The 72,089-nt window shown below is 35.6% G+C and overlaps 1 protein-coding gene across 4 annotated transcripts; it reads left to right on the top strand.

Annotated features, from left to right (window-relative positions):
• The first annotated feature begins 46,421 nt into the window (after window positions 1–46,421).
• On the top strand, window positions 46,422–53,221 carry LOC107948439 (uncharacterized). Of its 4 annotated transcripts, XM_041110971.1 has the most exons (9): window positions 46,422–46,695; window positions 47,246–47,356; window positions 47,441–47,521; window positions 47,828–47,878; window positions 48,782–48,838; window positions 49,642–49,774; window positions 50,182–50,277; window positions 50,360–50,497; window positions 52,526–53,221. In XM_041110971.1, the coding sequence occupies exons 2-7, from the start codon at window positions 47,336–47,338 to the stop codon at window positions 50,217–50,219; spliced, it is 381 nt and encodes a 126-aa protein (XP_040966905.1). In that variant the 5' UTR covers window positions 46,422–46,695; window positions 47,246–47,335; the 3' UTR covers window positions 50,220–50,277; window positions 50,360–50,497; window positions 52,526–53,221. The 4 variants fall into 4 exon arrangements, with proteins under 4 accessions (XP_040966905.1, XP_016738471.1, XP_016738472.1 ...); XM_016882982.2 differs by lacking the exon at window positions 52,526–53,221 and having other exon boundaries at window positions 50,360–50,675; XM_041110972.1 differs by lacking the exon at window positions 47,828–47,878 and having other exon boundaries at window positions 46,478–46,695; window positions 52,526–53,154.
• The last annotated feature ends 18,868 nt before the right edge of the window (window positions 53,222–72,089 follow it).

Raw genomic sequence — 72,089 nt, 5'->3', positions numbered from 1 at the left:
GTACCCTTAGAAACTCAAGGTAGGATTTTCCCTGGAGATCTGATGGAGTTACCGTTCGGAGAGTTTGATCTCATTTTGGGAATGGACTGGCTTGTTAAGCATAAGGCGACCCTGGATTGTGCTGCTAAACGAATGGTGTTAAGGACCACAAAGGATGAGGAGGTTATGGTGATAGGTGAGCGAAGGGATTATTTGTCCAATGTGGTGTCGGCATTAAGAGCCGAGAAGTGGATTCGGAAAGGTTGTGAGGCCTATTTGGCATTTGTAAGTCAGTCGGAAGAGGAGGGACTGACAGTGGATAAGGTTAAGACCGTAAAGGAGTTCCAAGATGTTTTTCTGGAGGAGCTTCCAAGATTGCCTCCGAACCGAAAAGTTGAGTTTGGAATAGATTTGTTGCCTGGAATGGCACCTGTGTCCATCGCACCGTATAGGATGGCACCGAAGGAGTTAGTGGAGTTAAAGGCTCAAATTCAAGAGTTGTTGGATAGGGGCTTCATTAGGCCAAGCGTGTCTCCATGGGGAGCACCAGTGCTATTCGTGAAAAGAAGGATGGTACGATGCGGATGTGCATTGATTATCTCCAGTTGAACAAACTGACGATTAAGAATAAGTATCCACTGCCAAGGATTGACGATCTGTTTAACCAGCTTAGAGGAGCTTTTATATTTTCCAAGATCGATCTTCGATCTGGATATCATCAGTTAAGGGTCAAGGAGGCAGATATCCCTAAGACAGCATTCAGGACTCGGTATGGTCATTACGAGTTTCTGGTTATGCTATTTGGACTGACGAACGCTCCTGCAGTGTTTATGGATCTGATGAATCATGTGTTCCAACCATTTTTAGATCAGTTCATAGTCATCTTTATTGACGATATCCTGGTATATTCTGAAATTGAAGCGAAACATGATGAGCATATCCGTATAGTGCTGCAAATGTTAAGGGAGAATGAACTCTTTGCGAAGTTCAGCAAGTGTGAATTTTGGTTGAGGGAGGTAACCTTCTTAGGACATGTAGTCTCTGCTGAGGGGATTAAGGTGGACCCTCGAAAAATTGAAGCGATTTTGGAGTGGAAGCCGCCTAGGTCAGTGTCGAAAATACGAAGTTTCCTAGGACTGGCAGGATACTACAAAAGGTTTGTGAAAGGTTTTTCTGTGATGGCAGCACCTTTGACAAAACTCATAAGGAAAGGAGTACCGTTTGTATGGACTAAAAAGCAGCAAGAAGCTTTTGAGAAGTTAAAGAAAGTTCTGACTGAAGCACCTGTGTTAATTCAGCCGGAGTCTGGGAAGGATTTTACTGTGTACAGTGATGCATCACACGTGGCTTTGGGCTGCGTGTTAATGCAAGAGGGTAAGGTGGTTGCATATGCATCACGATAGCTTAACCCTCAGGAGGGGAACTATCCGACTCTTGATTTGGAGTTGGCCGCAGTGATATTCGTACTTAAGATTTGGAGACATTACTTGTACGAAGAAAGGTGTATTATATACACTGACCATAAGAGTCTTAAGTATTTGTTGACTCAGAAGGAGCTGAACCTTAGGCAAAGGAGATGGATTGAGTTGCTTAAGGATTATGACTGTTCGATCGAGTATCACCTAGGCAAGGCTAATGTGGTAGCCGATGCTTTAAGTCGTAGAACCGTATCTGATCTGAGAGCAATGTTTGCTCGTTTGAGTCTGTATGATGATGGTAGTTTGTTGGCTGAATTGCAAGTAAAGCCAACCTGGGTGGACCAGATTAAGGAAAAGCAGTTGGAAGATGAGTCTTTAGTTGCTCGTTTTCAACAAGTTAAGGAAGGGGAAACTTCTGAGTTCGGTTTAAATGGTGAAGGAGTTCTGTGTTTCCGAGGAAGAATTTGTGTTCTGAAGGACTCTGATTTGAGGCAGACAATATTGAAAGAAGCTCATGGAGGACTTTGTGCCATGCACCCTGGAGGGAACAAGTTGTATCACGACTTACGAGAATTGTACTGGTGGCCTGGACTTAAACGAGAAGTAACGGAGTTTGTAGGGAAATGTCTGGCATGCCAGCAAGTGAAAGCTAAGCATCAATTACCCTCTGGACTGTTACAGTCAGCGAAGAAACTTTGGAAGTGGGAGAGGGTAACCATGGACTTTGTGAGTGGGCTGCCCTTGACACCATCAAAGAAAGACTCGGTGTGGGTGATTGTGGATAGGTCGACCAAATCGACCCATTTCATACCTGTTCGTACTGACTTTTCACTTCAAAAGTTAGCCAAGTTGTATGTGGCGGAGATTGTGCGACTTCATGGAGTCCCAGTTTCGATTGTCTTTGACCGGGATCCGAGATTTACATATCGGTTTTGGCAAAAGTTGCATGAGGCATTGGGGACGCGATTGAATTTTAGTACGGCTTTCCATCCCCAGACTGATGGTCAATCGGAAAGGGTTATTCAGATTCTAGAGGACATGTTGAGGGGATGCGTGATTGACTTTCGAGGTAGTTGGGAGGATTACTTTCCGTTGGCAGAATTTGCGTACAATAACAATTACCAGGTGAGTATTCAAATGGCACCGTATGAAGCACTGTATGGACGAAGGTGTTGTACACCTAGTTGTTGGACCGAACTAGGAGAGCGACAAGTTCTTGGACCAGAGTTGGTAGCTAATACTGAGGATAAGGTCAGAATAATTAGGGGCCGGTTAAAAGAAGCATCTGATAGGCAAAAGTCGTATGCAAATTTGAAGCGTAAGGAGATTGAATACTCAGTTGGTGATATGGTCTTCTTACAGGTTTCTCCTTGGAAGAAGATATTAAGGTTCGGTAAGAAGGGCAAGTTGAGTCCGCGGTTCATTGGGCCTTATCAGGTTTTGAAGCGAGTAGGCCCAGTGGCTTATCAGTTGGAATTGCCTCCAGAGTTAAATAGGATTCACGATGTTTTTCACGTCTCCATGTTAAGGCGTTATCGTGCTAACCCTGCTCATGTCCTGCCAGTTGCAGAAATTGAAGTTCAGAATGATTTGACCTTTGAGGAGGAGCCTGTGCAAATATTGGCTCGAGATGTTAAGGTTCTCAGAAGGAAATCTATCCCGTTAGTGAAAGTACTTTGGCGTAATCATGGAAGGGAAGAAGCTACTTGGGAATCAGAAGAGACTATGCGTCAACAATACCCTCAACTAGTTGGATCAGGTAAATTTCGAGGACGAAATTTCTTTAAGGAGGGTAGAGTTGTAATGCCCCAATTTTTGGGAATTCTGTGAATGTTGGCATAGGTTTAATTATGTTAGTGGGCCTCTAGAAGGCCCAAGCTTAAGATAGAACCCGATAATTTTAGTTAATTTTTGTTCCATAAGAAAAAAGGGAGTAAAATTATGAAATATGACCTATGTGAAAATGTTTGAAAATGCTATAGGCTAATTTGTAGTGGCCAAATAAATAGGAGTGCAAAATAGGAGGATTTGCATGTCAAACCTCCCATTTTACATGTAGTGGCTGGTCATCATGTTGTTGTAACAATATGTGCACTTGATATCCATAATTTATGGTACAAATTGATAAAAATTGATAATAGGTTAGGTAAATATTCCATGATAATGGGTTAGGTAAATGTTCCATGATAATGGGTTAGTTAAATGTTCCATGATGGGCATTTCATGTCTTTTGTATTAAAGAATTAAATGGATGAAATATGAAATTTTATTAAAAGAAAAAGGGGTGAAAAGAACAAAGTTTTGTCCATCTTTGTTCATCATAGCCGAAAGTTAGAGAAGAGAAAGGAGAGGAGAAAGCTCTTGAATGTTTGGTCACTTGGGGAAGAAAATTGAAGGTAAGTTCATGGTAGTTTGCTTCTATCTTGATGTTCATGAGTTATTCTTGATTCTACCTTAACTCTTGAAGCATATTTTGGTTTTTAGTTGTTGTGAGCATTTAGTCATGAATTAAAATGAAGGAAATGGTTGTTGTTTCATGTTCTTTTGATGAAAAATGGAAGATAGGTGAAGTTGAGCCAAACAAATGAGCATGCATGTGCCTTAGATGCTAAAGGGAAAAATCGGCTAACATGTTGTGCTTTAAAATGATGAAATGGAGATTATACTTAAGTAAAATCATAGATATGTGATGATTGATTGGTGATATACATGTTTAAATAACATGCATGCAAGGTATGTGTGAAAGAGTGATTTGGTAATAAATCTGCTTGGGACAGCAGCAGTAACGTGACTTTGGAAAATCACCATAAATTGTGGGAGATTAATTAGAAGCTGAATAAATTATGTAATTAAAGCTTAATGAGACTAGTTTCAAATGAAATAAACGAGAACATATTTTGAATTCTGTACAATGAGAAATTTGATTTGTAATGAAGAGTGGTCAGATTAGTCAAACAGTGAAACATGGGAAACTTTAAGAAAAGCTGGTATTGATTGGCCAAACCAAAAATTCTAAAAATTTTATGGATAGAAGATATATTCGTCTATTTTCAGGGAAAATTAACGACACTTGATTTGGAGTTTCGTAGCTCCAGTTATAAATGATTTAGTGACTATTGCTCAGGAAGACAGCTTGCAGTGAAATTATGATTATGTGGTAAACACTGACAAAAATTTGTTAATGAGTTGCTTATTAATTTCATATAAGCTTACTCTGATCTGTAGGTGTGGTTGGCCGAATATTGTAAGGGGTTAATACGTAGTTCGTATTTGAATAGTTAGATTAACGTGTTAGTAATCCAATTGTAGGCGGTTCGTGTGTGGATCTCGTCAGCATATCGTCGCAAACAGGTGTGTAACTAACACCCTCTTATAGACTAAATCGGCACAAGCCGAAATGCTGAAATGCCAAAAAGCCGGTATTTTGAGATCTTGCGAGTGTGTGAATGCTCATGAGATTAATAGTTTGATGTATATGGTAAATTAAAGTGATACGACTGTAGAGTGCGCGATTCTGTGCATTTTGATATTTTTGGGCTTAATGGGCCAAAAATGGGATAATGGGCCAATGGGCCCAAATTGGTAAGAAAACACGGTAAGTGTTTCTAATTGTACATAAATGGCTATGTTATGTATGAAATCTTTAAGAATAGTTAAATTACTTGAATACCCCTATGTATGCAAAATTACCATTATACCCTTAGGGTTACTTTTGACTAAAAAGCATGACGATCTAATTCTGTATGATGTATGCCATGATTATATATCTGTTGCATGGGGACATGGGTTATATTATGGAGGAAGCGTCCTGGTGGCTATGCCACAATTATCTGATCTGGTGGCTCTGCCACATATATCTGTTCTGGTGGCTCTGTCACAATATCTGTATCTGGTGACTTCGTCACAATATCTGGCAGCCTCGCTGCAATTTCAGTGGTGTGTAGCGGTTGGGTGGGTCGAGTAGTCTCCCCACATGGTGTAAGGCTGGTACGGGGGTGTTATGGATGAATCTGGGTTGGGATTTCTGCATTCATGTAATATCTGTTCTGATTTGTTATGGGCCTATGGGCTTTATTCTAAATTTCTATTCTGGGCTAAGGCCAACTTATTCTGTTTCTGTGGTTTGAACTGGTATAGGCTATGGTTGGGTTAATTTACACACTGAGTTTCCCCAAACTCATCCCTTTTATTTTCATCCACGCAGGAAATCCCCAACCATAGTGGGCTTGGAGCTGTGAGGAAATTCGGAGTGACCACCCGTTCTGAAAGTTTGATTTTCTTCTGGTGAACTGGACATCCTTTTATTTACGTTTGAGGTTTTGGGTTTTTAAATGTAATAAGACCACTTAATTATTTTTGATGGTTTTAATATGTATTACTAAGATAGGTATTACTGATTTTAACTGTTGAAATTGGATAGCTTTAGGGAGCGTTTTCAAAAACAACAATTGATTTCAAATTAACAAGACAACAAACAAAGCTTCCGCAATGAAAGTATTTTCCAAAATTAATCACTTTTCCTAAAAATGACTTAATCAAATCGGTTTCCTAGAAATATCCATGACGTTAAGGTGTGGCAATGGCGGTATGCATGTCTAGGATTGGATCCAAAGGGAGCTTGTTACTTAAGCAGTCCGATGGACTCACCACCTCTTTTCTGGTTTCCTACCTAGTGCACAGCTTCCATTCACTTTAACCTATAATGAAATTATCTTTTAAAACACTAAGTAAGTTTTTCTGGATCAATAATATAAAATATTTTGAACGCTTTGATGTGGCATGTCGGATCCGGTCATAACGTCTGGGCCGGGTTTGGGGTGTTACAAGAAGATGATAAAAGGGGAGGTGTAGGCAACGGCAACAATGGAGGAAAAAGGGAAAAGAAAAAAAATTGAGATGAAGAGAGGGAGAGGGGTTAGGGACGGCTAAGGTAGAAGAAAACAGGTTAAAGGGCTGATTATTTTGATAAAAAATTGTGTTTATACCTAGGTTTACTAAAATTGAATGTCAACACATAAAAAAGAAAAAACAAGGGAATTTGCAAAAAAAATTAATTTATTCTGTAAAAGTTGAGATTGAACTTGGGACCTCTAACTAACCTTCAAGCTTTCACATTTAATGACAAACCATTGGGTCAATTCCCTATTTTTTTATATATTTCTAAATTTTATGGAGCTAAATTTGGGATGCTACACGTTTTTTGTCCTAGTTCTTTTGTGCGTTCTAATGTCTCTCTGAAAAATATATATTTTTAAAAAAATATTAATTGCATCCAATGATTATATTTTATTTCTAAATGCAACTATAAAAAAAACTTATTTTAATATAAAATAAAAAACTTACTTTTCAAGACAAAATAGCGTAAATTTTTTATTGAAAGTGTGAAAATCATATGCCAATCGGTATGGGCTAGGATAAGCCGAAATAAACTGAAACACAACCAAAACATGCCAAAAATTGGTCCAAACAAAAAGAACTGATCCAAGATAAATTAAAATTAAAATAACAAGAATTTTGAAATTAAAAATTAAAAATGAAACCATTAAAAGAAATATTGCAAAAAAAAAATTGTGATATCAATACGATCAGAATCTAGTGAGAGGTGAAATCTCAATTTTGATTCACTAGTTCAGTCAACAATGCACAGATAAATTCAATATTCTTTAATAAATTTGTTATAGTTACTAACAAAACTCCTAGCAACAAGTCTCCCCCAAAAGAAGCTCATTGAAATTATTTCACTTTTTAACAAATAACCTTAAAGTTATGTACCTAAGATTTAATTTGTTAGTGTCAACAAAATCTAAAGAATCCCAATTCTAGCCAAATAGCACACATAAGCCGGGTTTACATATCCACGAAACAAGAATTACCTGCATAGCTTATACCCAATCATGTTGTTCGTCACAAGTTTGACATATTTAAGAATTGTAATTTATATGAAAAAAATTCTAAGCTATTAAATATGATACCTACATTCAACAAACCCACGTATTAGTGATTAATGCAGAAGGTGCATAAATATCAAAGAACGAAGAAGTAGGAAAATCAATTAGATTTCACAAATTGGAAGAATAAAAAAATTGAAATTCATAAACTAGAATGAACAGTGATATTAGGGTAGCGTTCACGAGGACCAAAAGTCCCAAGATGATTAGAAGTTGTTTCTAGATTTACAAGACTCATTTTTTATTCAGGAGGCTCAAAATCGATTCCTACGATTTGCAGGGAAGCAAGCAAGGGAGTTTTATGCTTGAAATAACAAATGAAAAAAGGTGAAATAATACCAACAATCGAAGCAAAGAAAAGACTAAGAATTTAACACCCTATACTCAGCTTGGTCACCGAGCTCGAATATTAGGATGCCACACCACTGTCACACATCACACTCATTAAAATTGATCTCATTATTAAGAAAACACCTTCCATTTTAGCATTTTTAAGAATTTTTAAGTCAAACATATTCTTAATATCATTAGAACATGCTAAAAATTCATCAAGCGAACTTAAAATGAGAGTTAGATATGCTTTTAGAGCACCCAAAAAAAAATTCTGAATTATTCATGTAGGTATCGATATTTCTCTCAAATGGTATTGATGCTACTTGGAAAATTGATACCAAAACAACAGTCTGTTTCTCATTCAAAATTAAAATATTAGAAATTATCAGCACCATTCATAAAGTATCGATTATTTTACCTTAAGTATCGATACTCGTGCTATGGGATCGATATCAAATTATGTTACTGACTTCCTGCACTTTCAAAAATCATAGAGGTATCGTTTTTAAAACCTGAATATCAATATCGCTGCGCTAGATAACGAAAATATAGCATAATAAGGCATATAATTCATTCTAACCATTAACTAATCTACATATAACTAATACCTCATCAAACCATCGTCAAAACGTCTATAATAGCAATTCATAACATCATAAATATAATCGAGCTAGAAATCAAAATATCAAGACCAGTGTCCATAAAAGCTAAAGCAATAAAGTCGTGAAGACATTCTAAATATCATGGAAAAAACTAGCAAAAAGTTTACCACATTGCCTTTATTTCCCCAAAACATAAATGAATAAATAAGCTCTTACGAAATAATGCTAAAGTCTTGCTTGGATCACTCCCTCGGAACCATACCGCTCACTCTGGAACACAACTAATCTGCAATGGTTTTAAAAAGGAGTGGTGAACTTAACAAGATCAGTGAATGATCAGAATAACTATCATGCAAACATGTCATCATGCATTAACGAAGGAACCATTAGCACATTTACTACATTTTCAACTTTAATGTCATATTATACTTCTTCATGCATTATTCATTTGTTTGTTTACGTAATAATTGCATAACCATTTAAGCATATATCACATTCTACATAATCACATTTATTCATAATTTGACACTTGAGTTATGAAACATAAAAGTGGGCTTTATCACCACATATTGGATACACAGATCTCTAACACACCAATTGACTCGTAGAGTCGAACATATCCTGAAAGTGTAGCATGTAGCTTTCACTCTCCAACACACCAAGTAGGTCTCGGTGAATGGAGCTTAGCTTGCATTCCCTTTTCTCTCCAAATCTATCTCAAGCCTCAATCCCCCCCAAAAAAACACAAAGGTGAGTACTCACAATCCTATGGCATGCCAACTATATCCAATGGTTTCATAAAGTCACAAGGCCAAAATATCTACATTATAACACACATTTACCTATCGGTTTTTCGCTCATAATCACTACATATTAGCATCATTAGCAAAACATTATCTCTATCCTGCAACATGTATATCATGCCCATATTTACACTTTCACAATAGTCATCACAAGCATATAGCATATGTCATAGCATCACATTTTAGTTCTCGTTTTCACAATCACATAACCACATATTTCATATATTAAACATGGGTACGAGAAAACTTACACTAAGAATTTAGAGTAGGCGTTTAGTCTACTTCTATATTCCCAATTAACAAAATAAATTGTGTCTACAAGCAGCGATTCCAAACACTCACCAATCATGCTTTCGCCTAATCGTCGAAAGCTCAAACTACCTTTTTCTTAACTCGAAGAAGATTCTAATGATTCCAAAGTGTCAACAAGTAAATCACAATCAACACACAACCATAGAATCTCTTAAATAACAAAAAACTCAAGCCTAAGTCAGATTATCTTGGAACTGAAACCTTCGACATCACAAACTTGAAACTCAATTATCTCGGTCTATACTTAATCTTTTTGCCTAAAACCAATTCCATTCATATAATTATTCACCTACGACTAATTCCCAACCTTTAAACTATGCAAAACTACCCAATTGATGGTATAAAAATTTTCAACATGTTATGGTAATTTTCATGAAAATTCATTAAAACTTAAGAAATCTTTAACGAAACATTAAACTCAATTTAGAAACCTTCTATTCATATCAAAACTAATTGGAAAACACTTTGAAATCATGTTTTTATCCAAAATCTTGAAATCCACCATTAACAAACTAATTTTTGACTTTTATTCAAAACATGTGATTTAATGGCTAAAAACTCAATTTAAAAGACTAGATAACATCTAAAACTAAGAGAAAGATGAATTTTTACTTTCGACGAAAGAAAAATAGAGCTTTAGTTGAAAATCCAGAAATCCCACAAGATTAAGGGATTACAAAATCAATAGTGTCTTAGGTGTTTTTCTTAAGATTCTATGAAGGTTTAATGTTTGAGAATGAAAGAAATCAAGGGAATGGAGTTTGGGAATCAAAATTTGAATGGGAAGAGCTTGGGAGAGGAAGGGACTATAATCAAAATAAAAGGGAGAAAACTATGGTGAAATCGGTATGTGGAGGTAAGATATTAGGTTGATTTTAAAGTGCTGGTTTAATTACCTTATAAATAATCAAAATTTAGCCCCTTTTACAAATTAGTACTTATTTCAAAATTGAAAGTCTTTTCAGTATCATTTTCAAAAGTTGATTTTATTTTCAAAAAGCCATAAATGAAAACATTTTCGATTTACCATGTTACGAAATTTTCAAGCACATTAGAGCTAAAATCCCTAAAATACCCCTAAAACCCCAAAGCCCAATTTTGGGGTGTGACAAAGAAAAGTGAAGAAGAAGAAAGATTAGAGACTAGTTTGAGGAGAAAATAAATCGAATGCTTAAAAGCCTTCAAGGATGAAAACCTACTTTGGAAAATGTTTTCTTGAAACCAAAAAACATGAAAATAGCAAGTATAATGATTAAAGCAAAATAATAAGATAAATAAAGAAAATGAAAGTAATAGTGGAAAAAGGAATAGGTAAACTAATGGTGATGAATAGAAGGATAAGTGTTTGATTGAACCCTTCGGGAAAGATTTCCCGAAAAAATCAATCGGTGGCTTTAACTAACCCTCCAAGAGCGAAATCTTGGCAACACAGAGCTTGAAGAAATTCCCCCAAAATTTTGAATAAGATTAAGTAAAACGAATCTTCTAAATAAAAAAAAATTTTAATCTTGCAAATAGAATACTCCAAAGAGTGCTTCTATGATTCAAATAATCAAAACTGTCCTCCATAATGAATAGTGAAAGTGACTATATGTAGATACATATTGAATGAAAAACAAACTCCTAATTCAATTAAAACTCTAAGTTGGCTAAGTAAGAAAAATTCTAGTTGAACTACACCTTCTTGTCGACATAAGAAATGTAAAACTTATAAACTAGCTTAAAAGACTTAAAAATATCTTAAAATTCAAATTAAACAAATACCAAAAACATAAAAAAAACAATAAATACAATATTGATATTATATATAATCAAAATCAAGCTTTAAAATTAACCCCAAATTCATTTAAACATAAAGCAAGGCCCAAAACTCGTAATTTTTGAAATAATCTCTTTTAGAATATCTTTCTGGTGCAATCTTCACTTAAACGACATAACTTGACCTCTTGAACTCGAGATCATGTGATTCAAAGTGTGTTTCAAAGCTAAGAGTCTACTCTTTCATTATTTAAATCACATCTTAACCCAAAAATGCCTGAAAGCCATCCGTAAATCCATCACGAATAATCTATTTTTCGTGACTAGAAAATTGCCAGATTTCTAGCACCCCAAACCTAGCCTAGACGTTATGGTTGTATGACACTTAGAACATTTGCAGCTATGCTGCAAGAACAGATATTGTGGATATACCGCCAGATTTACATAAAACTGCCAGAACACACTTTCTCCATCACATAATATATCCCACCCTAATGCACATGGAAAAACATACCAAAATCTTATGCTACATATGATCATGGTGAAACAGATTTATGACATGCTTACATAAGTTTCATTAAAAAAATATGTCACAGAGCCTATATAGAGTTTTACTAATTAGAGTCATGCTTTATTAACACGCGATTGTTTAGATTATGGATTTCATGGTCTTACTAGATTATTAAATATCTACCTATTTGATTTAAAAAATCTCACTTCTGGCCTAAACAGGGCCCACAAACTACCTAAAATAGACCCACACGCCCATGTGGCCCACACACCCGCCTTGACTAGGCCGTGTGGCCCACATAATCTACCACACGACCTACCACTTGGTCGTGTGACCCACACAGTTTACGACACAGCTTACCACATGGTTGTGTGACCTACACGGTCTACCACACGGTCGTGTAACTTACACGATCTACCACATGGCCTAGCACATGATCGTGTGACCAACACGGTCTGCCACATGGCCTACCACACGATTGTGTGACCAACATGGTTTGCCACATGGCCAGCTACATGGTCGTGTGATGCAGTTTACTAGCTTCAAAACTTTCAAATAAATTCTAGATTTTTTGTTATTATTTTTTGTTTTTTCTTGTTAGAAAGACACGCCTGAACGCTTTCCATACGTCATTTCAATAGCAATAATTTTGGAATCTACACACAAAATCCAAATCGAACAAATTCTCTAATACACATACTAATATGACCAAAAGAATTGGTCCCTATAAGCTAAATAAAACCAACCTTTAATTTGAACATCCAAACACTTACCCTTGAAGAAGAACATCAACCTTTAACAACGTTTAACTCGCTAGAGGATCGTTAAGTGTCTCACGATATTCCCCTATCAGTACAAGAACGTTCAAACTCAACATTAAAACCAATTAAAATTTCACTTAACTCCATGCGAATCGAAGAAGAAAACTACATTACTGTAGTATAATAATGACAAATAGTTACCTAGAGATGACCAAAAGGCTGACAATGAAGAAATATGGAAAACCACAAAACGAAAGGAAAAAAATAGAGGAAGTGGTGGCAAGAGAGGAATGAAGAGAAGGAACAGTAGAAGCAATTTTTTTATTAGCCTAAAGTTCATAGAAAACAAAAGAAAGAAGAAAGATTGTGAAGGTTTATAGGAAACAAAGAAAGAAAGAAGAATGTGGAGAGAGGGGGAAACATTAGACAACAAAAATGAGGAGTATTTTTAGGGATATTTCCCTTATTTTAAAAAATAAAATAATATTCTAACCAAGTCCGTTAATATTCAATTTGTTATTCACTTATCTCAGAATTTGAATTTTACCAACGTACTACTGTTTTGGGCAGCACATCTTAAGGGAAACGAAAATTAATTTTGTTTTACACACACAAGATTCAAACATGAAACCTAAGGATAAGCTGAAGTCTTACCATTGAACTAGCACACTCATTCTTGACAACAAACTAACAAGAATAAAATATAACCTACATGCGAACAGGCAATTGAAGGAGCAAAAATTAACAAAACTCAAGGGAAGAGAATCAAACACAGGACCTCTAGCACACAACCAACGTACTTAACCAAATCAAATTTCTTAACATAATTAAACCCAAAAATTATAAGATTTGGGGCGTTACAACTCTCGATTCACTAACCCAATTTCTACCAACTCGATTTTTCGGTGTAACAATATTTATTTTCCTAAAAGAAAATATAAGCACAACAAAAAAAGGGGATATAAAATGAAAAGAGTCCTAATAAAATAAAAACACCTCAATATATCTTATCTTTTCCAAAGGGAAAGCACAATAGGTCCAACATGAAACTCTCTAGCATATAGTTTTTTCTCTCTATATATTGTACTTTATTATTTACATGTCAAGCTTGCAATATTATTATTTTTTAGATTCAAACTCAAATAATTAATCAAATTTCTTATTAAATTAATACTTTTTTAAAAATAATTCAAGAAATATAAATATTTTCATAAATTATTTTTTGTAACATACTTCTTGAATTGAATATGCCAAACTAATTATTGAATAGAAATATAACAATCAAATGATCTTGTCTTAATACGAGTTATGGATAAGTCTCTACGCAACAATACAAACAATATAACATGTTCATTACTATATTTAAATTTGTGGATTTTATTTCAAGACACTTCGTACCAAATCTTGCTAATGCTTTACTTGACGACAACAAGCAATCCAAGAAATCTAAATTTAACCTGAAAGGATTGATTGTAAGTAAATTTTATCTAATTAATCAAATTTAATAGCCACTTTAATATATATTTGCAGTAGAAGGATTAGTTAGAAATGTTCATGCTTGAGTAACTTGCCTAATTCGAAAAGGTTTAGCTTTATTAGATTGCATTAGGATACCGGCTTTTACGTTTTGGATCAAATCATTATGATTTGATTATTGTTCATTACATTACATCATAGACAATAAATTTTGATTTAAATCAAGCATTGACACTAACATAAAATATTAAAATTATACTAAAATATTTTTAAGAATTTTATCGAGTCTAGATAAAACTAAAATAACATGTGTTGCAGCTCAAATCTCCCATAAACATGGTTAGGTTCAATTTAATGTTAATTTAAATATTTTATTGTTAACTTTATTTTATTTTTTTAATTGTAACTATTTTGAACAGTTGGGAAACCCAATGCTTCGTAAAAAGCTAGACGATATTGCAAAAATTGATTTCTTTTTCTCTCGAGAGATGATAAACAGCTCGTTGTATAACGAAATCAAGAAAGAATGCAATGCCATTGATGAAAATAATTACTTTTCTAGCATCAAAACCACTTGGAGCCCAAAATGTAAAAACCTTGTGTTTGAGGCCGATTTGGCTACTTTCAAGACCGATGCTCATAATTACTCCCTGCAGAAGTTATTTGATTTCTTTCGCCCTCCTTGTGCTGAAACTGAGCAAGATTTGAACTTAGGAAAATAGGTTTTCAGTTATTTCTTTACATTCCTCTTACTTCAATTTGAGACTACAAATAACGTACATTCGTATAGAATCGAATTAACTGATCAACAAAGTAGAACTAATTTGTGTTATTTTTCTTTTATTGATCATATCAAAAGCATAAAACTTTTTTTTTGGTCCAGGCTCCTATAGTTAGCGCAGAAGTAGACATGTGCCATCCATTAAGGGTGCAATTTTACTTTAATCTCCCAGAAGTTCAAAAAGCTTTCCATGGGAATCAAACAAACTTGTCATATAGATGGAAGGGTTGTTTCACGTAAGTTCTCCCTTAAAATTTGAAAATAATTGATGTTTTTTTTTCTTGATATGTTCATATAATTACTTTTTAGAAATTATTTTAAACTCAAGTTCTAAGACTCGCAGTCAATTTTCTATCTCCATATTATCATCTCTTGTTTAGGTAAAATAAATAAATTACTTATTTATTGAGGTGAATGTTGTGTAAAAATTGTTAACCTTAAAATTTTCATTATATGTCACTCTCATTTATTTAGAGCTAATTTTAAATACAATGAAGTTGATAAGGACCTTGACATGCTTCCCGTGTTTAGAAACCTTCTTTAACAATCCATTCACATTACAATAATCAGGTTGGTATTATATTTGTATGCCATACTTTTTTTTTCCAATATTTTCTTGAAATAAGTTAAATAAGTATGATGAATCAAAGTGAAGGATTTTAAAAAGAAATTCTCATGCCATTTGACTGATTTTGTTTTATTAATATGATTACAATGTTATAATGGAGATCAAGATGGAATAATACTGATAGAGGGAACCTTACAACATTTGAAAAAGTTGGCTGAGGAGTTAAACATCAAGTTAACAAAAGAGGAAACATGGAGTTTTAGAACCAAGGTTTTATGTTTACACATTTAATTATATACATTAGCATTTTTTTTATGATTAGATATATTTAGGCATCAAGTTATTCGTCTGATATGATTACCAATTTGGATCTAAACTTGAACAAGAAATTTTAAGTGTTGACTCGATTGCCTTGATTAGCACATTCAAGACAAGCTCACACTACTTATCTAGTTCAATGGGCTTGACCAATATGTGCTAGGCCATGAACAAGATTTTTCACAAATTTTACGCAACTCGTCCTAAATTTTTATTTAAATATGAAATTATTAATGTAAACATATTTTATATTTACTAAATTGTTAGTCGAGCTAATAGGTTGGCTCGAGCTAAGATGTAGTAATTGAATTTTTTAAAAAAAACTTAATCATAAAAAAATAAATGTATTAGAAAAAAATAATTTTGCACCATTTCATATGTATTGAACGAAGAAATGGGTTTTTTTTTGTTTTTTTGGATATAACACTATTTATATTTATAAATTTAACAGGAAGGAGGGTTGAAGTATGAATTTAGAGACTTACTAAAATTTTTGACGGTGAAGGGAGGTAATCATCATGTTACATCTTTTCGATCATTACAAGCTTTTTCTATTTTCTCAAATTTCACAATTAATTGGATGCACTGAGGATTCATGATGAAACTTATGGAGCAAATGATCATGATTCATGTTGAATCCATCATTCACCATAATAAGACTTATCGTTGTAATAATTTATTGTGTTGATATGTATTATTTTATGATGCATGGACATCATAAATTTTTATATTATGCAATAATATAATTAGTTAAATCATCTAATATCTAACAGATAATTATTATTTTAATAAAATCATGCATCAATTTTTTTTTCAATTTTCATACATGAAATCAACAAATAAAGAGAACTCAACCCAATATGTGTAAAATTTTTTTATTGATCCATTTGAAACAAGATTTTGTTTTCTAATGTTAGGGTTTGCTTGAACCCTTTCAAACACCTTTTATAAATTCTTATATGCATTTTGTATATTTGAATATATTAGATACATACTCTAAAACAATGTCAATAGTAATTTCTTATATTTTCTTGATCAAAAGTGTATTATATGAATAATTAAAAAAAATGGAGTAATACATTTGCATAGTGCTTATTATAAAAGACGATCACAATATGTACACAAAACCCTTTTTCTTTTAAATCTCCTACAAAAGAAAACTTAACCTTAGATTTGCATTACTGTGTGATTGGCCACCGCTTTCTCCCTTCCATGACTTCCCTCTTTATTTTACTTTTTTCCATTTCCTTCGTTACCCCTTGTCTTTAAAAAACATAAAGGTCTCCCTCAGGGTGGTTTTGGAGCAACATTTTCGGGAAGCAACACGATTGAGCTTGTTTCATAGCCGTTGTCTCATCTCCTACATTAGGGTGCTTATTTTCATTACAAATTTGGCTATCTCGTGGAAACATCACAGAACAAGATGAGTGTTCTTTTATGGCACATTGGGGTGGACAAAAAATGGCTTTCAAGTTTGTTGTGTCTTGGCCATTATTTGTCCTAATTCTTTTGTTCGACTCTAGTGTCTTTGTGATTCCCCTGTCTTTTAAATTTTAGTTTTGCTTTAGCCCTTCGGTTGTAGCCAAGAAATACGATCACATTGCATGCAAGAGAAAGGCTTGTGAACCAACTCTTCTTTCAATAAATTAGTAATGGAAAACCTATGTTTCCTTGTCTTTGGTGGCCTTATTCCAAGAGTTATTTTGTTCAATTTTCGATGCATTCTAGCACCTTTTTGTATCACTCTAAATTGCCAAGTGCTTATGCAACAAATTTTACTTTAATGAAAGTTTCTTTTCGTTTGTTAAAATTACACAAATTCCCAATCCATGTACTTAAACAAATATCAAAGTATGTCAATAGCTCAACTTCCCATCTCCTGCTCAAAGCATAAATACTTTTTCTTTTAACAGCTTCTCTAGATCAAGTAGTCAGTATCATACCAGTGGATGTAAAATTTTTGTTTTGGTATTGGTAAGTAACCGTACAAGTGTATTTTATGTTTTGTTTCAAGCTTATTGTTATTTCTTAAATATATTTTCCTGTTTATGTATATAGTCTATTTCTTAGTTTCTTGATAAAATATATTATAAATGCAAATATACCATAACAATATACATTTGAAAAATTTATTGAAAAATATATATTTTTAAAAAATATTAATTACATCCAATGATTATATTTTATTTCTAAATGCAACTATAAAATAAAAATATTACTTTTTAAGACAAAATAGTGTAAATTTTTTATTGAAAGTGTGAAAATCTTATGCCAATTAGGCTAGGATAAGCCGAAATAAACTGAAACACAACCAAAACAAACCAAAATTTGGTCCAAACAAAAACAACTAATCCAAGATAAATTAAAATTAAAATAAAAAGGGTTTTAAAATTAAAAATTAAATTTTAAACTACTAAAAGAAATATCGCAAAAAAAAAATTGTGATATCAAAACTATTAAAATCTAGTGAAAGGCGAAATCTCAATTTTGATTCACTAGTTCGGTCAACGAAGCAAAGATAAATTCAATATTCTTTAATAAATTTGTTATAGTTTCCAACAAAACTCCTACCAACAAGTTTCCCCTGAAAGAAGCTCATTGAAATTATTCCACTTATTAACAAATAACCTTAAAGTTATGTACCTAAGATTTAATTTGTTAGTGTCAACAAAACCTAAAGAATCCCAACTCTAGCCAAATAGCACACATAAGTGAGGTTTACATATCCACGAAACATGAATTACCTACATAACCTATACCCAATCATGTTGTTCGTCACAATTTTGACATATTTAAGAATTGTAATTTATATGAAAAAAATTCTAAGCTATTGAATATGATACCTACAGTCAACAAACCCACAGATTAATGATGAATGCAGAAGGTGCATAAATATCAAAGAACAAAGAAGTTGGAAAATCAATTAGATTTCATAAATTCGAAGAATAAAAAAATTGAAATTCATAAACTAGAATGAACAGTGATATTAGGGTAGCGTTCAGAAAGGCCCAAAAGTCCCAAGATGATTAGAAGTTGTTTCTAGATTTACAAGACTAATTTTTTATTCAGGAGGCTCAAAATAGATTCCTACGATTTGCAGGGAACTAAGCAAGGGAGTTTTATCCTTGAAATAACAAATGAAAAAAGGTGAATTTATACCAACAATCGAAGCAAAGAAAAGACTAAGAATTTAACACCCTATACTCAGCTTGGTCACCGAGCTCGAATATTAGGATGCCACGCCACTGTCACACATCACACTCATTAAAATTGATCTCATTATTAAGCAAACACCTTACATTTTAGCATTTGTAAGAATTTTTAAGTCATACATATTTTGAATATCATTAAAACGTGCTAAAAATTCATCAAGTGAACTTAAAATAAGAGTTAGATTTGCGTTTAGAGCACTAAACAAAAATTCTGAATTATTCATGTACGTATCGATATTTCCCTCAAATTGTATCGATACTACTTGGAAGATTGATACCAAAACAACATTCTGTTTCTCATTCAAAATAAAAATCTTTGAAATTATGGGTACCTTTCATAAAGTATCGATTATTTTACCTCGAGTATCGATACTCGTTGTAACGCCCCAAAATTTTAATTTTTGATTTCGTGTATGTGTGACACACAAGTGTGTATCTGCTTCAGGGGTTAAGTGTTCTGGGCTTATGAGAGAGGTCCCAAGTTTAAGCCTTACTTGGGAAAATTTTGGTATTTTTATAAATAAAGCCTTAACCTTGTGCAAAGAGCTTAAGTTTAATTGTTGGTAAGTTTATATCAAAATGGGCTTGTTGGTCTGGCGGTTAAGTGGAGTGTTGGAGTGTTAGGGGTCTTATGAGTAATTCTCTGTGATGGCGTGGAGACAGTATATTTGCTCCAATTTCGGCTAAGAGTTATGCTGGAGCAAAATTCTGAGAAGTCAGGTTTTAGTGGGTTAATAGGGAGTGATTTTAGGAGATAATTAGGGAGAGGTTATCAGAAATTAATCTGATTGTCTTTTTGTTGCAAAAAAATAATAATATAGTTTCAGTTTTCTCTTCAATTCCCAAAACTTTTCTGACATTTTCTTTTTCTTCTTTTTTTCTCTCCTCTGCCTATTCTTTCCCTTAGTTGCTGTCGAAATTTCCATTACATTTTCTCCTTTCGTTTCTCTTTTTTTTTGTCCAATTGATTTGGTTGTTCATCGTTGGTTGCGCATGTTCGAAAAGTAACGGTTTTGTCTATTGTTCATCGTTCTTGGTTAATCTCTAAAAGGGCGATTCCTTTTTAGTGTTTAAGAGTTAATCAAGGGGCTGGTGGTTTTCAATCGACACTGTGATTGTGCAAAGTCATGGTTACTCAAGCGAGGTAAGGGTTTTGTTAGGTTTTTAGTCGAGTTCCTTCCGAAATTAGTTGATTAAAAATGAATTAAGTGATTAATCTGGAGATATGTTGGTCAATTTTTAGGTTTTGAGGGCTTAGAAGTGCTTGCGCATCAAAAACGGTACCAGGTGTGTACCCGAAACGTATAAAATAGGATTCGGTGAAAAGATGAAATTGCTTACTATCGAGAAATAAGAGAAATAAGAGAAAATGATGCAAAAAAATTGTAGAGAAATGAAATAAGGGTGTTATAACATTGGAAATCAACATTTTACACTAGAGTAGTTTTGGATAGCAACAGTAGTCTAACTTTGAAAAATCATCAAAAATAGTGGAAATTGAGTTAGAGGTTGAATAAAATATAAAATTAAAGTTTATCAAGTCTGGTTTTTCATGGAAGAAACAATGTAAGCAATTAAATTGTAAATTATGAGATATAATAAAGTTTGTGAGGCAAGGTTAGAATGATTTTCGGGTTCCCCTATTTCGACTTTGGAAAATCATCAAAAATTTTAAAAAAATAAAATTAATTAGGAGTTTAAATTTATATGTTTAAATTAATTAGGAGTCTATTTTCAAGAGAAATAAATGGAAGCATTATCCAAATTTCGTACTAAGAGATAAATATTTTTTTAGTAAGGAAAGGTTGAAGTTGTCAAGTAGTAGAATAAGGATAAATTTGAAGATTTTACTGTACTTATTTGATAAAATATAAATTCTGGAAATTTTATTGTAGAAAGGTATTTGAGTCTAGTTTCAAAAACATCAAGTGGATCTTAATTTTGAATTCTATAGCTTAAGATATAAATAATTTAGTGACAATGAATCAAGTAGACAGCTTTGAATGAACATATAAGTAAATAGTGAAAACAAATATGAATATTTGCCTAGCATGGGTTATAGTAAAAATGGATCACATGGCCAAGGAAAATTTGGGCCGAGTGGGCTACATGGGCGTGTAGGCCCACACGGGCAGATCACATGGGCGTGTGAGCCCATTTTTACTCAAATGTTTCTAAGGTTGCACGGGTTGCCCAAGTCAACTATGTACCTACTGTAAGGTCGGTAAGCGCTACTTAGACCCCTAAATGTGTGAAATTGACTGAATGATATCTGTGCTGAGTATGTTAATATCTAAACTGAATATATGTACTAAAATTGCATAATAGCATATCATCCATTGAATGTTGCATTGCATTGGGGGTTGTTATTCGGAGGAAGTGTACTGATAGGCTTTAAGCCTAATTTACTGGCAGCTCAGCTGCAAACTACTATTTTGTGCCGTATTCAGTACTACTTAGAGTGTAGGGATGGGTGGGTTGATTATATCCCCACATGGAGTGTAGAGTTGGACGGAGATGGTGTGTAGAGGCTGGTTGGGTAGGATTTTTCTACTGCATAACTATTCTGCTACTGATACTGTAATGGGCTAAGGCCCTACTACACTTGTGACACTGTACTGAGATGGGCTAAGGCCAAAACTATCATTGATACTGAAAATGGCTTAGGCCCAAGACTGTTCAACTGTGCACTATGAATACTGGTTGTTTGTTTGTTTCTTTAGGATTACACACTGAGTTTATGTAAACTCGCCCTTTTTTTTTATGTGCACAGGTAATCCCCGGACTTAGATGGATCGGTGCGACGGAGGTCTCAGCGGTGACCACAGTAATTTTTGGACTTTATGGTTTTCAATTTACGATTTATAATTTGATTATTTGGGTTGTAATTTAAGGACACTCTGGGACTTTGGTTTTAAATTTAGGTCTTTATTTATTTATTTTACTTTATGGATTTATACCTGCTGGTCGTAGGAAATTTGGTTTTCAAAAAGTTAAAGTATTTTCTAAACACATGATCACTTAGACTGTTTTATTAAAGCTTCCGCAATGAGGGATGTTTCAAAACAAATGTTTTAAATAAATAAAGACAACTTCCTAAGCTCTAACAAAGGTTTGCTAAAAATAATAACATGAAATGTTTTCATCGTAACAACGAGGTTTCAAAAACACTATCGTGTGACATTGCCAGATACAACCATAACGTCTAGGTTGGGTTTGGGGTGTTACATTTAGTGGTATTAGAGCCAGGTTGTAAAACTCGACTGTGGATTATGGGTTTTATAAAAAAAATGGGCTTTTGAAAAAATTGATTGATTTCCAAATGATTTGAAATGTTTTTACTGAGTAAGTGATACACCAAGTCTCCAACGCTGATCCTGTAAGTATTCTGAACTGTGATTTGTTTTAAACTAAAACTGTTATGGATAGTATATTCTAAAACTACTATAGATAGTAAATTGTACTGAAAACACTCTAGTTAGTGTATACTAAAAATTGTAGAGAAACTGAAAACTGTAGTGAGACTACAATTTACAAAAACGAACTCTGAATAACTGATACTATTTTACATAAAATATTTGTTAATAAATACTGGAACTATAACTGATTCATAAAACTATTAATATGGATAAACGTGATTAGACAATGAGCACAAGAGGTATCCGCGAACGAGGTACTAGATGTCGAGGTAGAGGCCGCATAGGAGCTCGAGCTGAGTCCTCTTCACTGGGTAGCATACTGAATTTGGATACGAGTGAGACGCCAACATCGCCTGCTACTGAGACTGGGTCTCAAGATCGCAAGGCTGGGGACGACTCATTTTCCCAGGCTATGCTAAGGATTTTGGAGAGGGTCGCTTGGCCCAATATTGGATCTGGGGGCTGAGGGTCAGTTATAGAATGACTCTGGTCCAATAGAGCTGAGCCTTTTGGGGGGTGTCATTGGAGTTGCCCTTAATGTGACCGAGTACTGGATTGAGGCCATAGAGAGGATTTTGGATAACTTAGACTGCACCCCAGAGCAGAAATTAAGGGGTGCAGTCTCACTGTTGAGGGATGAGGCTTATCAGTGGTGGCTCACTGTTAAGGAAGGCACTCAGCTCGAACGTCTGACCTGGAAGTTCTTTAAGATCGCCTTCCAGAGGAAATATGTAGGGGCGAGCTACGTGGATGCCCGTAGGAGGGAATTCTTGAATTTGACTCAGGGAGATCAATCAGTGGCCGAGTATGAGGCTGAGTTCCTGTGACTGAGCCACTATTCGCGAAGTATGGTGGCCTCTGAGTATGAGCAATGTATTCATTTTAAGGGTGGGCTCAGAGACAATTTGAGAGTCCTGATAGCTTTGTAGAGATAGCATGATTTTTCTGCACTGGTGGAGAAGGCGAAGATCATCGAGGAGGTTAAGCTCGCTGAGCGCTAAAATTGTGACCGCTAGAGGGGTAAGAAAAGAGGGATTTGGAGCTTGCAAGTTTTGCACAGAGGCTTAAGAAAAAGGCCAGAGCTGATGGGTCGGTTAGAGCTTGGCCCTCTGTTACTGTTACTGGACTATAGCTATGTACTGATTATGATAGAAGGCATCAGGACGAGTGTTAGGGAAGGATTGAGGCATGCTTGCGGAGTGTGTCATTGGAGCACTGAATTAGAGAGTGTCCTTTGAGGGCCGATTAGATGCAAGCTCTTGATAATGGTATGGCACAACCACAGAGGGTATTGCAGCAGCCACCGAGGGGCCGTGGACAAGCTAGAGGTGGTAATGGTATAGGTCATAGGCAGAGAGCACTGGGCAGAGGTGCTGGATAGGCTGAGGCAAGACAGCCTGCCCTAGTTTATGCTACTCGTCGCCGAGAGGATGTAGATGCTCCGGATGTCATCACGGGTGCGTTCTTTATTCGTGATGTATCGTATATTTCCTTGATAGACATAGGGTCTACTCACTCATATATAACTAGCAACATGTCTAGAAAGTTAGGGATTTCAGTTGAGAGCACTACAAGTGAGGTTACGGTACTGAGCCCATTAGAGCAATCTATTAGAGTTAGCAAACTATATAAGGATGTTCCTTTAGAGGTACAAGAGGCAATCTTCCTAGCTGATTTGATAGAGCTTCCATTTGGGGAGTTTGACCTAATTCTAGGGATTGACTGGTTGGTCAAGCATCGTGTTAGCTTAGACTATGCGACTAAGAGGGTTGTACTAAGGACTGAGGAGGATAAGTAGGTAGTCATGATTGGAGAACGCTGAAATTACTTATCTAATGTGATCTTTGCACTTATGGCAGAGAAGATGGTTCGTAAGGGATGTGAGGCATTCTTGCCCTACGTAAGTGTTTCGAATTCTGGGGATTCTATAGTTAAGGATATTAGAATGGTAAAAGATTTTTTGAACGTCTTTCTGAAGGAGCTACCGGGGTTACCTCCGAATCGCGACTTGGAATTTGGGATTGAGCTACTTCCAGGTATAGCTCCAGTGTCCATTGCTCCCTATCAAATGGCACCAAAGAATCTTGTAGAGCTTAAGGCTCAAATTTAGGAGCTGTGCTATTGATTTCCGAGGCAGTTGAGAGGATTATTTGCCACTAGCGGAGTTCGTCTATAATAATGTTTCTAGTCTAGCATCCAAATGGCACCTTATGAGGCTCTGTATGTTCGTAAGTGTCGCACTCCTTTATGTTGGATTGAGTTGGGCGAGTGACGTGTCTTGGGTCCTAAGTTAGTATCGGAGATTGAGGATAAGGTTAGATTGATTTAAGATCGTCTGAATGCAGCATCTAACAGATAGAAATCCTATGCGGATCTAAAGTATCGAGAGATTGAGTATTTCGTTAGGGACTTTATATTTCTCAAGGTCTCGCCATGGAAGAAGGTACTAAGGTTTGGTTGTATGCGTAAGTTGAGCCCTAGGTTTATTGGACCTTATCGTATTCTAAAGCGAGTGGGACCAGTTGTTTATCAATTGGAGCTACCTTCGGAGTTGGATCGGATTCATGACGTGTTCCACGTCTCTATGTGGAGGCGCTATCGCTTTGATCCTACTCATATTGTTCCTATTGAGGAGATTGAGGTGAGGCCAGTCTTGACTTTTGAGGAGGAGTCGATTTAGATTCTTGATCATGACATTAAGGTTCTGTGAAGGAATTTTATCCCTCTGGTGAAGGTTTTGTGGCATAACCATAGTACTGAGGAGGCGACGTGGGAGCCTGAGGCTTCAACAGTATCCTCATCTGTTTTGATTAGGTAAATTTTGAGGACGAAATTTTCTTTTAAAGGGGTAGAGTTGTAATGCCCCAAAATTTTAATTTTTGATTTCGTGTATGTGTGACACACAATTGTGTATCTGGTTCAGTGGTTAAGTATTCTGGGTATGTGTGAAAGGTCCCAAGTTCAAGCCTTACTTGGGAAAATTTTGGTATTTTTATAAATAAAGCCTTAACCTTGTGCAAAGGGCTTAAGGTTAATTGTTGGTAAGTTTATATCAGAATCGGCCTGCTGGTCTAGTGGTTAAGTTGAGTGCTGGAGATCCTGTGTTCAATTCTTTGTGATGGCGTGGAGACAGTATTTTTTCTCCAATTTCGGCTAAGAGTTGTGTTGGGGAAAAATTCTAAATAGTTGTGTTTTAGTCGGGTAATAACGAGCGATTTTAGGAGATAACTGGGGAGAGGTTATCAGAAATTAATCTGATTGTCTTTTTGTTGCAAAAGAAAAATAAAATAAAATAATAACAGAGTTTCAGTTTTCTCTCCAATTCCCCAAACTTTTTCTGACGTTTTCTTCTTCTTCTTCTTTTCTCTCCTCTGCCGATTCTTTCCCCTAGTTGCTGCCGAAATTTCCTTTATTTTTTTCCTCTTCCATTTCTTTCTTTTTCTTTGCAATTGATTCAGTTGTTCATTGTTGGTTATGCATGTTCTGTAAGTAACGGTTTTGTCTATTGTTAATTGTTCTTGGTTCATCTCTAAAAGGGGGATTCCTTTTTGGTGTTTAGGAGTTAATCAAAGGGCTGGTGGTTTTGAGTCGACGATGTGGTTGTGCAACGTCATGGTCACTCAAGCGAGGTAAGGGTTTTGTTAGGTTTTTAGTCGAGTTCCTTTCAAAATTGATTGATTAAAAACGAATTAAGTGATTAATCTGGAGATATGTTGGTCAATTTTTAGGTTCTGGTGGCTTAGGAGTGCTTACGCATCAAAAACTATACCAGGTGTGTACTCGAAACGTAGAAAATGGGATTCGACAAAAAGCTGAAATTGCTTGCTATCGAGAAATAAGAGAAATAAGAGAAAATAATGCGAAAAAAATTGTAGAGAAAGGAAATAAGGGTGTTATAACCTTGGAAATCAACATTTTGCACTAAAGTAGTTTTGGACAGCAGCAATAGTCTAACTTTGAAAAATCTTCAAAAATAGTGGAAATTGAGTTAGAGGTTTAATAAAATATGAAATTAAAGTTTTTTTTAGTCTAGTTTTTCATAGAAGAAATAGTGTAAGCAATGAAATTTTAAATTATGAGATATAATAAAGTTTGTGAGACACGGTCAGAATGATTTTGGGCTCCCCTGTTCTGAATTTGGAAAATCATAAAAAATTGTAAAAAAATTAATTAGGGGCTTAAATTTATTTTTTAAATACTTAATAGTCTATTTTTAAGAGAAAAAAATGGAAACAACATCCAAATTCCATACTAATATATAAATAATTTTTAGTAAGGAAAGGTTGAAGCTATCAAGCAGTAGAATAGGGATAAATTTGAAGATTTTACTGTACTTATTTGATAAACTATAAATCCTAAAAATTTTATGGTACAAAGGCATTTGCTTCTAGTTTCAAAAACATCAAGCGGATTTTAATTTGGAATTTTGTAGCTCAAGATATAAATAATATAGTGACAATGACTCAAGTAGACAACTTTGAATGAACATATAAGTAAATAGTGAAAACATATATGAATATTTAGCTAGCATGGGTTACATTAAAAATGGATCACATGGCCAAGGCCAATTTGGGCCGAGTGGGCCACACGGGCTTGTAGGCCCACACGGGCAGATCACATAGGTGTGTGAGCCCATTTCTATCGAAATGTTTCTAAGGTTGCATGTAACAGCCCGATTTAGGGCCTAGTAGGAACAGTGGTCTCGGGACCACAAACCCGAAGTTATAAAATTTTTATTATTATTATTTTTTGAGGCTATAGTACAATTATATAAGTGCATGTAAATTTTGGTAAGTTAATTTTAGCGATTTCTAGTCCAATTTCGAAAAAGGACTAAATCGCATAAAAGGAAAAAGTTGCTTTTTAGTATCCAAATGTGTTAAATAGGTAGAGAATATGATTTGGGGGTCTCAAAAGGGAAATTAGATGCCTAGAAATAGGGTGGCCGGCCATGGGAGTCATGTGTGGTCAAAATTTCAACTTTTGGTGGGATTAGGTGACCAAATTTTGACTAAAATAGAAAATAGAATAAGAAAAGATGATATCACCTTCTCATCTTCTTCTGTACCATCGAAAATATCAGCTAAAATGGGGGTTTGAAAGCTCAAAAATTTGAAGCAACTTGAAGCTCTCACAAGTAAGTGATTTTAATGAGTTTTCTTCAAGATTTTTTACATTTTTGAGACCCTTGAAGCATGAGCTTTCAAATGAGGGTGATATCTTACAAAATGGTCAAGAGTTTAGGATTTTTCCATGGATGTATTTGTGACATATGCTGATTTTTATGGAAGAATATGAGTTCTAGTTGTGTTATAAACAACTTTTGTGAAAGGTGTTAGCATGAAAACACCTAAAGGGACTATTTTGCATAAGTTGCAAAATAGGTGGTAATTGTGTGCAATAATGAGAATTTTGGATTTATCTAGTAGTAAAAAGAGTTTAGATAGGCTTGAAATATGAAGAAATTTGATAAAAATCAATTTTCGGGCATAAGGGTAAAATGGTCATTTGCCAAGGCCTAAGGGCAAAATGGTCATTTTACCAAATTTGAGAATTTATGAATGCCTAATTGTGTTTAGTGACTAAATGGATGCATATTTTTATTATACATCAAGATTTTCCAAAACCGAGCCTAGACCGGGGCAAAGCCAAGTAATCCGATTAAGCCGTTTAATCAAGCACTTTTTCTAAAACGAGGTAAGTTGTATGTAAATAATACAACTACACTGTTAATACTTGTATTCATATTGTCATTGAATTGATATTGTACGAGTTGTTAAGTTATAAATTGAAAATGCCTTGTAATATTTGAGATAGTAGAAATATCCCGTTGAAACCTTAGGATATGAACTGGATATTCGTGCCAAGACATTGGGTGATTTGTGCGCCAGTGTAAACATGTTTGGGACATGCTTTGGCCACATTATGAGAGCCAGTGTAAGACCATGTTTGGGACATGGCATCAGCATCCAGACGAGGGCTAGTGTAAGACATGTCAAGGACATGCATTAGCCATATTATGAGAGCCAGTGTAAGACATGTCAGGGACATGCGTCAGCCATATTATGAGAGCCAGTGTAAGACCATGTCTGGGACAGGGCATCGGCACAGAGATGAGTGCCAGAGTAAGACATGTCTGGGACATGCATCGGCCTCGACAGAGAAAGCCAGTGTAAGACGTGTCAGGGACACGCATCGGCTAAGAGTTGTGTTAGTGTAAGACATGTCCGGGACATGCATCAGCACGCATATTATGAGAGCCAGTGTAAGACCATCTCTGGGACATGGCAACAGCAATATATCCCATGTTGAAGGTCTATAGAATATCCAGTAGTATTCCAAACGGTTCAATGGTGAAAGTCAATTTTGATAAAGAAAGGATGATCATGTTGTGAGTGATACAGGTACCTATATGATAAGCATGAGTAACGAGCTTGATTTAGAAAATGAGATTCGAGTAGATTATAATGAGTAAGTTACGTTATGTTTACCTTTGAGCTATAAGCATGATGGCAAACGGTGAGATTGTTGTTGTATATTTATTTATATGCAACTTACTAAGTTTTATTCTTACCTCCTTTCCATTCCCTTTTCTTTCAGTACTGCCAATTTACTCAAGGATCCCTTGAAGTCAGAGATATCGATCACACTATCAGCCGTTGTACCCGGTATAGTTGGATTCATATTTTGATTGTGGCATGTATAAGGCTAGGTTAGGAAGCTGTAGTATTAAGAAATTGTTCATGTATTTTGGCTTAAGATAAAAGCCCTTCATTTTGTATTAGGCCTGGAATAATAGCTATTATTCATTTTGATGAATGCATATAATGTTCTTTCTTTGAATGGATTAGTGTCTTTTGGGGTGAAAATTGTATATTGACATGATCTTGTGTGGATTGTACAAAATGGGTGACAAAATGGCTTAGGAAATAGCCTAATTTGTCCACACGGGTAAGACACACGGGCGTGTGTCTGGACAGTGCGTGACATAGGCTTACACCCATGGGTGTGTGTCACGGCCGTGCGTCCCTTGCACTTAAAACCTTAAAGTCATTTTAGTACACGAGCGTGTGCCTAGGCCGTGTCATAAAGTCAGTATGCATGCTTGTAGCACACGGACAAGAGACACGGCCATGTGTCTTGACTGTGGGAAGGACACAGTTATAGGACACGTGAGTGCTCTTGGGCTGTGTGGTTTTGGCAGAATCCTAGGTTTTCAGACACGGGTTTGGGACATGAGCGTGTCCCTAGCACATGGGTGTGTGTTCTATATCCACACAGGCGTGTGGAGTCTTGATGCAAGAAAATTTTCTAAGTTTTCACGAGGTCTCGGTTGGGTTGCAAACAACCCCGGATCTATGTTTTGGGCCTCGTAAGCCCATATATGAGATAGTTTCTTGTCAAAAGAGAAGTTTTTAAATTGTTTGAAATTTCACGGCCTAGTTTTATACAGTTGGTTGAGTTTAAGTCAGGTAGCACCACGAACCCTATCCTAGCATCGGATACGGGTGAGGGGTGTTATATTGCACGGGTGCCCCAGTTGACTGTGAACCTACTGTAAAGTCGGTAAGCGCTACTTAGACCCCTAAATATGTGAAATTGACTGAATGATATCTGTACTGAGCATGTTAATACCTGAACTGAATATATATGTACTAAAATTGCATAATAGCATATCATCCATTGTATGTTGCATTACATTGGGTTGGCGGTTGTTATTTGGAGGAAGTGTACTGAAAGGCCTTAAGCCTAATTTACTGGTAGCTCAACTGCAAACTGCTGTTTTGTGCCGTATTTGCTACTACTTGAGTGTAGGGATGGGTGGGTTGATTATATCCCCACATGGAGTGTAGGGTTGGACGGAGATGGTGTGTAGAGGCTGGTTGGGTAGGATTTTGCTACTGCATAACTATTACTGCTACTGATACTGTAATGGGCTAAGGCCCTACTTCATTTGTGACATTGTACTGAGATGGGCTAAGGCCCAAACTATCACTGATACTGAAAAGGGCTTAGGCATAAGACTGTTCATTTGTGCACTGTGAATATTGATTGTTTGTTTGTTTTTGCAAGATTACACACTGAGTTTACGTAAACTCACCCTTTTTGTTTAATGTGCATAGGTAATCCCCGGACTTAGATGGATCGTGTAACACCCCAAACCCAGCCTAGACGTTATGACCGAATCTGGCTTGTCACATTGAAGCGTTACTAGAGAAGTCATGTTTTATCAAAAATCTTTCTTAGTGTTTAAAGAATATTTTCGTTTTAAATTAAAGTGAATGGAAGCTGCGCACCAGGTAGGATTCAAGAAAAGAGGAGGTGAGTCAATTAGACTGCTTAAGTACCTAGCTCTTCCATGATCCAATCCTAGACATGCACACATCCATTGCCACACTTTAAGCTTATTACTTGTCCACGAACAACAAGTTAAGTCTATTTAAAATATTTATTTCCTTTCAAAATATTTACGTTGCGGAAGCTTTGCTTGGTTATCGTGTTGTTTTGAAGTAAGTAATTTTTGATAAAAACGCGCCCTAGAGCTAACCTATTTCAAGGAATCAATTTAAGTGATGTGAATCTCAAGTTGAAAACGATTTAAGTAATTTAAAATCCCAAAATAAAAATAATAGAGCGGCCTTATTGCAACTTTAACCAAAATAGAAATAATCAAAAATAGATGCGAAATTTAAAAGGAAGCTAATTGAAACTTCTAAAAAAAAACCAGAAATTTAATCTTCGTGGCCACTCTGAACCCCGCCCAGCTCTAAGTCCACCAACTAGGGCTCACCTACAAGGATGGAAGAGAAAGGGGGCGAGTCTGGAAAAATCAGTGTATATGGAAAACCCATCCAAATCCCAAGTCAGCTCAAGCCCATTGGGCCTAAGCCCTCTTCAGATAACCGCGGGTACTGGGCCGAAGCCCTTTTCAGAATACGATAAACTGGACCTTAGCCCCTTTTCAGATAACAATATGGCCCATAGGCCCATTCCAGAACAAAACAAACATATTTGTGTATGCAAGCCCAACCCAGCCTATAACCAACCGCTACACTCCACCCGTACCAGCCCTACACTCCATGTGGGGAATAGCTCAACCCACCCAGCCCTACACTCCACAGTTGCAGCATTGCTGCTCAGATATCAATAAGTTGAGGCAAAGCCTCCAGTACGTGGACAAGCTACTTTCAGTACTTCCTCCATCAATAACCCAGTCCCATGCATCAAATAATAATAACATGGCATGCAGTAAATAGTAGCAGTCAAACATGCTTTCAGGTCAACCTTAACCCTATGGGTATATCAGTAATTTTGCTCCTAGGGGTAAATCTGTAAATTTTCCACCTATACAGGTATTTCAGTAATTTTATCAGTTTTAAGGGTTCTCATGAATGTTAAGGTCCTTACTAGCCCATTTGTCATCGCAATAATTTATTTATCTTAATTTCACAATTTTAGCCATTAGGCCCTAAAACCCCTAATGGGCCCTACAGTGTCCACTAGCAATTTAAACCCATTTAGTTCAAGTTTTATGACCAGTTTACTAGTTTAAGCAGTTTCGATTCCACAGTCTAATAGAACATACTTATTGCCTATTTTTTATTATCATTTTTTTCTCGTATGGGCACGTAGGCGCATTGGGCCCAATTTTAGTCATCGAGGCCCAATTACCAAAGTGCACGAAATTTCACACACGACTAACTTACCACTTTGAGATTTCAGATCTAATGATTTCTAAACATCTTGTAAGCACTCGAACTCTCATAAGCCCACGAAATGCCGAAATTTTGACATTTCGGCTTTTGTCGAATTGAACTATGAGAGGGTGTTTGATACACACTTATTTCGCGATGACTGCTACTAAGATCCCTTGCGATGTCCTACAGTTGATTACCACAATTCTTAGATTACAACCCACAACAACCAATCTCAATATCTAGCAACCCATATTCGAACCATACCCCTAAAGCTTTTAGAATCTTACCTTTTTGTCGAAAACCGATGACTAGATCTAAGTCTAGTTGTTCCAAAGATCCAAGTCTTCGATCAAATCTCTAGAAGACACTAATCACCAAAAGAAATCGTCGGTTAAAGACCCTTAAAGCCCTATGCCCAAATTGATAGCCTCCTTAGATTTTAGGGACTTTGGCTTTTCTAAATTGTAAAATAAGACTATATCTGAGGTGATGAGCACTTACCACTTAGTCCTCTTTGATTTCTACGTAGATCTGATACAGATCTATCCTTTAAACGATAGTAGAACTCGAATCCAGGATATCTGAAGTTTCGGCTATAAGTCCTTAAATCTATGGTATTTCGGCTTTTTAAGTGATGAAGAAGATGACGATTTGAGGCTATAACTTTGAAGTAATGTTGCTGACAGATACTAAGGGTTTAGAGAAGATGAAAGTTGATCAAAAAGAACAAAAATAACTAAAGGATTTTGGCTTGGAGAAATTGGCACAAGAAGTGAGTTTTCGGGATTTCGGCTTTTATGGCAATCGGCTATGGAGGTTTTGTGGAGGATGGGATCGATAGAGGAGGTGAGTAAGGTGATCAGAAGGTTTCGGCTAGAAGAAAAAGCAAAAAGGAAGAAAGAAAATGGAGGAAAAAGAGAGGAAGAAGAAATCGGCACCAAGGAGAAAGAATTTGCGTTTTCGGCTTTTGTGAGAACTCAGAAAAGATGAATGGCAGTGAAAGCTTTCAGGTGGCTAACCCTAATTCTCCAAGACAAAAAAAGAAAAGAACCTAACCCTAATATCAACTAAAACAATCGGCCCAACCTCCCTAAGGCCCTTGCCGAAATTCACTTAAGTGATCACATGCCCGGCACATGCCTAAAATTAAAAAGTAACAATATGCTTACCTTGCAACTTGAACCCTGGACCTTTAATTCCTTCCGAGACGCTATTTTTTTAGGAACTTAGTGGTGCCACCTTGCCACTTTACCAAGGCCTTATTTGTGTCTTATTTTACCACCTCAACTTTAAAAGCCCATATCGCTAGAACCCTCTCTTCCAAAATTAAAATTCAGGAATTGCCTCGAATTAAATTTGCTCTTGGGCCTTTTTTTCCCACACCATAAACCCTTCGTAATTTATTTAATTACTAAACTAAACATACAAAATAATAATAACATCCAAATTATTTGTGCCATTTTCCACCTGAACCTAGACTAAAGGCCCAATACTTCCAAGCCCAAAAATCAGGGCGTTACAGATCGTGTGACGGAGGACTCAGCGGTGACCACAGTAATTTTTGGACTTCATGGTTTTCAATTTATGTTTTATAATTTGATTATTATTGATTATTTGGATTGTAATTTAAGGACCCTCTGTGACTTTGGTTTTAAATTTGTGTTTTTATTTATTTATTTTATTTTATGGATTTATACTTGTTGGTCGTAAGAAATTCGATTTTCAAAAAGTTAAAGTATTTTCTAAACGCATGATCACTTAGACTATTTTATTAAAGCTTTCGCAATGAGGGATGTTTCATAGCAAATGTTTTAAGTGAATCAAGGCGGCTTCTTAAGTTCTAACAATGGTTTACTAAAGATAATAACATGGAATGTTTTCATCATAACAACGAGGTTTCAAAAACATTATCGTGTGAAATTACCAGATACGACCATAACGTCTAGGCCGGGTTTGGGGTGTTACACTCGTGTTATGGTATCGATATCAAATTACATTACTGATTTCCTGCACTTTCAAAAATCATGGAGGTATCGTTTCTAAAACCTAAATATCATTATCTCTGTACCAGACAACAAAAATATAGCATAGTAAGGCATATAATCCATTCTAACCATAAACTAATCTACATATAACTAATACTTCATCAAACCATCGTCAAAACGTCTATAATAGCTATTTATAACATCATAAATATAATCTAGCAAGAAATAAAAACATCAAAACTAGTGTCCATAAAATCTAAAGCAATAAAGTCGTGAGGACATCCTAAATATCATGGCAAAAACCAGCAAAAAGTCTACCTGTACCACCCTAAACCCGGCCTAGATGTTATGGTCGTATCCGGAAGTGTCACAAGGTAGAGGTTTTGAAAACAGAGTTGTCTCATCAGAACATTCACATTATTAATTGAAAACACTGTTAATTAGTCCATTTGCCAAAACTTATTACAGCAAAAGCCTTAAAACAATTATAATTTGAAAATGCAGTCATGTTTTAGTAAAACATTTGTTTGCGTATAAATTGTCATTTTTAGAGGAAAACGTTTTGTTTAAACATGTAGTTTAACAACATATAAAACCAAAACCAACAATTATAAAACCCAAAAACTCCAGAAAGTCCTAGAATTTACAAACTCTCAAAATATAACCAAATTCATGAATAACCCATAAATAATTAAGTTTTATCAATTTACGTTCGAGTGGTCACCGCTGAGTCTCTACTGCACCGATCCGCCTAAGTCTATGGATTACCTGACAAAAAAGGCAAACATATGTGAGTTTACGTAAACTCAGTGTGTAACCCAACAGAATTAAGCATGCAAACATACAGAATCATATGCTTAGTCAGATACATATACATATTCAGTTTCAGATTTAGACGTGCATAATCCTACCCCTATCCTCTACACACCAACTCCGACCATCCCATCACACCATGTGGGGTTAAAAACACCCACCCATCCCGACACACCACGTTGTGCCGTTAAGACACATATCAGGTAATATGCAGCCAAGCTACCAGAATAAAAACGATTAACACCAAATAGAATACTTCCTCCGTATATACAAATCCCACCCCAATTACAGATACAGAAATTTAGACACAGATATAACAAAGTAGACATGCTCAACATGCTTTTTACCAATAACTGATATACATAAATCAGAATAGTCAGGCATACATTTAGTACCCTACTCAGATCAATCTATCAAAATATCATAGCATTCAATTCAGGGTTTAACTAGCCCTCACTGACCCTATAATAAGCCCATAGTCAATTGGAGCGACCCGTGCGACCTTAGGGAAAATTTCAAAATTACAGGCCCACACGCTCGTGTGGCCTATACGCCCAGATTGGCTTTTGCCCATATGGCCCGCACTGCATGGCCCAAATTCTGCACGCCCATGTGACATACCTGTATGGGCCCACACGACTGTATCTTGTACACGTCCATACCTTCATTGACCGCACGGCCGTGTCTTCCACATGGCCAACCACACAGGTAACCATACACCCGTGTGGTGTCAACAATGGGTTTTTTGGCTTTCACCGAAGCTTATTTTTTTGCGTTTCGAGTACACACCTGGTTCATTTTCGAAGCAAAATCACTTCCGAGACCACCAGCACCTAAAATTAGAATACATAACACCTTAAGCGACTAAAACAGAGTTAACAAAACTAAATCGATTGATGCCCAAAAACTTACTACGCAAAAAAATGCCCACATGATCAAACTAAACCGCTAAAATGACAACCTTTGCCTCACCGTATTATCCTACGCCACAGAATCCACCAATTACAACCATTAATCAGCCAATAATAAGATTGCCCCAAAATTCCAAAACCAAAAGTTAGCAAAAACCCAACTTCACTTACCAAGCCAATTAACAAACATCGTGAATCACAATATAAATTTGGATGAACAGATGAGGGCACAGATTGAAGAGAATGAACACAAAAGGATAGAATAGAGAAAGAAGCAGAAATAACGTCAGAATTTTGGGGAAAGAAATTGGAATTTTAAGAAGAAAATTAATAAAAAGGAAAAAGAATAAAAGATATGATAATATATCCCTTAATTTTCTCCCACTAACCTACTAAGTCACAACCTCTTCAGAATTTTAACTCCACTAAAAAACCATCAGACAATCGAGTAAAAATATATCATCCACGCTCGCGTAGAGATTCGAACACAAGACCTTCAACACACCAACCCCTTTACCACTTGAACCAGTAGGATCATTCTGATATGAATTTACAAGAAATTTAATATAAGCCCATTGAACAAGGGTAAGGCTTGGACCTAAAAATAACCAAAATTTTCCAAAGGTAGGGCTTGAACTTGGGACCTCTCACACACACCCAGAACACTTAACCACTAAAGAAGATACACATTTGTGGTAGATTTTTATAGAAACAGAAACAAATTTACTAGGGTGTTACACTACCATATTGCCTTTATTTCCCTAAAACATAAATGAATAAATAAGCTCCTACGAAATAATGCTAAAGTCTTACTGGGATCACTCCTTCGGAACCACACCTCTCACACCGGAACACAATAATCTGCAATCGTTTTAAAAAGGAGTGGGTGAGCTTAACAAGTTTAGTGAATGATTAGAATAACTATCATACAAACATGTTATCATGCATTAACGACAGAACCATTAGCACATTTACAACATTTTTAACTTTAGTATCATATTATACTTATTCATACATTATTCATTGGTTCGTTTACATAATAATTGCATAACCATTTAAGCATATATCACATTCTACATAATCTCATTTATTCATAATTTGACACTTAAGTTATGAAACATAAAAGTGGGCTTTATCACCATACATCGGATACACGGATCTCTAACACACCAAGTGACTCGTAGAGTCATACATATCCCAAAAGTATAGCATATAGCTTGCACTCTTTAACACACCAAATAGGTCTTAGTGAATGGAGCTTAGCTCATTTTCCCTTATCTCTCCAAATCTATCTCGGGCCTCAATGTCCCAAAAACAAATGACAAAGATGAGTACTCACAATACTAAGGCATGCGAACTGTAACGCCACAAAAATCCTTAATCTTTATTTTTGTACGTTTGTGACAAAAATATCTATCTGCTTCAGTGGTTAAGTGTTTTGGGAGTGTCTGAGAAGTCTTGGGTTCAAGCCTTAGCTTGAGCAAAATTTTTGTTTTTAATGGAATAACCCCTATCTCTAGTCAATAGGCTTATAAATAAATGTGGGTAAAATATGTCAAAATGGGCCTGCTGGTCTAGTGGATAAGTGTTGTGTTAAGTGACTGGGAGGTCTAGGGTTCGAATCTCTGCGCGATCAAAAGGGATTTATTTTTACTACTTGGCCATGGAAGAGTTGTAGTTTGACCAAAATTTTGAGTGTTTGAGAAGTGCGGGGATGTAGTGGACAGTTTTTAGGAGGTTTTTGAGGGATTTTATTTTATTTTGTTATCTCTTTTCAAAAAAATTTGGCTCCTCTCAATTCTCTGAAGATTTTAACGATAGTTTTCTCTGCTTTTGAAGGCTACTGTTCATCTTTTTGCTCTTTTCCTAACCAATTATTGCTAGGTGCATTTTGCTATAGTTCTTTTTGTGCCCTTCGCTTTGCCCCTTTCTACGACAGGTGTTCCTTTCTCCTCTTTTACCGATTCTTTTCTTCTTCTTCTTCCCTCTTTGTGTCATCCCTTTCTATTTTTGTGGCTTTCGTTCTTTACTTTTCTACCCTCTGTTGAATTTTTGTGGCTTTAACCCTCTTTTCTTTTTTGGTTTTATTTTTAAATTGTCCCTTTCCCGCTACGCGGTTCTGCGCTTTCAGTAAGTGTGTGATTTGTTTTGGTTCAAACCATTTATATGAATAACTGTTAATAGGGGTTTCGACTGGAATACATGTAATAACCGAGGAGCTAGTAATCACTCTTTATCAATGATTTATGTGTGTAAGGCATCGGTTGTTCAAGTAGGGTAAGTGGCTATCGATATTTTGGTCAAGTGTTTTGAAGAGGGGTTGTTTTAATTTGATTGATATGCAATTAATTATGTGTCATGGTTTCAAATGAACTACAATTTAGGATTGATTGTGAAGTTGTTTGTCGACTAGAGTGTTGATAGTTTTGGGTGCACTTTTGCGGTTGAAACAAACAAAGTGTGTAAACACAATCTCAACTATGAAAATTGGCAAAAGTCGGATTAAGTGAACGACGATGCCACACGGGCATGCGCTCGCTCGTGTGGTAGTCCGTGACTAAACATGGGTTTGTGATCAATAAGGCCGGCCATGTGCGATTTCATGGGCTAGGCCGAATTGGGCAGTGTGGGCCCCATACGGGTAAAACACATGAATGTGTGGCAATATTGGGCCAGGTCGTGTGATCCATGAGGCCAAGGCCATTTTAGGCCATATGGGCCACACGGGCGTGTAGGCCCACATGGGCCCGTAATATGGGTCGTGTTGGCCAATGGGCGAGTGGGCCCACATGGGCCCGCAATATGGGTCGTGGGCCCATTTTCACTGTTTGATTACTAAGGTTGCACGGGTCGCCTGAGTCGACTGTGGACCTACTGTTGGGTTAGTAAGCTTATTTAGACCCCTAATTGACTGAAAGACTGTTATACCTCTGTGTGATGTATATATATATGTATGTGTATGATTGTAATTTTAGCATGCCATTTAAACTGTTTTGGATGCATGTATGATACCATGATATGACAGACATGATTGTATGATGCATTGCATTGGATGGCTTCTATACTGATTGGAGGAAATGTACTGAAAGGCTTCGAGCCTATATTACTGGCAGCCCAGCTGCATATTACTGTTTAGTGCTACATTTGGTACTTTCTAGAGTGTAGGGATGGGTGGGTTGATTATATCACCACATGGAGTGTAAGGTTGGATGGAGATGGAGTGTAGAAGCTGGATAGGTAGGACTTGTATACTGTTTAATCTGTTACTGCACTGATTATTGTTACTGCAATGGGCCAAGGCCCAAACACATGACTGTTTTTGTATTGAAAGGGGCTAAAGCCCAAACTGATGTTGTCACTGTTACTAAAAAAGGCTTAGGCCCAGACTTTGCTCATTTTTTGACTGTTTGCTTATATGGGATTACACACTAAGTTTTCGTAAACTCACCCTCCTGTTTTAACTGTACAGGGAATCCCTAGACACAGGCGGATCGGTGCAATGGAGGACTTAGCAGTGGCCACACGATCTATCTAATTTTAAATAGTATTTTATGATTTTGATTTAATTCTTGGGGTATTTTACTGTAATAATGGCCTCTTTGTATTTTTATTATTAAATTTGAGATTTTTAATTGTTTTGGTTTATAACTGCTAGTAGTAGGAAAAGACGCAAGTTTTCAAAAAGATAAATGTTTCATCAAAGATACCACGAATACAGAACCTATTTTAAGAGCTTTCACAATAAATGAAGTTTTAATGTTAATAACTTTTTGACAATGACTCACATTTTGGAAATGAATGACATGTCTTTGAATCATCATTAAGATCATACAAAGAGGTTAAATAGAAAAAGGATTTTCATCGATATCACATTTTACGAAAAACACTTCAATATGACATCGCCAAATTTGACCATAACGTCTAGGTCAGGTTTGGAGTGTTATATTTAGTGGAATCAGAGCCAGGTTACAAAACTCGGCTGTGGATTTGGGTTTCTTTTAAAACTTGAAATTTTTAAAAGAACTGTTCCTAATGATTTGAAGTATTTTAAAATGTTTTACTGAATGTGTGATACACCGAGTCTCCAGCGTCGATTCTGTAAGACTTTTGAAACTGTTATTTGTTTAAACTGAAATGTTGAGAGTACTGTAGGTAGTAGACTATACTGAAACACTCTAGTTAGGGTAAACTAACTGTAGTAAGACTGCGATATAAGAAAACGAACTCTGAATTATTGATACTGTTTTCCACAAAATATCTGTTAATAAACACTGGAACTGTAAATTGATGCATAAAACTATTAATACAGATAAAATGCAATTCAATAATGAGCACCAGAGGTTCTCGTGGATGGGGTACAAGAGGCCGTGGAAGAGGCCCTAGAGGTACTCAAGCTGGGTCCTCGTAGCCTGGCCATATACCTAATTTGGAAACTAGTGAGACATCAGCTTCATCTGTGACTGAGACTGGGTCTCATGATCGTGCGACTGGGGATGACGAGCTGTCCCAAGCCATGTTACAGATTCTGGAGAGGGTAGCTGGGCCCAATACTGGTCTTGTAGGCCGAGGGTCGGTTACGAAACGACTTTGGTCTAATGGTGCTGAGATTTTCAGGGGTATTGCTGGAGTTGCCCCTAATGTGGCTGAGTATTGGATTGAGGCCACAGAAAGGATCATGGATGATCTCGAATGCACCCTCGAGTGGAAACTAAAGGGTGTAGTGTCACTACTGAGAGATGAGGCTTACCAGTGGTGGCTTACAGTTAAAGAGGGCACTCAGCTCGATCGACTATCCTGGGAGTTTTTCAAGGCTACTTTCCATGGAAAGTATGTGGGTGCTAGTTACGTGGATGCCCAGAGGAGAGAGTTTCTAAATCTAACACAGTGGGATAGATCAGTGGCTGAATAAGAGGCTGAATTTTTGCGACTAAGCCGCTATGCGCGAGGGATTGTGGCAACTGAGTACGAGCGATGTGTTCAGTTCGAGGATGGTATCAGGGATAGTTTACGGATTCTGATAGCTCCACAGAGGGAGTAAGATTTTGCTGCATTAGTTGATAAGACAAAGATCGCTGAGGAGGTGAAGCGCACTAAGCGTCTAAACCGTGAGAAGGAGAGAGATGGGCCGGTCAGAGTTGGGGGCCGTGAAAAGATCAAAGAGGAAGAAACTAGCCATTGATGATTCTCTCAACAAACCAGTTCCAACCCATAATGGAGTAAAGTCTGTAATGGCTGATAATCTCTGCAATTTCTCCATAAATTCTGACCTTTGCATTTGCATGGTCACTTGGAACATGAATGGACAGGTTCGAATCAAATCCAAGTTCTTGTAATAATCTTAATCAAATCATTCATCATCTTGAAGTATAATAATATATATATTAAGGTCTCGTATGAAGATCTGGTGGAGCTGTTTGGGAACAACCTTGGGTTCGATTTACTTGTGGTTGGCTTCAAGAAGTGCCTAGAAAGGACCTTGCAAGATTATTGCAAGATGCTTTTGTTGATGCTCTAGTAGATATTGATGGAACCTTACAACATTTGAAAAGGTTGGCTGAAGAGTTAAACATCAAGTCAACAAAAGAGGAAACATGGAGTTTTAGAACCAAGGTTTTATGTTTACATATTTAATTATATACTTTAGCTTTTTTTCTATTATGATTAGATATATTTAAGCATCAAATTATCCGTATGATATGATTACCAATTTAGATCTAAACTTGAAAAAGAAATTTTAAGTGTTGCCTTGATTGGCTTGATTAGTGCATCCAAGGCAAGCTCACACTACTTACCTAGTTTAATGGGCTTGACCAATATGTGCTAGGCTGTGAACAAGATTTTTCACAAATTTTTGGCAACTCGTACTGAATTTTTATTTAAATATGAAATTATTAATGTAAACATATTTTATATTTACTAAATAGTTAGTCGAGCCAATAGGTTGGCTCGAGCTAAGATGTAGTAATTGAATTTAAAAAAAAACTTAATCATAAAAAAATAAATGTATTAGAAGAAAATAATTTTGCACCATTTCATATGTATTGAACGATGAAATGGTTTTTTTTTTATATAACACTATTTGTATTTATAAATTTAACAGGAAGGAGGGTTGAAGTATGAATTTGGAGACTTACTAAAATTCTTGACGGTGAAGGGAGGTAATCATCATGTTACATCTTCTCAACCATCACAAGCTTTTTCTATTTTCTCAAATTTCACAATTAATTGGATGCATTGAGGATTGGTGATAAAACTTATGGATCAAATGGTCATGATTCATGTTGAATCCATCATTCACCATAATAAGACTTGTCGTTGTAATAATTTATTGTACTGATATGTATTATTTTATGATGCATGGACATCATAAATTTTTATATTATGCAATAATATAATTAGTTAAATCATCTAATATCTAACAGATAATTATTATTTTAATAAAATCATGCATCAATTTTTTTTTCAATTTTCATACATGAAATTAACAAATAAAGAGAACTCAACCTAATATGTGTAAAAAAGAATTGATCCATTTGAAACAAGATTTTGTTTTCTAATGTTAGGGTTTGCTTGAACCTTTTCAAACACCTTTTATAAATTTTTATATGCATTTTGTATATTTGAATATATTAGATACATACTCTAAAACAATGTCAATAGCAATTTCTTATATTTTCTTCATCAAAAGTGTATTATTTAAATAATTAAGCAAAAAAGATGGAGTAATACATTTACATAGTGCTTATTATAAAAGACGATCACAATATGTACACAAAACCCTTTTTTCTTTAACTCTCCTACAAAAGAAAACTTAACCTTAGATTTGCATTATTGTGTGATTAGCCACCACTTTCTCCCTTCTATTACTTCCATCTTTATTTTACTTTTTTCTATTTCCTTCTTTACCCCTTGTCTTTGAAAAACATAAAGGCCTCCCTCGGGGAGGTTTTGGAGCAACAATTTCGAGAAGCAACATGATTGAGCTTGTTTCATAGTTGTTGTCTCATCTCCTGCATTAAGGTGCTTGTTTTCATTACAAATTTGGCTATCTCGTGGAAACATCACAAAACAAGATGAGTGTTCTTTTATGGCACATTGGAGTGGACAAAAAATGGCTTTCAAGTTTGTTGTGTCTTGGCCATTCTTTGTCCTAATTCTTTTGTTCGACTCTAATGTCTTTGTGATTCCCCTGTCTTTTAAATTTCAGTTTTGCTTTAGCCCTTCGGTTGTAGCCAAGAAATACGATCACATTGCATGCAAGAGAAGGGCTTGTGAACCAATTCTTCTTTCAATAAATTAGTAATGGAAAACCTATGTTTCCTTGTCTTTGGAGGCCTTATTCCAAGATTTATTTTGTTGGATTTTCGATGCATTCTAGCACCTTTTTATATCGCTCTAAATTGTTAAATGCTTATGCAACAACTTTTACTTTAATGAAAGTTTCTTTTCATTTGTTAAAATTACACAAATTCCCAATCCATGTACTTCAACAAATATCAACATATGTCAATAACTTCTTTTATCTTGATTTGTCAATAGCTCAACTTCCCATCTCCTGCTCAAAGCTTAAATACTTTTTCTTTTACCAACTTCTCTAGATCAAGTAGTCAGTATCATACCAGTGGATGCAAAGTTTTTGTTTTGGTATTGATAGGTAACCGTACTAGTGTATTTTATGTTTTCTTTCAGGCTTATTATTGTTTCTTAAATATATTTTCCTGTTTATATATATAGTCTAATTCTTAATTTCTTGATAAATTATATTATATACGCAAATATACCATAACAATATACATTTGAACAATTTATTGAAAAATATATACTTTAAAAAAATATTAATTGTATCCAATGATTATATTTTATTTCTAAATGCAACTATAAAATAAAAATCTTACTTTTTAAGATAAAATAGCGTAAAATTTTTATTGAAAGTGTGAAAATCTTATGCCAACTGGTATAGGCTAGGATAAGTTGAAATAAACTGAAACACAACAAAAACAAACCAAAATTTGGTCCAAACAAAAACAACTGATCCAAGATAAATTAAAATTAAAATAACAAGGGTTTTGAAATTAAAAATTAAAAAATAAAACTACTAAAAGAAATATCGCAAAAAAAATTGTGATATCAATACGATCAGAATCTAGTGAAAGGCGAAATCTCAATTTTGATTCACTAGTTCGGTCAACAATGTAAAGATAAATTCAATATTCTTTAATAAATTTGTTATTGTTACAACAATACTCCTAGCAACAAGTCTCCACTGAAAGAAGCTCACTAAAATTATTTCACTTATTAAACAAATAACCGTAAAGTTATTTACCTAAGATTTAATTTGTTAGTGTCAACAAAATCTAAAGAATCCCAATTCTAGCCAAATAGCACACATAAGCGGGGTTTACATATCCACAAAACATGAATTACCTGCGTAGCTTATACCCAATCATGTTGTTCGTCACAAGTTTGACATATTTATGAATTGTAATTTATATGAAAAAATTCTAAGCTATTGAATATGATAACTACAGTCAACAAATCCACGTATTAGTGATTAATGCAGAAGGTGCATAAATATCAAAGAACAAAGAAGTAGGAAAATCAATTAGATTTCACAAACTGGAAGAATAAAAAAAATGAAATTCATAAACTAGAATGAAGAGTGATATTAGGGTAGCGTTCACGAAGGCCCAAAAGTCCCAAAATGATTAGAAGTTGTTTCCAGATTTACAAGACTCATTTTTTATTCAGGAGGGTCAAAATCGATTCCTACGATTTGCAGGGAAGCAAGCAAGGGAGTTTATGCCTGAAATAACAAATGAAAAAAGGTGAATTAATACCAACAACCGAAGCAAAGAAAATACTAAGAAATTAACCACTATAGCAAAACAGGTATTTAGCGGCGTTTGAATGAAAAACGCCGCTAAAGAACAAGCATTAGCGGCACTTTTTAAAAACACCGCTATATGTAAACCTTTAGCGGCATTTTTTAAGAAACGCTGCTATAGGCACACCTTTAGCGACGTCTTTTAAAAAACGCCGCTAATGCTCGATCTTTAGCGGCGCTTTTTAAAAAATGCTACTAATGCTCGATCTTTAGCGGCGCTTTTTTAAAAAACGCCGCTAATGCTTAATCTTTAGCGGCGTTTTTTGAACAACGCCGCAAAAGAATTTTGCAAAAGGCCATTGTTGCTTTTAGTGGCTTTAGCGGCGCTTTTTGAAAATTGCCACAAAAATGAAAAAATTAAAATACTATTATTTAAAATAATTTTAAAAATTTTTGGTATATCACTAATTGTTTTTTAATTTATATGTTAAATATTTTCCTATATAATTCTAAAAGAGATAGTATTAATTTTAAAATATTGAATTAATTGTTATTATAGTTTAGGGTTTACGGTATATGGTTAAAGGTTTAATGTTTATGAGTTACTATTTTAAGGTTTATGGATTATGGGTTTAGGGATTTTAGTTTAAAGGTGGTTTAAGGGTTAGGGTTTAATGTTTAGGTGTTAGGGGTTAAGGGTTATGAGTTCAAGGTTTAGGGTTTATGTTTTAGGATTTATGGTTTAGGGTTTAGGGATTAAGAGTTTAGGGTTTAGATTAATTAGTATTTTTTAATTTATATGATAAATATTTTCTTATATAATTATAAAAGAGATAGTATTAATTTTAAAATATTGAATTAATTATCATTATAGTTTAGAGTTTATAGTTTAGGGTATATGGTTTAGGGTTTAAAGTGTATGGGTTACTATTTTAAGGTTTACGGATTATGAGTTTAGGGATTATGGTTTAGGGGTTGGGGTTTAAGGCTTAGGGGTTATGGGTTAAGTTTTAGGTTTTTAAGGTTTAGAGATTATATTTATGATTAAGGATTATGGTTTAGGGGTTAGGGTTTAAGGCTTAGATTAATTAATGTTTTGTAATTTATATATTAAATAATTTATTATATAATTGTAAAAGAGATAATATTAATTTTAATATATTAAAATTATGATTATAGTTTAAATTATGTAAGAGATAATTTCCCCCTTTTCCCTAATCTGAATCCTTAAAATAATCACCCCTTTTTCCCCAATTCGAAATCCAAAATCCCCAGTAAATGTTTCTTTTTCTAACAATGGTTTAGTGTGTAATTGTATACATGAACTTTAATTTGACCCAGTTCTTGTAAATTATTAGCACAATTATTGATATAATATCATTTTATATTTATATATTGCATACATAAATATTTATATTTATCCAATATAAAAATATATTGATGTATTTATTTTTTAAAATGTGTATGATTAAATCAAAACTAAAGTTTCAACTATACATTTAAACAACAATTAGAATTTCACGTCTACAATTACACATTAAACCGAAATTCATATATAATTATGAGATGTATCTCTATCAAAATTTAGGTATACATATAATTAAATGCCATTTATATAAAAATCTAAATAACTAATGCGGACCATACTAATTAAAAGAATAATGCTTGTATTGTTGTGCCATTTTGTATTTTTTTTAATTCATCGATTTCATTGTATTTCTGTTAAACTTTCCTTTTATATTTTATATGATAATTTAAAAATTATAAAAATCTTCAAAAAAATTTAAAATTTAAAAATTAAAAATAAAAAACTTAAAACTTTAATATTTAATATTTTTGTTCATATTTTAGTTAAAAAGTTCAATATTCAAAATTAAAAAAATCCTAAAAAATGATAACCTCAGTACAAAAATTTTGAAAGAAAAAATAAAAAAAATATGTTAAAAATAAAAAAAATTAAAATTAAACAATAGTGGCATTTTGTGCAAAACGCCACAAAAAAGTGAGCTATAATGGCGGTTTTAGTAGAAACGCCGCAAAGAAAAGAAATCAAAATCCCAAATTTTTTGTTACCCACTCGTTACTCCCTCTTTTTCTCATCTCCGTCGCACGCCCTAAATCCCCCAAATAAGGCAGTTATGTCTCTGCGTTTTCGCTTATTATTTAAGAGGACTCGTATTCTCTCCTCAACCTTTTATCAAAGGATAGTAATCTAAATGGAAATTGAAGCCGAAAGCTCGTTGAAATCCCTTACCAACTACCAAGGTTATTTTCTTCCTTTTTGCTATCTTCGATTCGTTGAATAATAGCTTTTTAATGAACCAAATTCCATTGAAAACTGTCAATCTCGAGTTTGATTGTCAAAGTCAGGTTCCTTTATGGACGCACCTGTTACTTATATTATGGAATCAAAGATTGGGTTGCTAGATTTTGATCCGAATTCGATATAGGTTTAGAAAGATTAAACAATTTGCTAGATTTTTCTTTCTTTTTTGTCTCTGGGATTTGAGAGTTGTGAAGGTTAAGAAGGTCTTGAGTGATGACATTACAAGAGAAGTTAGGTAGATTTAAGCAGGAGAAGTGTCAGTCGATGCTCTCCAACATTGCAGCAAAATCAGCATCTTCTGGGTCCACTCCAAAACCTGCACCTGCAATCGCCTCCCCCTTTTCCCCTGTTGTCTGCTTGCACGGTTCTCTTGTTGCATTTCCATGAAGTAGGCTTTATTGAAGATACATTGCCCATGCCTTATTGTGTATAAGCTGTTTTTCATCAAGTGGAAATTTCTTAATGACCATTGTATTATCTTTTCTGCAGGAAAAACAAAAGGCGAGAGTAAGAGAAAAAATTGACAAATGTGTTAAAGAAAAATTGGTTGATTTATGTGATTTGTTGAATATTCCATTTATGAGGACCAGTGTAAGAAAGGTACGTAAGAAATGTATAAAATGTACCATTTTTATGCAATAATATTTCTTGCTTCTTTGGGTATAAGTCATTTCTATTTTGAAGGAGGAAGTCACTGCCAAATTATTGGAATTTTTGGAATCCCCTCATGCTACTACAGACGTTCTTCTTGCTGACAAGGAACAGGTGCAAATGTTATTTGTATTGTTAATATAGATATTACCTCATTGTTATTTTTTGGTCCAGTCATGTGAAATTTTTTTAATGTTATTTGTTATTTGGTGTGGTTTTTCTCCCTGTATTGGTCCTTCTATAGTCCTGTTTAGTTGGTTTAGAAATATATTTGGTTTGATTACAGATTTAAGTGATATTACCAATGAATATTTCTGGATTCAGAATAAATTATGTTTCACTTGCCTAGTAATGAATTACCAATGAATATTCGTGGCAGACATTGAGTATGCAATTAGTTATATTATTACTTTAATGCAGGCTGCAGAACAGGATTATGAGAAGGAAAAACTTAACGAAAGGATCGCCTGCGTAGTTTGACTTTGCTACTTGTTTTTAGCTTTGCTGCGATTTATCATCTTTTTTTTTAAAATTCTTGTATTTGCTCTAGTTTTGCTGCGTGATTGTTTGTCTATTTTGTGTTTTTTTTGTTGTTAGTTTTGTGTTATAATTTGTTATCAGACCCTGTTATTGGATTTATAATTAGCGCTTATTGGATTTACTGGTATTTTTAGTCAAATCTATAGTTATCTTCAGGGTCTCTCTTCTAGATTTAAACCCTTCTGCGTTGTTCATTTAAAACCAGTCCTTTGTTGGGAAGTTTTTTGCCGTCAAATGAGGGATTCTTTACTCAATTTACCAACATTTTCACATGCATATGCCTGCGTGAATCCGAATTAAACTCTGACTGTACTTAAGAAACTATCAATAGGTGAAATCCCAATGGATTGAATCCGTGCTTGATTACCACTGTCAATGTTTTTAGGATAGTTTAGTTTTGATATAATGAAACAGAAAATGACAAAATAAAAATAACAAATAATTCTCATTTTTGAAAAAAGAAATATTTAAATATATAATCATTTCAGCTGTTAGTATTTATTTTTTATCAAATTTACTATCTATTGTGTTATAAAACTCATGTAAGTATGACTGTCTGATCAATATCCCTATTTAATGGTTAGTTAGAAATACCAAGGTATGCGAATTTTAAATTCATCTTTTTAACTTGAATATTAACTAATTCAGTAATTTGCATGCGTGTTCATTTGTTATGATTAGTTGTAGAACAATGGTTTTGCTCTATTGTATTGAGATTAAACAATTTGTGTAATATATGAGTTGAAGAACAATGGTTTTGCTCAGTTGTACTTCTATTAGCTCATGATCTCATATTAATATGTTTTTGTTATTTTTGTTTTCTTTCTCCTGAAGGCTGTAAAGCTACTGCTAAGGTTGGATGCTGAGAATCCGGATTCACATCGCTGCTTGGTATTTAACATTTACTATTTTGCGTTACCATATTGTGCACTTCTATTCATATCTTTTGGTTTTGGTGTATTGATCATCAATGAAGATGGGTTAATCTTTTTTTTTTGGTACAAAGGAGGTCGTATCTAAGGGAAGGGGTTGCAAATATTAATATTCAAACCCCAAAAGGCACATTTTATTTAATTTTGTTTTAGCAGGTTATTGAGTTTCCCCATCAAGGATAGTGAATATTGTGGATTTTATCAATTTATAAACTGGATTAATTAATGATAGAGCATGAAAATACATGACTTCAAACATGAATCAGAGCTTCAGATCAAATCTCTCAGAAATTCCGCCTAATTAACTTTAGAATTAAATAAATTAATGTAGTTAAACTTGCTATTTCCTGAAGCAGTAACACATTGAATGACTGGAATTTCTTATTTTATTGTCATCTTTGAATATTGTTCACTTTTTCTTCTCTTATTGCTGCTACTTGTTCATTTTGAAATAAATTTTGCACATAAAATTCACTATCAGAACAATGTTCTGGGTAGTGTTTTTTTTTGGTTGGGGTTGGGAACTTGGGGTGTTCCTTTAATTGTTTCTGAGCATCTAAAATAGCATGATTAATCTATTTTGTCTTCACATCTTTGTCTCCTAAAAGTAAGCCTACAACTACATCATAATATCTTGTAATCCTGTTAAAGCAATTTTCTATGTCTAACCTACTTTAATAATATTGGTAACAACATGATAATATAATGTCTAGATTTGGTTAATATTTTAATAATTCTTTCTTACTTGATATTATTGTATAGGGGTTTGCAAAAAGTCGAAGTTTTGGAAGTTCAGGTCAGGTAGAAGGTATTGTTGCTCTCACAGCTCGTCGAAGCGGGCTGCATCCTGGTACTCGATATTTGGCTAGGGGCATTAATTCCTATTTTAGCACAGGTAAGATGAAGTTACTATTTTTATCCCACGACTATGTAGACATGGTTACTAATACCTTCTCCTATCAAAGCTACTCTTTTATTTTCTTTATTCTTTTTTTTTTAAAAAATAACTTTTTTGTTTTTCTATTTAATGCTTTATGTTGAATTGACTTATATTTCTGCTGGGAGGTGATTGACAATAGCTTAAAGTGCATGGTTATACTATTTTTTAGAGGTACAATGATGCGTTGCACTAAAGTAACATGCTTATTTTAATTGTGTTTGGGGTACATGAGACAACTTTAAAGTTAAACATTTCCATGCTATTTCTTAACTATTTCTTATGTTTGGGGTACATGAGAGAACTTTAAAGTTAGACATTTCCATGCTATTTGTGTTTAATTGCTAAGAGCTCTTGTAATTCAGGTGGTGGCAGTCGATGCAAATCTTGTCTTAACCACTAGGGGCATTGAGAATACTACAAGGGCTTTAGTATCTAAGCTTAAGGCTATTTCAAAAGAGGTAATCTTAATACTCACCTGCTTTCATGTTTTCTTTATTTTACTATTTGAAGGGAATATAATTAGTGTGCGGTGGGGTTTAGGTTGAAGACAGTGAACTTGCTGATGTTGCTGCTGTTAGTCCTGGGAAGAACAATGAAATAGGAAATATGATAGCTGAGTCTATAAGTAAAGTTGGTCGAAAGGGTGTAATTACCTTTGAGGCGGGAAATCGAAATAAGGTATCAAATCTCCATCGTAGCAACGATGAACCTATTTAGAGTAGAATGCTTATTTTCCCTGTTGATTAATTATTGAAAAATCCTTAAGATCCTGGTGATATATAAGATTTGCATTTTACAGTTTAGTGTAACAAAATTTGAACATCATTTTTCAGTGAAACAAAGAAAGTTGTATTTACTATTTGCTATTTTTTACTGGTAGAAAATTTATTAACTGAATTTTATTTAAACTGTTGTAATAAATTGAATTTAAACACATTATTTATAAGAAACTAATTTCATACGAAGCGCTATAGTTGATATTACTATAGGAACAAAAATGTAAACGATGAAGAAAAATCACTAGAACTACAAATTATAAGGAATATCAAATGTGAAACATGTAAGAACGATAAATGCAAAAAAGTGGGATAGTGGTGACTTTTAGTGGCATTTTTAAGGAAAGCGTCGCTAAAACCATGACCTTTAGCGGCATTTGTGGGGTAAGCGCCGCTAAAAGTCATGACCTTTAGCGGCGTTTTTGGGGAAAGCGCAGCTAAAAGTCATGACCTTTAGCGGCATTTTTTGGGAAAGCGCCACTAAAGGTCATGACCTTTAGCGGCATTTTTTAAATAAACGCCGCAAAATGTTTGTGGCGTTGTCATTACTGACGTTTTTTGTGGCGCTTGTAAAAGCGCCGCAAATAGTTTTAGTGGCGTTTATAAGCACTGCTATAGGCCCAAAAAACGCCGCTAAAAACCTGTTTTGCTGTAGTGAACACCCTATACTCGACCTGGTCACCGAGCTCGAATATTAGGATGCCACACCACCGTCACACATCACACTCATTAAAATTGATATTAGGATGCCACACCACCGTCACACATCACACTCATTATTAAGCAAACACCTTCCATTTTAGCATTTTGTAAGAATTTTTAAGTCATACATATTCTGAATATCATTAAAACATGCTAAAAATTTATCAAGCCAACTTAAAATGAGAGTTAAATATGCTTTTAGAGCACCAAACCAAATTTCTAAATTATTCATGTAGGTATCGATATTTCTCTCAAATGGTATCGATATACTTGGAAAAGTGATACCAAAACAACATTCTGTTTCTCATTTAAAATCAAAATCTTAGAAATTATAGGTACTTTTCATAAAGTATCAATTATTTTACCCTGAGTATCGGTACTTGTGCTATGGTATCGATATCAAATTACGTTACTGACTTCTTTCACTTTCAAAAATCATGGAGGTATCATTTTTAAAACCTGAATATCAATATCTCTATGCTAGACAGCAAAAATATAGCAGAATAAGGTATATAATCCATTCTAACCATAAACTAATCTACATATAACTAATACCTCATCAAACCATTGTCAAAACGTCTATAATAGCAGTTCATAACATCATAAATATAATCGAGCAAGAAATCAAAATATCAAGACCAGTGTCCATAAAATATAAAGCAATAAAGTCGTGAAGACATCCTAAATATCATGGCAAAAACCAGCAAAAAGTCTACCATATTGCCTTTATTTCCCCAAAACATAAACCAATAAATAATAACCTACGAATAATGCTAAAGTCTTACTTGGATCACTCCCTCGGAACCACACCGCTCACACCGAAACACAACTAATCTGCAATGGTTTTAAAAAAGGAGTGGGTGAGCTTAACAAGCTCAGGGAATGATCAAAATAACTACCATACAAACATTTCATCATGCATTAACAAAGGAACCATTAGCACATTTACAACATGTTCAACTTTAGTTTCATATTATACTTATTCATGCATTACTCGTTGGTTCCTTTACATAATAATCACATAATCGTTTAAGCGTATATCACATTTTACATAACTACATTTATTAATAATTTGACACTTGAGCTATGGAACATAAAAGTGGGCTCAGGAACCATGTGACAGTTTGTGAGCTTAAGTAAATTCTTGTTGTGAATGATCCTAATATCGTTTTCTTATGTGAGACAAATTGCATACTAATAACTTTAATCCTATTCGTAATGCTTGTAGGATGGCGGGTTGTTTGGTAGTTAGCTCAGAAAGGAGAAGTGGCGGACTAGCCTTGCTTTGGAAAGAGGGTGTTAATGTTTTCGTTCAATAATACTTGAAACACAAAATTTAATCAATTGTTACAATGGAGAATCACAAGAGAACAAGGTTTACTGGCTTCTACGGTAATGTTGACCCAAATTTGAGAGCTAGTTCGTGGGATATTCTGAGGAACATTGGTAATGTGGTGAGGGAGGATTGGATTGTGGGAGGAGACTAGAAGGCAATTTTAAATGATACTGAGAAGAGGGTGGCTGCAAGAAAGCAAGGGCATCTATAGAGGAGTTCAAAGATATTATGGAAGACCTTGCCCTTGTGGATGTCAAAACGGATAATGGATGGTACACCTGGGTCAACAATAGTAAAGGAAAAAATATGGTCAAAGAAAGGTTAGATCACTTTCTTATTTCAAATAACACTATTGATATTGTTCCTTTCCTTGGAGCTATGGTTGTAACACCCTTAACCCGTATCTAACGTCGAAATAGGGTTTCAGAGCATTACTAGAATTTGCAAATCACCAAAAAAATTTTTAATTAAATACTTACCGATTCAATGTATCATATAAATAAATATATTACCATTCAATCAACAGCTTGGCACTTGTATAAGCATCAAACAGCAACATTGTTAGTATACTAGTACATATTTCATATAAATTCAGCATTGATATACTTATTTTCTTGACATGTCACACTTGAGTTTAATAATTGTCTTTACCTACATAATTTTCTTGTATCAACATATCAAAGATAATCATATATGTACATGTCATGAAACATATCATTCTCTTACCATTTCTTCATAAGTATATATCATTCATTTCATTATATCTATATTTCATGCTCCATCATTTCCATATATTTTATGTATATTTATTCTGGTAATAGTTTATATCAAACTTAATATAAATTATGTTCCATGTACTTATACTTATTTCATTTATCTATCTTCATAATTATTTCATACAACTATTTTGTACATATATTTCCATATGACCAGTTCTTGTAAACATTTCACACAATCATTTCATATAACCATTCGTCATCTGACACATATTACTTGAATATCAATTGTTCAACAGATGTCATAGCGTCTCCCATCCACGGTCTTATTTATCTTTGACATGATGTCATAGTGTCTTTCAACTATGGTCTTACTCATTTTCTGTCATGTTGCCATGGTATCTTTCAACCATGGTCTTATTCTTTTCATGTCACGTTGCCATGGTATCTTTCAACCACGGTCTTATTCATTTCATGCCACACTGCCATGGTATCTTTCAACCATGGTCTTATTCATTTCCCATCATGTTGCCATGGTATCTCTCAACCATGGTCTTATTCTTTTCATGTCACGTTGCAATGGTATCTTTCAACCATGGTCTTACACATTTCATATCATGTTGTCATGGTATCTTTCAACCATGGTCTTACACATCTCATATCATGTTGCCATGGTATCTTTCAACCATGGTCTTACACATTTCATTTCAGAGAGCACACTCCCGTGAACCTCATCCTTACAGCGAGATTACCAATCCAGGCTAAATCCCCTGTAATATAAACTCATAGAGTATTGTCGGGATTACCAGTCCAGGCTAAGTCCCCTGCAACGATAATTACTCTAGTGAGCTTGGATCTGAATTACCAGTCCAGGCTAAATTCATACCCTAATTCGGATTACCCATTCGGGCTAAATTCATTTTACACATATTCTTCGGGAGAGCTATATCAGGATAGGATCACCAGTCTAGGCTAGATCCTTTTTACCGTCAATTCCTTTTCAGAGATCCATCGAATTTTCCTTTCATTCAATCAGGATTTCTTCCCCTTTTTATCAGATATATCAATGTTTCATCAATTTTCATACAAGGGATATTTAAATCATATTCACATCAATAACATACATTTCAAGTATTTAAGAATATAATTCAAGTTACATGAACTTACCTGGCGAAATTAAAGAAATATCAAGATTTAGGGGCATTTTGGTACTTTACTATTTTCCCAATTTTCACCCGATCTTAAATTGATAATTTCATTTAATTTATTAATTTAAATAATAAAACAATTCATTCCCTTCAATTTGGTCATTTTTGACATTTTTACAAAATTTCCCCCTGAATTTTTACTTTTATTCAATTTAGTCCCTAAGCCTAAAACATACAAATTAGCCATGCTAGCTGAATATTCATATATATTTTCCTCCCCCTCCTCTCCATTCCACATCCTTAATGTATATAACACACTTGTAAGTAACATTATCTATAATTCTTATTATTTACTTTTATGAATATTCAAGCTGTCCATCTGTGTCATAGTCACTAAATTATTTATATATGGAGCTATAGAACTCAAAATTAAGATCTGAAAATTTTACTTGAAACTAGACTCATATATATTCTTACCATAAAATTTTCAGAATTTTTGGTTTATCCAATAAGTGCAGTTTTTTCTTTAAAGTTACCCATGTTCTGCTGTCTTACAGTTTTGACCCTTCTTCACTAAAAATTAATTATCTCCTCGTACAGATTTCGAATGATGTTCCTGTTAATTTATCTTGAAAATATACTCATTAAAGATTCTAAAAATATAAATTTAAGCCCCTACTTATGTTTCTCCAATTTTTGATGATTTTCCAAAGTCAGAACAGGGGAACCCGAAATCATTCTGACCTTGTCTCACAAAATTTATTATATCTCATGATTTACAATTCCATTGCTTACATAATTTCTTCTATAAGAAACTAGACTAAATAAGATTTAATTTCATATTTTATTTATCTATAATTCAATTTTTACAATTTTTGGTGATTTTTCAAAGTTAGACTACTGCTGCTGTCCAAAACTATTTTAGTGCAAGATATTATTACCATGTTTATAACACCCTTTTTTTTCTTTTTCTACACTATTTCTCATCACTTTCTCTTATTTTCTCTTCACTAACATATCAAGAACATAGGACCATATGTAAGGAAACTCTACATTAACATTAATCCCATACTTTTTCAATAATATCAAACTTAAAAATATATTGAAATCATGATGTTCTTACATTGTTCTATTGATTTCAATCATCATCTTGATTTTCTCTCTCCTTCAGCTTCCATTTCTTGAATCCAACTTGATATTCTAACTTTCCATAGTCTCCTTAACATTTTTCTCTCTTGGTAGCTATGGAAATTCTTTTGATTTTTGGGTGAAAATGGTGAATTTTTGGTAAAAGGACCAAATTGTAAAGAAATGAAAACTTCTTTTCTTCTTCTTCTTCTCACGTTGGTTTTGCATGGGAAAAATGGATGAGAATTCCTCATCTTTCTTTCTTTATATACTAATAAAATAATAATAAAATATCTTATTAAAATATTAATAAAATAATATTTATCTAATTAAATAATTATAAAATATCAAAATATCTCTAGCATCTTATTACTTTCTAGATTTCTCTCTCTTCCAATTGACCATTTTGCCCTTTATTATCTTTTAAAATTTCATCCTTGAGTCATCATTTAATTTGGTAAAACTACAATTTAGTCCCTTATAGTTCTTCATCTATTCAATCTGGTCCTAATTCATCCATTTTCCTTAGTTTCTAGATCATTCCACCCTTAAAATATTTACACTATTGCTCCTTCAAATTTTTCATATTTACACTTTAACCCCTCAAATTTTGAGTATTTACTCTTGCGCAACAAAACTTTTCTCTCTTTTACAATTTAGTCCTTTCTTGAATTAATATATCATAATATACTTCCCAATATTGACATAACTTAAAATTTCCCTTTTTGTCACTTTATTTTCTTATTTTACTATATCAAGGATAATATCTTACTGTAAAAATTTTTGGGGTATTACAATGGTGGTGCAATAGAATACCTCTGACCATGATGCAATTCTCTTGGACACTGCTGGGCGCAAGCCTAAAGAAAGAAGTAAAGACCTGAGGCTGACCATAAAATATGATATGTGTTGGGCTAATAATAAGAAAGAAAAAGATGCTATCACAAATGCATGGAACTGTAGAAATAATGATATTATTAAAAAAATGGAAAATGTTCGTAGGAAGCTAGGGTCTTGGCAGAATGATCGTTTTAATAAAATGAAGAACCAAATTCATGCTTTACAAGAAAAAATCGATAAAATCATTGATGGCCCCCAGAGGAATAATAGTGCTAAAAACTTAGGGATACTTGCATCAAGCTTGGCCATATATACGCAAAGGAAGAGAGATACTGGGCTAAACGTTTCCACATTAGATGGTCAAAGAAGGGCGATAGAAGCACTAAATTTTTCCATGTTCGAGCTACTAGTAGAAGGTGGAAAAACAAGATTGATAGGACCAAAAAATCAAATGGCAACTATGTGAGTGAGACAAATGAAATTTTCAAAGTGGCTTGGGACTATTTCCATAATTTGTTCAAGTTAGAAGCTTCTTAGGGTGATTAGATGAACTTGAATTACATTAAAAAAAGCATCACCCAAGACATAAGCGTTATGCTTACCAAGGAGTTTACGGATGACAGAATTCTCCATGCTTTTAATCAGATAGACCATTGGAAAGCTCTCGAGATTGATGGCTTATTAGGTATCTTTTTTAAAGATAATTAGGATCTGGTTGGTAAAGACGTTCTTAATCTCTTGCATGATGTTTTAAAAGGAAACAAAGATTTCACCAGTCTTAATGATACGATGATTGTTTTGATTCCAAAGATTAAAGAGCCTACTAATATTTCTAATTTTTGTCCAATTAGTTTATGCAGGGTGAACTATAAAATCATTTTGAAAGTCTTTATAAATTGACTGAAAAATGCTCTCCCTTTGTGCATTAATCAGAACCAGTGTGCATTCGTCCTGGGTTGGATGATTCATGATAATACTATCATTGCACATGAATTGATGCACTACCTTTAGAGTTCAAAGAATGGCCCTAACAAGGGTTTTGTTATTGAGGTCGACATGAGCAAGGCATATGATCTTGTCGAGTGGAATTTCCTTGAGGAGGTTATGAAAAAATTTGGTTTTGATTATGCGTAGGTTAATCAAATAATGCATTTTGTTCGGTAGGTAAGATATGTCCTTAAATGCAATATGGGTCTTTCGGATGCCATTATCTCAGAGCGGGGTCTTAGACAAGAAGACCCACTATCCCCTTACTTGTTTTTATTTTGCATGGAAGTGTTATCTAGTATGCCCTTAAAATCCCAAAGCAATAATATTATTAGGGGTATTAGGGCGAGCTAATATGGTCATCGTATAAATAACCTATTTTTTTTGTCTATGACGCTTTACTTTTTTTTAGAAATAAAAATAGTGAGGTTGAAGGCTTTTTCAATATCATTAAGGAATTTGAGAAAATCTCGGGGCAACAAATCAATCATGATAAATCGATGACTTATTTAGTCTGAATACCCCTAATAATCATTGCCAATTGTATGGCAATATTCTTATGATGAAAGTTGTTGATAAACTTGACAACTATCTTGGTCTTCCAATTCTTATAGGTAAAAAGAAGTCATTGGCTTTCAAATACATTACTAACCTAATCTTATGCAGAGTCAACAACTAGTCAAAGAGGCTCCTCTCATATGGTAGCCAAGAAATATTCATCAAAGCTATCTTACAATCTCTTCCTACTTATGCATTCTCAATCTTTCTTGCTCCTAGGGGCATCTTAAATGAGTTACAATCAAAGTGTAGTCGAATCTAGTGGACGAGTAAGGAAAAAGGGAAGTGCTAGTTGATGATAGCTTGGGATAAAGTTTGCCACCCCAAAGAGATGGGAGGGCTTGGCTTCCGCGAATTCTATCTTTTCAATATTGCTCTCATTGGTCGGCAAGTTTGGAAGCTTCTTAATCATAGGGACACTCTGTGTCACGAAGTCATGAGCTCCAAGTATTTTCCAAATGTCAACTTGTTTCATCCAAAAGCCATGGAAAAACCATCTTACATTTGGTCGAGCATAAACATAGCTGCCAAAGTTCTTAAAGATGGCTTTAGGTGGCAAGTGGAAAACAAACAGATTATCAACATTAGAAAAGACAATTGGGGTATGGAAGGTCTTAATGGTGATGCATTAAACCCTACTATTCCTAACATGCATGAAAGTAAGGTGTGTGATTTATCGTACTTTGACCATCAATGCTGGAATAAAGAAGGGGTGACGATGCTTTATGGTACTTATAAGGGGGAAATATTTGCAAATTGCCACTAATGATAAATGGATCAAATGATAGAATGGTGTGGTTTCACAATCCTTATGGCTACTTCACGTCAAAAACGGCTACTCTTGGCTCTTCCTTCGACAAGTTGGCTTTGGCCCTCATAGAGCTTATTGGAAAGTTATTTGGAAGCAAAAAATGCTACCAAAAATATGTGTTTTTTCATGGTGAGTTGGCCATTACATTCTTTCCACCAACATCAAAATAGCTTCTATCCGCCATGGTTTCCAGGAAGCCTGTCCAAGATGTGGAGCTTGCGATGAAATGTTGATTCATGCTCTTAAGGATTACCTAAATGCCAAATTTTTCTTTATGATCTGTGGTTTTGACAATAGGTTGCTAATAAAGGAGTATGCCTGCTATATAGATTGGCTTGAGGACGTGCTTCACAGGCTGGACAAAAAGCTGTTGCTGACTTCTTCACTATTCTTTGGAACAACTACAACAACTTTATTTTCTGGGAAAAAGAGGACAATGCTCGAGTGGTGTAGGAGAGAGCCAATTCTCTTAGCAATGATATTTAAGTTTGCCTACATGCAGCACATGCAGCATGTGAAGTAACCAAGAAGCAGAACAAGCTACACGTGTAACACCCCAAACCCGACCTGGAAGTTTGGCTCGAATCTGGCGTGTCACGTTGAAGTGTTTTTCAGAAACCATGTTTCCATTAAAAACCCTTCATAATAATTAAAAACTTATACCCTTTTTAAACCTTGTTAGAAACCTCAGCTGAATAACATTCTTAACAACTTTGTAAAAATCTTGGCAGTTGCAGAAGCTTGATTTAAAAACAATTGCGGATACGTGATGTTTTGAACAACAGTAGTTGCTTTGGAAAACCGTATTCTAATACTAGCAATTATAAGAACAATAAGTAAAATTTCAAATTTGAAATCTAGAAAATTACAACGGCTTTATTACAACCTATATAAAACATTTAAAAGTAATAATCAAAACTATAAAACAAACAGTGTGTGTGGCTTCCTCCGAGCCCCTCGTAGCTTCGATCCGTCTAAGGTTGGAAATTACCTGAAAGGTTAATAAACGGGGTGAGTTTACGAAAACTCAGTGTGAAATCCCCTACTATAAAAAGGAACAGTTAGTCATATAAAAGAATTAAAAGTCTGGCCCCAGCCTTACTTACAGTTTCAGTATCAATTGGGCCTTAGCCCAATATAACAGACAGTACCAGATGGGCCTTAGCCTATTACAGAATAAGAAACATTATCAGAACTAGAATCAAAATGAGAATCAGAATCAGAATTAGGTGACAGAATCAGAATCAGAATCAAAATTAGGTGACAGAATTAGAATCAGAATCAGTATTAGGTAACAGAATCAAAATCAGAATGTGAATGCAATCCCAACCCAATCCAACCGTATACACCCTCGTACCAACCTTACACCATGTGGGGAGACTACTTAACCCACCCAACTGCTACACACTACAGAAATTGCAGCGAGGCTACCAGATATTGTGACGAAGTCACCAGATACAGATATTGTGGCTAGGCCACCAGAACAGATATATATATGTGGCGAAGCCACCAGATTGCAGCGAGGCTACCAGATATTGTGACGAAGTCACCAGAACAAATATATGTGGCGAGGCCACCAGATTACAGCAAGGCTGCCAGAACGCTTCCTCCATCAATATAACCCGTATCCCATGCAACAGATATACATGTCATGGCATACAACATACAGAATCAGAATATCATGCCCATATTTGAATCAAACAGTCACAGTCAAGTCATTCATATCACCAACATATATTCATAATCAAATCCGTCAACCACACAGTCCAAGTCAGTCACTTGCCCACAAGGGCAAAACAATCATTTAACACCGTAGGGGTAAAATGGTAATTTTATAAATTGAGGGTAAAACGATAATTCTATAAATCGAGGGTAAAATAGTAATTTTGTAAATCAAGGGTAAAACAGTAATTTTGTAAATCGAGGGTAAAATAATAATTCTATAAATCGAGGGTAAAACAATAATTCTGTCAATCGAGGGTAAAACAGTAATTTTGCAAATTGAGGGTAGAATAATAATTCTGTAAATCGAGGGTAAAATAGTAATTCTGTCAATCGAGGGTAAAACGGTAATTCTATAAATCGAGGGTAAAATAGTAATTCTGTAAATCGAGCGTAAAATTGTAATTTTGTAAATTGAGGGTAAAATAGTAATTCTGTAAATCGAGGGTAAAACAGTAATTTTGTAATTCGAGGGTACTTTGATAATTTTACAAGTCAAAGGTATTTCAGTAATTTTACAAACTAAGAGTATTTCGGTAATTTTACAAATCGAGGATATTTGGGTAATTTTATAAACCGGGGGTACTTTGGTAATTTTACAACTGGGGGTATTTTAGTAATTTAGTAAACTAAAGTATTCTAAATAGGGATAACAATACGAATGGGCCTAAAGCCCTTCTCGGCCCAAATAGGCCCACACGCTCGTGTGGCCGTTTTAGCCCAAATCTAGCCACAGATATGAGATTCACCTAGCCTAGTCCAATATTTACTACACAATCAAACAACTTATCCAATTGGGCCCACATGGCCCCTTTCAGCCCATCGCGGCCCGAAGTAGCCATCCTACAGCTAAAGTTGTGAGAAATACACACCTGATTAGAGAATGGAGTTAATCCATGCTCCGAGCACTCTTAGCCGGCGCCCAACCCAACCGAGCATGCCACAAAGCGAAAGGGATCAGCCAAGATGGGTACCTTTACTCTCTTCATGGTTCTCTCTATTTAAAGCCAGCTTCGCATCCACTCTTATGTTAGCTTCCCGATGTGGGATCCCTCCATCATCAGAGTTTAAATTCAACACCAACTCTTGCCGCCCCCTGTTAGCAAAATAAATGCTCTTTACTTGCCATGGGATTCGAACCCATGCCTCCTCTCAGATGCTCTACACGCTGCTTGCCACTAAGCCACAAGGATTATTGTGTCACAATTTCTCCAACAATATTCTTAAGGCCTACCTACTACACCCAGGGTTTGATTCACCTTAAACCAAAATTTTTGCTAGAGTCCAGGTTTGAACCCAGGACTTCTCCAACACTTCTCAGCACACTTAACCACTAAAACAAGCCTTCAACTACGAAATTTTCACGCACAACAGAATATTATAAGCTACCTTCAACCGCTTCCATGCTCAAGGCCCAAAACTTCTAGGCCCAAATTCAGGGTGTTACAACACGAGCCATGCATGTTGCAGTTGAAGGCAATGCTGCTGATTTTGTTACTTCAAATTGACATTTTGTAACTTATTTTGATTAGAACTAGGTTGGTAATGTACTTGATGTATTTTTTTTGACATTTGAACTGATAAATCAGCTTTACTAAGTGTGCACGTAGAGTTTATCAAATTTCAATGTAATTAGTGGAGGTAGGTAAGTGATTAGGTAAAAACTTGCTTATTTTTTACTAGCTTATGTCTGGTATATGTATTGGAATTATGCCATATTTCAATGTTAATGAAAATCATCAGAATTTTTCATCCGATAGTTTTTAAATTATTTTCTTTCTTTGTTCTTCAAGTCAAATTATGTTGTCTTGTTTGTACAGTAAGTATCGAGCCTTAAAGCTCAAGAAATTGTTTGACTTTAATCATCTTTGTTCTTAGTTCCAACAATTGGTATCTAGAGCTCAATTCTTACTGGTCCTGTCATATTTCAATCCTTAAAACCATGTCTTCATCCGGATTCTCTCTAGCTGCACCATCAGTCTTCAATGGAGAAGGCTACCACATAGGGGAGTAAAAATAAAAACCTACCTGCAAGCATTTGACCTATGGGATGTTGTCAACTCGGATGCTGAACCAACACCTCTGAGAGCCAATCCCACAGTGGCTCAGATCAGGCAGTACATAGATGAAAGAACCAAAAGACACAAGGCCATGTCTTGTATCCAAAACAGTGTGTTTGATGTGATCTTATAAAGGATCATGGCTTGTGAGTCACCAAAGCAAGCATTGGACAGACTAAATGAGGAGTTTCAAGGAACTGAAAGAATAAGGCAACAACAACTACTGAATTTGAGAAGGGACTTTGAAATTTTGAAGATGAAGGAGGAAGAAACAGTGAAGCAATACTCAGCTAGAATTATGGTTGTAGTGAACAGCATCAAATTGCTTGGGGACCAGTTTAGTGAAGCAAGAATTGTAGAGAAGGTCATCTCCTCCTTGCCTAAAAGATATAATGCCAAGATCTCATCCTTTGAAGACTCGAGAGATCTAACCAACATCTCACTGACTGAGCTAATCAATGCTCTTTATGCTCAAGAGCAAAGGAGAGCCAGCAGATAGGAGGAGCACCAAGAAGGTGCCTTTCAAGCCAATAGTAGACCTGCCTCGAGCTCCTCTGGCTACAAAGGGAAGAAAACCTGGACAAACAAGCCTAGTTCAGATGGTACAAGAAGAAGGAATTAGCCTTGCAAACATTGCAAAAGGCTCGATCATCTAGAGGCAAACTGTTGGTTCTGGCCTTATGTGCAGTGCAAAGTCTGTAAAAAGATAGGCTATGCTAAGGAAGTTTACAGAAACAAAGGCAAGCTGAGACAAAACCAACCTCAACAGCCAATAGCTGAAGCTTAAGAGGAAAAAAAGGCAGTGACCATGAAGAGCAAGTCTTTGCAGTCTCTTGCTCAACTGTAAAAAAAAGCCACAAAACGATGGCTGATTGACAATGGTTGCACTAACCATATGACTCCTGATGCTACTATCTTCAAGATAATAGACAGAAGCTTCAAAAACAGGGTGAAAGTTGAAAATAGGCACTTCAACTAGGCTGAAGGCAAAGGAGATGTGCTAATTGACACTCTTACAGGTACCAAACTTGTTTCAAATGTCTTGTTTGTGCCTAAAATAGACCGAAACCTACTTAGTATAGCTCAACTGCTTGAAAGGGGTATCAGTAGTGTTCAAAGGCAAAGAATGCCTAATTAGTGATCAAAGTGGATCCAAACTCATGTCAGTGACTATGGCTGACAAAAGCCTTGTAGTGAACTGGAATAAGGGCTCAGACAGTGCCTACATAGATGTTCTAGATGAATCTAAGTTGTGGCACAAAAGGCTAGGCCATGCTAACTACAAGTCACTAATTCTGATAACCAAATGAGATTTGGTTGAAAACTTTTTCAAATCAGTTGAGAAAGAAGAAGTCTGTGAAGTATGTTAGTTAATGAAGCAAGCCAGATTACCATTCCCTTCAAACAAAGCCTGGAGAGCCTCTAAAAGGTTGCAACTAGTCCACACTGATGTGTCCGGCCCCATAAAGACCTTATATTTGAATGGCAGTAGATACTTTATCCAGTTCATTGATGATTACTCAAGGTATTGTTGGATTTAGTTTTTGAAGCACAAGTCTAAAGCAGCCTTAGTATTCTGGAAGTTCAAGGCTGTAGTAGAGGTAGAAACAGGTTGCAAGCTAATGATATTGTAGTCTGATAATGGAATAGAGTATACCTCAGCCATGTTTCAAGGCTTTTGTGATGAAGCAGGCATCAAATACCAACTCACCAACACCTATACATACAGCAAAATGGTGTTAGTGGGAAGAAGAATAGAAGTTTGATGAACATGGCAAGATGTCTATTGTTTAAGAGAAATTTTCCCAAGACCTTATGGGCTGAAGTAGTTAACACTGTTGTATACCTCTAAAACAGGCTACCAACTAAGGCCTTGATTCAAAAAACTCCATTTGAGGCCTGGTTTGGATTCAAACCATCACTGGATCACCTGAAAGTTTTTGGATACGCATGCTATGCTCATATTCCAATAGTAAAAAGAGACAAGCTAGCCATGAAGGCTCAACCTGCCATATTGGTGGGCTATAGCAGTGTCAAGAAGGGCGATAGGATCTTGGATCCTTTACCTAACAGAGTGTTTGTAAGCAGGGATATAGTATTTGATGAGAAGTCAAGCTAGAACTGGGATAAAAATGAATCAGAGACTGCTGCTGAAGATTTTGTAATAGATCAAATTGAAGCTAATCAAGATACTCCTACAATGTATTGATGATGAACCAGTCAGAGGAACTAGACCATTGGATGAGATATATGCAAGAGCAGATGTAGCTACTATTGAACTAAATTACTTTGAAGAGGCTGAAGCTCATCAAGGTTGGAAACAGGCCATGCTTGATGAAATGAGCATGATAAACAAGAATCAGACCTGAGAGCTAGTTGCAAGACTAGCCAACATAAAGGTCATTGGAGTAAAGGAGTATTTCGAGCCAAGAATAATGCTGATGGAACTCTCAACAAGTTGAAAGCGAGACCGATAGTGAAGGGGTTTAGTAAAAAATATGGCATTGACTACTTTGAGACATTTGCACCAGTGGCCAGGCTTGACACAATTAGGCTGCTGGTTGCCTTGGTTGCGCAAAAGCAATGGAAAATTCATCAGCTAGATGTAAAGTCAACTTTTCTCAATGGTTTTCTTAAAGAAGAGATTTATGTTGAATAGCATAAAGGATTCAAAATTGAAGGCAAAGAGGACAACGTGTAAAAGTTTAAGAAGGCCTTGTATGGCTTAAAATAGGCTCTAAGAGCCAGGTATTATAGAATTGATAGCTACCTAGCCAACTTTGGATTTGAAACGAGTACCAATAAGGCAACTTTGTGTGTGAAGAAGGAAGGTGATAAAACACAGCTCATATTCTCCTTGTATATGGATGATCTACTAGTAACTGGTGGAAATCATGCAATACTGGCTGATTACAAAGGCAAAATGGAGCAAATGTTTGAGATGTCTGATTTGGGACAAATGTCCCACTTCCTTGGCATGGAAGTGTCTCAAACTGAGCAATGGATCTTTTTAAGTCAGAAATCTTTTGCCTCAAAAATTTTGAACAAGTTCTCCATGATGAACTGTAAAGCAACAAGTACATCAGTTGCTGTTGGAGAGAAGCTATCGAGTCAAGGTAATTTTGAGAAGGTTTTTTAATCAACCTATAGGAGTTTGGTTGGATGCTTGCTCTATTTGATAGCTACTAGACCAGATATCATGTTTACTATGAGTTTTGTATCTAGATTCATGCATTACTGCAATGAGAAACATTTTCAAGCTGCCAAAAGAGTCCTCAGGTACATCAAAGGTACATTGAGCTTTGGAATGAAATTCACAAAGGTTGATAGCATGAAGCTAGTTGGATATGCTGATAGTGACTGGGCAGGATCGATAGATGATATGAAAAGCACCTCAAGGTACCTGTTTATCCTTTTTTCAGACATTTTTTGTTGGATTTCAAATAAGCAAAATGTTGTTGCTCAATCAACTACTGAAGCAGAATATGTGGCAGCTGCAGGAGCTATTAACCAAGCCATTTGGATAAGAAAGATCATGATAGATTTGAACCTTCACCAAAGGAAGGAAATAGAGATCAAAAGTGATAACCAATCTTTTGTTGCAATTGCAAAGAATCTATTATTTCATGAAAGAACAAAGCACTTTGTGACAGCCCAAAATTGACCCTAGTCGGGAAGTGGTTTCGGGACCGCTAAACCGAGTCACCGAAAGGTTTGAATGTGATGTTATTGTCTAGAATATGTAATCATGAATGTGTGAAAATTTCAAGCTTCGATTTAGTCGATTGCATGTGAATTTAGTCAATAGGACTTATATGAGAAAATTTTAAAATGTGATAGGTCAATGCATGAGGACCTATTAGTGTATGTGGAAGAAAAAGGGGACTTGCATGTCAAATTCCCCCTCCCTAATATGTAGTGGCCGGCCATGCTATGGGTGGAAACATGTCACCAACATGTTGTGTTAGTGATGTATGGTAAGGAAAATAAAATAATAAGCATGATAATTAAATAATGAAAGGAAGGGTGATGAAAAAAAAATAATAATAATGGTCTCACGCATACACCCCATTGCCGTGAGCTAAAGGAAGGAAAAGAAAGGTTTTGTTCATCCTTTTTCAACCTCTTTTGACCGAAAATCCTAAGGAAGAGGATTAGGAGGAAGTTTGGCCATGCATGTAACTAGATTGAGGTATGTTTAATGTTATTCTTTGAGATTCATGTATATTTTAAGTTGTAAGTTCAAAATCTACCTAGCCATGGTTCAAACTTTGTTAAATGATGGAGATGACATTCGGCCATGAATGTTACGTTCTTGGTTGGTATTTTGATGTCTTTGGTGATGAGGTAAGGAGATGGTTGACTTTGGGTGTTTAATAAAAGGGTTTGGATGTGAGAGTGTGTGAGAAGTAGAAATGAGGAGTCTTAGCAACTCCATGAAGGTTCGGCCATGGTAGTTTGAGGATTAGAGATTTTATTTCTTGTTAAAAATTTGATGAATCCTAGTGTGTGAAGTGTTTGAACCAACTAAGGATTAATAGATGCATGGGTACAAAGTAGGAAGAATCGGCTACTATGGTTGACACCAATGCCGAATGTAAAGATGTTATAGTAAATAATGTATGTGATTTGAGTTGATAATGTGAAAAAGGATAATTAGATGTATTATAAATGATATAAAGATTTTAGAAATTATTTTGGTTAGGTGTGTGTATGATTAAGTATATTCGGCAATATACTTAAAGTGAGTACTTGATATTATATGGGAGTATGTATATTCGGCCACATGAGTAAATATATATATGATGTTAAATTTGATTATGTATAATGGGCATTAAGATGTGGAACTTAAGAAATGTAGTCATATGTGGAATTACATGATGTTATAGTTGACATTGTACACACATACATCTATTCGGCCATCAACATGAGTAATTAGTGAGGATGGTTGCCGAATATACAAACATACATAAGCATGTGTAATTGAATTATGAATGTTTAACAAGATGGTTAAACTAGTGAATTATTGATTAAGCTCAAGGAGCTAAAGGAGGAGAATCAAGCAAAGGCAAAGAAAAGATCACTGAGTAGCCGAGTTGGAACCGTCTTACCCAACACAAGGTAAGTCATTAAGCATGTAGTTGGTATTATTTCAAATGGTCATAATGTTTATGTATTGATGCTGAATGGAATGAATAAATATACATATATATATGCATGTACGTATGTGATGATGAAATTGTTGAATGAAAAGAAAAGAGGTAAGATGTACTGAGTTGTTGATCTCGGCACTAAACGTGCGGGTATAACCATTTATGACCATGAGATTGGCGCCAAGTGCGCGGGATTAAATTGTACAGCACTAAGTATGCGATTTAACTATGTTGCACTAAGTGTGCGAAATGAATAGGATGCACTAAGTGTGCGAATTGACCATGCGGCACTAAGTGTGCGAGGTTGATTATGTAGCACTAAGTGTGCGATTTGATTACGTAGCACTAAGTGTGCGAGTTGATTATATAGCACTGAGTGTGCGGACTCAATATACATTCGTGAATCATTATGGACACTATGTGTGCGACACTATTGAGTCGATCGCGGACAGCGGATCGGGTAAGGGTCTTGAGTACATGGCTAATAGGTGCTATGCTTATACTTGGTGTTGAGCTCGGTAAGTTTGAACCTATGTGACAAATATACTTGAAGTCACGTACATAAAATTTATCGTACGATGGGTGAAAGGCCGTTTAGTCGTTTGACTGTAACGAAAATAAATTGATTTATGAAAATGCCTCAATGTCCTATTGATGAGTATATGGAATGTGAATGCATGAATTGATATGAAACTGAATCGATAGGTTGGAGGAACTATGGTATGGTTCGGTATGGATGGAGTAAATTGTCTCGTTCCATTTTGTTTCCTCTTGTGATAATGTTATTGATGGATGGTAGTGCATTGCTTATGACTTACTGAGTTATAAACTCACTCGGTGTTTCCTTGTCACCCATTATAGGTTGCTTGGACTCATCTATTTTTTGCGGGGTCAGGCCGTCATCGAAGTCATCACACCGGATAGCAAGTTTTGGTACTTTCTTCTTAGTTGGCTTAGAAGAACATTTTGGCATGTATAAGCTATTACGTTGTGTTTGAACTTTGGCATGTAAACTTTAAGCCATGCGAAAATGGCACGAATGTTCGATTGAGTTGGATCAAGGGTAGGCATGAAATGGACCTAGTTACTTTCGTAACAGATGCTGGCAGCAGCAGTGTCATGAGATTGAAAAATCACTAAAAATAGTAGGAGTGGAATTAATTGATGAATAAATTATGTAATCGAAGCTCGATGAGTCTGTTTTCATGAGGAAGTAACGAAAAGATCATATGGGCAGTATATTAAGAGATAATCAGATTTTTGCGGGACAAGGCCAGAACGGTTTCTGGATTCCCTGCTCCGACTTTGGAAATTCATTATAAATTAACCAGAGATAATTAGGGGTCGTACCATATATGTACAGATTCCTCTCTGAGTCTAGTTTTCATAGAAACAAACGGCATCAGTATTGAAGCCCCGTGCAGGGAGATATCCAAGTCGTAATGGGCAAAGGTCAGTGTAGTCGACCCCTGCAACATGGGAGACTTTGACTAATAAACTGTACTAATTGGCCCAACCAAAAATTCTCGAAAAAAATACATAGATGGGCACATGAGTCTAGTTTCTGGGAAAAATCATGAAACTGATTTTCGAGTTACGAAACTCAAGATATGATTTTTAAAACGACTAGTACACAGATTGGGCAGTGTCTGGAAAATAAATTTTATAAGGGGTTAGAGTCAGTTAACACCTCGTGTTCGACTCCGGTGTCGGTTTCGGGTTCGGGGTGTTACATTTGATTGGTATCAGAGCTATGGTTTAGTCAGTTCTAGGACTACCATAGCGCGTATGAGTCTAGCTATACATGCCGAATGTTAATGTTTAAATGTGTGATGACTTCTGACGGTTGAACTGTTTTTGTTTTGATTAGTAAATGGACCCCGGTGAAGAAAGAACCCTAGCGGATGACGTTGAGAGCGTAGCGGCTGCTCCTGCACAAGGGACGCCGCCTGTTGAACCTCAGTCATCTGCGAATAATCAAGGTGAGGGGGCTAAACAAGCCTTCTTTACCATGATGAATGAGTGGGTCGCGCAATATGCCCGAACCAACCCGGCTGTCCAACAATTCCCAAATTTGAATAATCCACCCCAAGAGCCTGTAATGCCATCAGCCGCTGATCCTGTGAGGCTGAGTAAGCCACCTGTAGACTTGATTAGGAAGCGTGGGGCCGAGGAGTTCAAGGCCATAGTAACTGATGATGCCGAAAGGGCCGAGTTCTGGCTTGATAACACCATTCGGGTGTTCGATGAATTGTCATGCACACCTGACGAATGTCTAAAATGTGCTGTATCTTTGTTGCGAGACTCAGCCTACTATTGGTGGAGGACCTTGATTTCCATAGTCCCGAACGAGCGAGTAACTTGGGACTTCTTTCAAACGGAATTCCAAAAGAAATTTATTAGCCAACGGTTCATTGATCAGAAGCGTAAGGAGTTCTTGGAACTCAAGCAAGGCCGTATGACTGTATCTGAATACGAACATGAATTCGTAAGACTCAGTAGGTATGCCCGGGAGTGTGTAGCTGATGAGGTTGCTATGTGCAAAAGATTCGAGGAAGGATTGAATGAAGATTTAAAGCTACTAATGGGTATTTTGGAAATAAAAGAATTCGTAACACTAGTCGAACGAGCCTGCAAGGCGGAAGAACTTGGAAAGGAGAAGAGGAAGGCTGAATTTGAAGCTAGAGATTATCGTAAAAGATCGAAGGGTAAAGCTCCGTTCTCAGCTGTAAAGAAGTTCAGGGAGGACATTAATAAGTCGAGGGCGACTGCGGGAATTTCCATCAGGGCAAGACCATCGATGGGCTCCCGAGCTACTTCGGTAGCTAGTGTGGGCAATAATCGTCACGAGAAACCTGAATGTCCCCAATGTGGAAGACGACACCTAGGTGAATGTTGGGGCAAGTCTACTAGCAGGGCCTGTTACGGATGCGGTTCGAAGGACCACTTCATTAGAGATTGCACGGAGCTGGATGAGAAGAATAAGATTCAAGGTGCAAGACCTAGTGGAGTGACATCTAGAGGTAGACCACCGAGAATTTTAGGAGGCAGGGGTGGTAGTCAGAGGGGGGCCTCTGATACGGCCGATCGAGCCGAGAATCGTACTCCTGCTAGAGCATATGCCATTCGCGCACGAGAGGAGGCATCCTCCCCCGACGTCATCACTGGTACCTTCACTCTCTTTGATACTAATGTGATTGCATTGATTGACCCTGGTTCTACTCATTCATATGTATGCGAAACCTTAACAACCAGTAAGACTCTACCTGTTGAGTCTACTGAGCTCGTAATTCGAGTATCAAACCCTTTGGGTCAATGCGTACTTGTTGATAAAGTGTGTAAGAGATGCCCTCTAATAATCCGAGAATCCTGTTTTTCGGCCGATTTGATGCTTTTGCCGTTCGACGAGTTTGATGTTATTCTTGGTTTGGATTGGTTAACCGCGCATGATGCGGTTGTGAATTGCAAAAGCAAGACTATCGATTTGAGGTGCGCAAATAACGAAATAATCCGAGTTGAGTCTGCGGACTTAAGGGGGTTGCCAGCTGTAATATCAGCAATGTTGGCCCAGAAATATGTAAGGAAAGGGTGCGAAGCATACCTCGCGTATGTACTTGATGACAAGGAGTTAGAAAAGAAACCCGAATCGGTGCCGGTGGTTTGTGAATACCCGGATGTTTTTCCTGAAGAGTTACCGGGTTTGCCACCTGTTCGGGAGGTAGAGTTTGGTATTGAGCTTGTACCTGGAACTACGCCAATTTCGATCGCTCCGTATCGTATGGCACTAACCGAGTTAAAAGAGTTGAAAGCTCAGTTGCAAGAATTGACGGATAGAGGTTTCGCTCGACCGAGTTTCTCACCTTGGGGTGCACCAGTATTGTTTGTGAAAAAGAAGGACGGAACCATGAGGTTGTGCATTGACTATCGTCAACTGAATAAAGTGACGATATAGAATAAGTATCCGTTACCGCGTATTGATGATCTGTTCGATCAATTAAAGGGAGCATTGGTGTTTTCAAAGATAGATTTGAGATCGGGTTATTATCAGTTGCGGATTCGAGATTCGGACGTACCCAAAACTGCTTTCAGAACGAGGTACGGTCACTACGAGTTCTTAGTGATGCCGTTTGGGCTCACTAATGCCCCTGCGGTGTTTATGGATTTGATGAATCGGATCTTCAGGCCGTATTTGGATCGGTTCGTAGTTGTGTTTATTGATGACATCTTGGTCTATTCAAGAGATGAGACCGAACATGCTGAGCATCTGAGGCTAGTGTTGCAAATTTTGCGGGATAAGCAGTTATATGCTAAGTTCAGTAAGTGTGAGTTCTGG

This window comes from Gossypium hirsutum, chromosome A04 (genome assembly GCF_007990345.1).
Source record: "Gossypium hirsutum isolate 1008001.06 chromosome A04, Gossypium_hirsutum_v2.1, whole genome shotgun sequence".
Lineage (NCBI taxonomy): Eukaryota > Viridiplantae > Streptophyta > Magnoliopsida > Malvales > Malvaceae > Gossypium > Gossypium hirsutum.
This window is presented reverse-complemented; position numbering and strand designations above follow the sequence as displayed.

Coding starts and splice junctions, on each gene's coding strand:
- LOC107948439 (XM_041110971.1), top strand. CDS start 47,336: ATGAGGACCAGTGTAAGAAAG. Junction 48,839..49,641: donor CGGATTCACATCGCTGCTTG/GTATTTAACATT, acceptor ATTATTGTATAG/GGGTTTGCAAAAAGTCGAAG. Junction 49,775..50,181: donor TAATTCCTATTTTAGCACAG/GTAAGATGAAGT, acceptor CTTGTAATTCAG/GTGGTGGCAGTCGATGCAAA.